The following is a 72,089-nucleotide window of genomic DNA, read 5'->3' as shown; positions in this document are numbered from 1 at the left end:
GAGATACAGCCCAAAATGGCTCATCCTCTGTTAAGACAGAGTAAGGTGATCCATGTGAAAAGAGGTGGGGACTGATTGGAAGTCTGAACCCAGAAAGGTAGAGCTTGATGATTTATTGGAGAGGGAAAAGAGGAGAAATGTAGGGCTACCCTCACATTTCTGGCAAGGAATGATAATATCTCTCCTTGCCATGTTCTCTAGTCAGGGGGAGTAGGACTGATTCCTAGGTCTCCTAACTCTATGGCAGGCAAAATGGTGGGAGAGCCTCTGGATATAGCATTTTTGGATTCAACCCTTAGCTACTTCCCAGCTATATGACTTTGAATGTGGAGCCTAACCACTCCAGGTTTCAGTTTCCTCATCTATAAAATGGGGGTAGTAATAATATCTATTTTAAAGAGAGGTCCTCAGATTGAATGAATGCACACATGTAAAGTACTTAGAATGATGCCTGACCCTATCGAGTGCTCAATAAGTGCTACTGTTAGCTCCATCACTCCAGGGAGTCCAGTGAGTTTGAAGTCCTCCACACCCCTGTGAGAGACTGATCTAAGAAAACAGAGGGGTCTTTAGCAGGTAGGGATTACTGGTCACACTTTTCATAATGAGGAAATATGAACCAGCCCCAGTAGTTCCTTACAGCCACTCATAATCAATAAGACAGTGTAGTATTTAACTACAATGGTCCTGGTTTGTTGACCAGTAATCAGGAAAATAGTTTCTGCAGATCTGACTGAGACTGTGCCCTCTACATATTCTGATTTGAGTTTCAGACCCAGCCAAATCACAAATCCCCTCCACTCTAGCTCACTCTAATGTGAGCGAGTCAAGCAGGTTTCTTATATAACAAGAACTTTGGTATCTCACCCAGGGCTTGGTTCCTGGCCACTTCTCCACCCCACAACAGAAAAAGGCACCAAGGTATTTGAATAGTTGGGTGTGATCCAAGCTTAGGGCTTGGGACAATGCGCAGGCCAGTGTATTCAAAGATCAACTTGATTCTGATTTTAGTGAGACCCTCCCTGTAAGATGTGGGAATGGACAGAAGTACTTGGAGAGCCCTGGTTTGCCTAATTCCATTAGCCCCTGCTGGGGGATTCCTGAGTCCAGACCTATGTGGAACCTACAGAACCCACAAATTGGCCAAAGCTTCCTGAAGGGTCTTCAGTTCTAAATCAGCTCATAAATGATGGAGCTTCCCCCAAGAACCTTTCCCGAAGCCCACAGCAAAAGGAAGCTGTCTGTAGCACTTTCACCTACAATGAGTTTGCACATTTGCACAGGTCTAAATTTCTTAAAGGAAAGAAGAACCCTGGGCCAAGAAAGATAATGATCAGTTTTCCAACTGGAGAAGAAATACCCTTCTGTGTCAGAGTAATGCAAAAACAAACTGAAGAGTGACTAAAGCCTTTGGCACAAACATTCCATTCATTTTTTATTTGACACTGCTAGAATAATCACAGGACACTCACATCAGTCTGAGTCTGGATGGAAAAGGCAAATTAGTTGTACAATATCTAGGATCTCTACTTTCTCACTGGAGCCCCCTTGCTCAGATGAAACTGAATTTGAGACGGGATAATCCTTATTTCTTGGGTATGATCTAGAATTTTGGGTGTTTTTTTCTGTTGAGGAAATTAGTTTATCAGGGTATTGCGATTTTCTATATCTTAGTTGAAACAGGAAGACTGAATTTAAGACATACCAAGAATACAAATGGAAATTCCACTTTATAAGATTGTCCTTTTGTAATTTTCAAAGAAGGAGTCTTGTTGAACAGATACATTTCCACTTTAACAATGAGAATTGTTGCTCTTCCTACCAGGCATTGTGAAGACATTATCTGTAATTTTTGTAATAATCTTCCAAAGTAGACATTATTGCTCCATTGCAAAGACTGGAAACTTGGGGTCCAAGAGATGACTTTGGCAGGAGGGAGGTATGGAGGCCGGCCTGCTGCCTCAGAGCCCCAGCTCTTTCCCTCTTTCTCATTGTGCTAGAGTGTCTCTTCCCAAAGAGGGGAGATCGTCCTAAAGTGAGGGTGTCTCCTGCTTTAAGTACCCCGGGTCAGATTCAAACTTTCTTCAAAAATTCAGCCCAATTCTTTACCAAGTGCTAGGTATTTTTGAAGTGAAATCACGCTTCTTGTAAGGATCAAAGTTCCACGTTTTTAAACGTTGTGAGTTTTCTGTCCTCTTGCTTCAGTGGAATCAGTTAGGCAAGTCAGGCATGGAGGTATTTGCCATTTGTGGGCAGGTCATAGGTAAAGGCTGCTGAAGGAAGTGCCCAGACCACTCAGCACTCCTCCCCTTGCTTCGTTGGGTTTAATGGGAAGATGCTCTCTGGACCATGTCTTCTCCTCCAGGGGGGTTTCCTGTAACTGTACTTCTCCTTCACCTTGGGCAGGAAGAGTCAATCTCCCACCCCTGCCCTGACAGGCTAAACTCCTAGAGGGCAGAATCTCCATCTGGTTTACCTTTCTAGTTCCCATCCAAGACTTCCCAGAGCCCTACTGGAAGCTGGGGCTCTATTCCTCCAAAAAGTGGATTCAAAGCAAGATGTCACATGCCAGAGGAGGTAAGGGGATCAAAGAATTCACACTTCTCTGTTCTCAGGAAACTCGTATGCTAATGGAGTGATGTAGAATCATGAGATAGAATTGGAAGCTGAGAAGGTGTTGTTAATGTGTGTGGCCAAGACCACAGTGCACCAGGGAGCACGGAGGGCTGGAATTCTCAGGACCCCCTCAGGCAGGAAGAGGAGTTTAGGGGATGGTTAGGATTGGGGTTGGGGGAATGGCATGGTGAGTAAGGGGAGAAAGGTAGGGTGTGGTGGGGAGAGGAAAGCAGGATGGTATCTCCGTGAGCATTACTGTTCCCTCTGCCTCCCGTACTCCACAGTTGCAGCCTTTCTGGTCGGACCTCTCTGAGGGGCAGTGTTCTGTGGTCGAATGTCTGAGTCTGAGGGCTGGGACCTTCACAAGTGCTTCTCAGTGTTTTCCTATCAGGTGAGATGGGAAGGCCCACTGGGCAGGGGTTGGAGAGTTCCCTTCCCCTCTGGTAGGCTCTGGAGAAAGGCAGTTGGTTAGGGTCTGGCAGATAGCAGAATGCTTTGAGGGCTTTGTTCCTGTCTTCACCCTGAGAACTTTGCAGTGCTCTTTGAGGTGACATTCACAAAAGTGTGGGGGCCTCCTGAAGGCTGGCTTCCCCTGAAGTTCTTGTCTCTTGCATTTGTCCTCACTGAACCTCCAGCAAGGCAGCCTTATGGTCACCGTGCAGTACTGGCACCATCCCCTGCCTGCGATTGCCCCATCTTTGTGGGCACTGTTGACATTATTGGTCCTTTTGTTAAGGCAGAGGGGTGGCACTGGTGGTTGGTATAGTGTGTTGGGACATGGTGTCCTTTAGAGTTTAGTGTCTGATTTGGAAGGGAAGCAAGACATGTCCAGAAATAACTAATTCTACAGACTCTGAAGACTCTGTTTGCTATTTACAAAACATAAAGCAAATTAAATATAGACAGCCAAAATTAAAAACAAGTTTTTATGAAATCTGTTCACTTTCCTCACTTCTCTGAAGGCTAAGTTGGAGCAGGTTTCCGGGCAGAACATTTGTCTACACAATGCTGCCCCTGACCTACCATCTCCTTCACTGATCTGTGCCCATTGCAACATCTTGCTGTGGTTGCAGGAGTCCCCAAGGGCAGCATCTGCAGAGAGAAAACGAGGGCTGGGTGGACTCATTCCAGATGCTGACTCTCAGCCAGCAGATGAGTTCTGTCTTCCTTGTGGGGCCTCAGACTGTTCTCTCATAAAGTGTCTAACTGATTGGATGGGGCCCACCTCGTGTGGAGGATAATCAGCTTTGCTTTACTCAAAACCTACCAATTTAAATGTCAATCTCATCTGAAAATATTTTCACAGCAACCTTCAGACTGATACTTGACCAAATGTTTGAGTGCCTCAGTCTAGCCATAAAACTAATTTTCACATATGGACCATATCCCTCTGATCCACAGAGACTATGCTTCAAGACCCCCAGTGGACACCTAAAACCAGAGAGGACCAAACCCTACATATACCATGTTTTTCTATACACATGTAACTACCATAAAGGGTAATTTAGAAATCAGGCACAGTAAGAGATAAAAAAGTTATTTATAATAAAATAGAGCAATAATAACAGTACATTATAATAAAGGTTATATGAATGCTACAGAGTAGGATGCATACACAGGGTGGATATGTTGGGAAAGAGATTATTCATATCCCAGGTGGGATAGAGTGGGAGATTTCATCATGCTACAGAAAGCAGTGTGCAATTCAAAGTTTAGGAGTTATTACCCATGGGCCTTTGCATCAGTCACTTTAGCCTGGGATTGACTGCGGAGAAGGAGGTAATGTATTTCTTATAGTGGTTGTGGGCAAGAAGGTTGAAACCTTCAGTGAATCCGCAAAACCATTCTTAATCTTGCTTCTAAGACAGCACTGACCCCATCACAAGAAAGGGCACTGTGCCTCCAAGTGGGAAAGTCTTTCCCAGTAGCTCCTCTCGTCCTACTACTGGCAAGGCCTGCAACTCCAGTGTCACTGCAGACTGCCCTGCTGCTCACCTGGCTTCGGGACCCTGGCTCTGTTTCTTCATTCCTGCTGCTTAGGGACTTTGTGTTTGCTTTCCCTTCTACCTGAAAAGTTCTTCCCTAGGTCTTAACAGCGGCTGATTCCTTCTCATCTTGCAGATCTCTGTCCTCTCCTGTCTCCTTGGAGAGGACTCCTTGACCATTGCACTGAAAGTAACCCCTGCCACACCCACGGGCACCACCTATACACACACACACACACACACACACACACATATTCCCGAGGGAAAATTATGTAATTTTATTTATTCCATTGCACTTATCATAAAATAAAGTCCTTTCTTTTTTCTTTTTTCCCCTTCCTCCCTCCCCCTCTTCCTTCCCCTCTCCTCCTCTTCCTTCTCTGTTCCTTTCCTTCTCTTCCTGCTCACCTTTGTAGTGTCAGCATGAAGCACCCATGAGGTCTCCTTAAATGGTTATGCAATGAATCAACAGTAACACCATAGACATTAGCTTGCGATACTATAGTACTGGATCACACGGACGCCCTTTCTATTTCAGGGAACACCCACTTTATCAGTCTGGGAGGTGGGGAGGAGAGGGCAACTGGTGCGCGCTATCTCAGCCCCTTTGCAGGGAAGCATGGACATGTGACAGTCACACGCATCCTCCCTGGGAACAGCACAGGAAGCAGGTCCAGCAGAGGACAAATGGGGTGGGTGGTGGGGGCTGCAGCAGGCACTTCAGGGATTCAGGGCAATAACAGTAGTGACTTTGGCAACAGCTGTGCAGGTCATGGTACCCGGGGAGAGAGGTAGTGGCCCAGGTGTCCTTGCTTGAGTGATTCTGGTGTGGTTCTGATTCTGTTCTTGTTGAATCAAATACCCCACACTACTGCCATCTTCCGAGTCCATTTCTCCATGTGCCTGGTGACTCTGCGAGCTTCCAGATAAGCTTTGTATAAAGTGCTGAGTGCTTAACTCAGTCAGAGTAGTTTCAGGTGCTGGGAATTCTCTTGTTCTCCCCTTCTCCCATCTTCCTCCCATTCTGTCTGATTGCTCCCTCCATCTTTTCAAGTCCTTCAAATCACCTTTGTGTCTTTCTCTTTTATCCTCATCAGTGGCTCTCATACATCCTGGCAGTTAGCTGTGGTCTAACAAGAATTAAGGCCTCTGCAGTGTGGTTTTGTTCCGTCCTAGCAGTCATAGGGAAGGGCTGAAAACCATTGAGTGGATCAGACTTTCTTTGAATCATCAATTAATGAGCGAAATCATAAGCCTTTGAGTTGGTCAGGAATTACTGAGGAACCACTCCTGTGATATCTCATACAGTGTACTTAGGGCCTCTCAGAAATATTACATATATGATTTATCCTTAAATCATTCATATAACATGAAGGAAAAGACAAATATTACACGTACACATACACACACTCACAAACACATGGATGTGGCAGATTGTGCTTTCAAGATGGCCCCAAAGGTATCTTTCTTATGCTTGTGCAAAATCCCATCAGCCCTTGGATTCTCTCTACTCCTGTGATCCTTGGCAAGTCTCATGGCCACTTTGACCAATAGGATACAGTGTAAGTGATGTTGTATCAGCTTTGGGAACAGCCTCTAATTGGCCAAACAATTCTGCTTCTTTCCTTTTGCAGGTCACCACATAAGAAGTAGGACATACAAACAATACTGTGCTGTGAGAAATCCAAACTTCATGTGGAGGGGTCCTAGAGAATGAAGTACTGTGTTAGTTTGTTTGGAATTACTATAACAAAATACTAGAGGCTGAATACTTTATAAAAAAGACAGGTTCACTTAGCTCTCCACAGTTTTGGAGGTCCAGGAACGTGGTGCTTGGCTAGAAGGCCTTTCGGCAGATGGTATCATAATGGAGGAAGTGAGTGTGGAAGAGATCACATGATCAGATGTGAAGCCAGAAAGATTCAGGCATCAGGCTTACTCTTGAACAATGACTCACTCAAGAACAACTAACTCTTTCTTTTTTTTCTTAAATTCTTTTATTGGTACATTTTAGGTATATAATACATTTACATATATCATTGGGTGCTTGTACCTGTACATGATGTATCGTCGTTCTTATTTTTTCCCCATTACCTGTGCGCCCTTCACCCCCTCTACCCTTCCCTATTTACACAGACTTTGTTTCCATTTTTTTCTTTTCTCATAATTTTTCCTTTCCCTTCTTTCCTTTCCCCTTCCCCTCCCACTTCCCCTACCCCTTTAGGCCTTATCTTCTTATTTCACATTATCAATTATTCATTTTAAAAGTTTTAATCCTTATTTACACTTTCAGTTTCTCACACTAGAAATGCTATTGGTATTTACACATGTGTGTCTTATTTATTTTTCTTATGAGTATGGCCTCAATATGGATCCATGTAGTGTTAAATGTCTCTAGTTTCTCATTCTTTATGGCTGAGTAGTACTCCATTTTATTTAAAAACACCCCACATCTTCTCTGTCCAGTTTCCAGCTCATGGGCACTTGGGCTGTTTCCAAGTTTTAGCTATTACAAACTGTGCCGCTATAAACATGGGTGTACATATATTGCTGTGGCATGATTCTTTTAATTCTTTGGGGAAGATCCCCAGCAGTGGAATAGCTGGGTCAAATGGGACCTCCAGTCCTAGTTCTTTGAGGTATCTCCATACTGATTTCCACAGTGCTTGCACCAGTCTGCACTCCCTCCAGCAGTGGAGCAGGGTTCCTTTCTTCCCACACACCCGCCAATATTTGTTATTGGTTGATTTCTTGATAGCAGCCATTCTTTCTGGGGTGAGGTGGAATCTCAGTGTTGTTTTCACCTGCATCTCTTGAATGACCAGTGATGTTGAACATTTTTTCATATGTTTATTTGGTGCTTTTACTTCTTTGTCTGAGAAGTGTCTGTTCATTTCAGATGCCCATTTTTGAATTGGGTCTTTGAATTTGAGGGGTCTGATTTTTTTCAATTCTTTATATATTCTAGATAGTAGACCTTTGTCTGAGGTACAGCTGCTAAAATTTTTTTCCACATTGTAGGTTGTCTCTTAGCTCTGTTGGTGGTTTCTCTTGCAGTGGAGAAGCTTTTTAATAAGATGAGATCCCAACAACTAAGTCTTCCCACAATACCAGCATCATTTCCTTCCGAAGGCAATTCCCCCGGTCCCCTTGCCCTAAGCCTCACCTCTTAAAGATTCACTTCTTCCCAACATCACCACACCGAGGACCACGCTCCCACACATGGACCTTCAGGGGATGCACCACGCCCAGACCATAGCAGGTACTTTGGAGAGAGAGGCTGAGGGGTCGGATTTATGTGTGAGGAAGTACCACTGAAGGCAGATCCCCCTGCCCTCGCTGCACCAGCAGATGCTGGGTAGACGAAACACAAAGCACCTATCTGACCACCTCCTGAGTTCTTGACCCACACAGTACTGAACAAAATAAAGTGGTTTTTTTAAGCCACTGCATTTTGGGGTGGTTTGTTATGTAGCAATAGGTAATTGGAACAAAAGACAAGGACTCATGTCCACATAATGCGTCTGTGTACCTGGCTGCCTCTGTATAGAGCACTTTATGGAAGTGTAGAAAGAGCCTTGAGTGAGAAGAGCACCGGAGTGCACACTTCAGTCTCCTGAATGTACTCAGCACCCTTTGGAAAAGCCAGGTTTCCCACTAGAGGAAACATGCACCCATTCCAGACTGAAAAGCATCTCACAGTCAGGTGCTAGCAATTTCAGCAGAGGTGTGGAATGGGGAAGAGGATGCAGATCATTAGCAAAACAAATAAAATCCTTCACCACCTGGAGAGGCCCAGCTAATACTCATCAGCTCCTTACACCTAATGCCATCAGGTCTCAGAATCTTTCTACTTCCTGGCTGTGGAGAAACCATGCTTCATTCTCCTCCAAGAGTGTGTTTACCTTAAGCTTGGGAAAACCAACCTGCAAACAAGCATCACTTATAACAAGTGTATGCATTACGATAAAGGACAAAGCCAAAATGCCACAGTGATGTATGTTAGATCCCCAAGAAGGCATGACTCAAATAATTGTGTGTTCTCTATGCTTCTCCCAGAAACACATTCTATTGCCTGTATTGAAAAGCAAAGATTGTTGCTTTATTTTGCCTTATCCATGGTATGGGTGCCCTTGTTTTGGCTTTGGTAGCAACAACTTGGTAAAGTCCCTGAGGGTTTCTGAGTTGACTTGGAATCCGATAATACCACAAAGGGGCCCCACGTCATAGTGCTCTGTGGCATAGGTGCTGGCACTACTGTCTGGGTCTGAGTTTGTGAAGATCTGGATGTGGCAGGTTTGGTCAGTTGTCTACCCAGGAATCCATCCAAGCTGACTTTTTTGTTAACAGACCTGGAGTTTTATAAAGTATCTGGTGGCCATCTCCTTTATGGGGAGGGCAGGCAGTCTGTTCCTTAGTGCAAGAAAGGTTCTGTCATTTGCTGGTTCAGTAAGTTAATTGCACTGTGGTAGTCTGCATGGAAAAAGGGGGAAGTCTTTTTAAAGACTCAAATTCAGAGTATCTAGCATTTCAAAGTGCACCAAACTGGTTCATAACAAAGGAAGTAAATCTTAAGTCAATGATCCAGATTCTATCCTCGGTTCAGGAATGGACATGTGACACAATTCTAGCCCAGGAGGTAAGATGACAAGCTAGCTTGAGGACTTAAAGGAAAGTTCTCTTAAATAGGTTCCCAGGGAAAAGGTATTCTCCATTGCTGTCTTTTGTCATCTGGCCACTCTGTGAGGGGTGAGGCCTTGGAGTTATCATCTTGCCACCATGAAAGGAGCCAGCCCCAAAGGACAAGTCATCTACTGTGGAGAGAAAAAAACCCCTGCAACTTTAACCGTATTACTGAGCTGCTGAATTAATTTACTTTGGAACTGTCCCAACTTGGACTTCCTGTAATGTGAAAGGATACATTTTTCTTCTTGTTTTAAGCTTCTTTTAGTTGTGTTTTATTTTGCTTGCGGCTGATAGCACCCTGATACAGTAATGAAGAATGATAAAGAAATGATTGCTTGTGTGCTAGAGGATGAGGCACCTTTGGCCTCGGGGAGGCAGGGGACTGCATGCTTTGGATTGGGAGGGCTAGAGGAACTAGTGTCGCGCTGTGAGTTGCCTGCAAGGAGGCTCCCACACGTTAGACGTTCCCCAGGATCACCTGAACTGGTCTGAAAAACTCAAATTAGGGAAGTCAAGAGCAAAAAGTCACTGCTATGTGTCATTTTTCCAAGGGTCCACCAGCCCAGGGAAAATGCAGCGCAGGAAAGATGTGAGAACCCAGGGAAGGCTGCCACGGCATCTGTCCCAAAGACATGCGTGTGAGCCACAGTGGGGATGTAGTGAGCCGAGGAAAGCGTGGGTTCAGCATCACAGCGCCTCCTCACGTGGGCCCAGTGTGACTGCACCGTAATGTCAGCCGAGAGAGAGAGTGAAGGAAGTCCTAGCAAAACGGCTCTGCATGGCAGAGAGCGGTCCGGCTCCAGCTGGCTGCCCCGAGACTTGTCACGTGCTGCAAGCCTCTTGGATATGCACCAATAACCTGGCTTGTGTCTGAGACACGCACTGCTATCAGCTCTGTTGACAATTCCGAGTGATGAAAACTCTCCACACTTAGAACTGAGCACATTTTAATTCATTTGTCACAAGATAAATGTGTTGCCTGCATACTCTGAACCAAATCCTGATGCATTTCTTGGGATGAAAAATCATCCATTTAAAAATGTGATAGAGAACAGGAACTTCTTAATAAACAAAAAAATAAAAAAGAGTAAAGTGGAAGACTGACTACTTCTCATAGCCCCAGAAGGTAATCTGGGTATAGTAGAGGCCTTTGGATGAGTTCTTTTAGAAACACCTATGAAGGAAAGGGGCAGCCCTTGCTATGCAGGAGCTGGCCTGGCATTCCCAGCTGGACCCTGTGCCTCTGTTGAACAATTTCATACATCAACAAGAGTCAAGGCTGTGACCATGTGACCACGATGGATCAAGAGAGATTCAAGGCTACTTCCTAATTGCATCAGAGCACAGATAAAATAGGGACAATGTCCAAGCCACAAAATAGCAACGAATCCCCTTTCCTGACCAGCAGGGGTGACCACTGCTTCTTCACCAATTGTAGCTTTAGCCTTGCTCCAGCCTGTCCCCTCCTGCTAGATAAACGTTATGGAGATGCTTAGTATGCCAGGATTGGTTTAACAAATGCTCACAAATAAGAAGGCTTAAAACAGCAGTTAATTTATTTTCTCACAGATCTGGAGGCCAGAAGTTTAGAGTAAGTGTTAGCAGGATTGGCTCCCTCCAGAGGCTCAAAGAGAATCTGCTCCAGGCCTCTCTTAGCTCGTGGGGGCTGCTAGCAGTCCCTGGCTTTCTGTGGTTTGGAGATACATTGCTCTGGTCTTTGCCTCCATCTTCATATCACCTTCTCCTTTTGGTCTCTGTGACTTCTCTTATAAGGTTCTTGTCAATGGATTTAGGGCCACTTGCTAACTCAGGAGGAACTCAACTCAAGACATTTCACGTACTTAGAGCTAAAAAGACCCATTCTCCAAATAAGGTCACAGTCACAGGTACTGCGGTTAATGTGTACCTAGCTTTTTGAAAGCCACAGCTCAACCCACTAAAGGTAACTAACTGCAGAATTACCTGAAAATATCCAATCTAGAGCAAAGCCTCACTTCCTTAAATCCACTCCAAAATACTTAACACAAACCCAAATCCCATAAACTTTTCTCCCACATAAGATGGCCCACCATAATAATGTATATTCTCCCTCAATGCAACAAGTAATGAGTTCAACTTTTTCAACTATAGGAGTGTCCTGCTTATATGCAAGAATTCACTGAATCTTTATAGTAAACCCTATGAATAAATCCCCATTTATAGACAAGAAAATTGAGGCCTAGGACTATAAGTTTACAGTGGCTTGGGAGGCTGAGACAGGAGGATTGCAAGTTTGAGCCTAGCTTGGGCTACTTAGCAAGGCCTTGTCTCAAAAAAAAAAAAAAAATGTCTAGGGATGTAGCTCTGTGCAAAATCTTGGAGTTCAATCCCAAATACCATAGGGAAAAAATAAGTTTGTTTAACCTGTCTTTCTCAAGGTTCTTCAGAGAAGCAGAGCCAGTAGAATGTGTATGTGTATGCACATCCTTCTGCAGGGTGCACCTGGCTAGGGGCCTGGCCTGTGCTGCTATCTGACCTCCCCTGTTCAGGCTCCTGAGTCTCTGCATGCCTGGCTGGAGGTGCACCCTTTGGAAGCCATGTGGGGAGCTCTCAGGGCCCTCCCTCTGCATAGGTGCTCTGGCTGTGCTTACCTGCCCAGGTCCTTGTGCCAAGGCTGCACTTTAAAAATGCAATGTCATCTTACTAAGCCTGAGCTGATTGCTGTTAACATGAGGTGCTGCCCCACCAGAGCTATACAAACAGGTTATTTGCATAAGCATAAGGAGAGATCTGCGGGCTTAACTTCAGGCTGGGCACAGAGCCTCGATGAGGGTTGCCAGGTTTGGGTACACTTTGTCCTCTCCCTGGAGCTGCTAGGACCTATACTCACTCAGAAATTCAGGGATCAAAGCAAAGGGCTCCACTCCCCAACTCTCAGCACACTTGCCCCACCTCACATGAATAGGTAGGCACTGTTTAAATGTCCCTAGAGGAAGTTACTCCTTCTAGAAGGCTATGAGGACATATAGTCAAATTTAGAAGGGGAGTGGGTTTTCAGTTTGGGAAGGTGTGTCTCCTTGGTACCCACAAAGTTCCTAGATGTTCTGTCATCGCAGCTTTGTTATTGGGCCATCATCTTCTTTTTGAAAGACTACACTGTGAGCTCTTTCAGGGCAGAACCATGTTTTATGGTTCTCATCCCCTAGTACAAAGCCTGGAATGTAGGAATCACTGAGAAACTGCTTTTAGATGATAAAGCCCATAAGGTTTCCTCTTCATCTTTCACTATGTTGCCTTGCTGTAGGGAAAGAATTCCTGATGGGAACACAGGAAGCTTGTGGGTATGTTCCAGCTCTGGGCTAACTCAGCTATGCAACCTGAGACAAGTTCACTTCTGGATCTCCATTGATTCATTTGGATGAATGACAAGGTTGGATCAGAGAAACTAAGTTCTCTTTTAGCATTAACATGTTACCTGGGCCTCCACATGGGAGATGTTCTGCACAGAGAGGAGGTAATAAAATACGGTTTGGCATCATCTGAATTTATGAGGCTAAAATTGATGACATGCATAATCACACTGACCTGGGTCTTGCCTGCCCTGGATTGGCAGCTACAGGGACTGACTAAAAAGGAAGTGGAGATCAGAGGGGGTGACTGTTTACCAGAGCCCTTGGGGAGGTAAGACTGGAATTGGGGTCCTGCATTAAGTCACGGTACTTGCCTTTGTACAAAGGCCCCACTGCTGCTGCCAGGGTGCCATGAGAGCTCCCCATGTGCCCCTGCCCCACTAACCACCACAATCCTGCTGACAAAACATCATGTGCACTGCCTGCTCCAGACCAGATGCTCAGAAAAACATCCTTCTTGCTGGGACTCCTGAGGGAAAGGAAAGACATAACTCTTTGATCTTGATCTCTAACAATGAATTTGTCTTGGGATCTTTGAGATCTTGGGAGGAAAATTTTAAAAAACAACACCTGTACTTTGAAAGCTTTCCTTGTTTGATGTTTTACACACTGAGGGAACAAATATTCTCCTCTAGGGTACACATTCCTTTGTTTTAGGAAGATGCAGCAATAGATATTTGGTTATTAAAGGAAAAGCAAATATTCTCAAATGCAGAAATTGAGACCCTGTCTTTCCAAGGGGTTCCAGTGTAAGTGCAATCATGTAAAAAGCTGTTTTCATCATGGTTGGTCTCACAGCTCTGCAAATTGTTTTCTATAGGAAAATGTTTCATTTTAAAGGAAGGTTTAGCCTTCAAAGTTTGAAAATTGTTTCCCATTCTTAGGAAATATGTGGATGTTCACATTGGAGAGGTAGCTGGAAGTTCTTGGGGGTGGGATATTGGAGACCTATCCTCACTTAGGCTGGTAGAGAGATCACAGGGGTCGGGCAGACTGGGCAGCTGAAGGCCCATCTGGGTTTGTTTGGAGCCCTACTTTTTGCAATATTCTGGACTTACTGAGCCAGACTTTGGAATAGACTGGGGTTTACTTTGTTCCTTCTGGTTCACTGTCTAAGGGAAGACCATCCATGAGGACATTCGACTGTCAATCATGCTAGGACATGCCCAATGGGGACAGGAACAGGAAGAACTTGACAATAGTGAAACAGGGCTTGCAGCCAAGGATTCTACGCAGAAGAGGAGAACTGGAGGCCTCTTTCTCTTCCTCTCTTTGAGGGAGGAAATGCCGAGCCAAGGACTGGCAAAATGGGCTGTGGGCTGGGCTGGGTGGAGTCCAGTAGAGGTTGTACACAGAGAGATTTGGCCTGTGAAGTTCATGATTCCTTGTTTCTACTATTAGCTTTAATTTTTCAGAATTGTAATTCCTGTCTGCTATTTTCAAAGCTTTATTGAATTCCTGTTACTGGTTAAAGCTTGGGTTTAGCTATAGTGTTGAGGGAATTAAAGGCCTATGATATGGATGGAGCGAATATTGGATGTACAGCTGGGACTGCAGATCAATGGGGCAGCTGTTGTGAAACAGCCCCATCCCCAAGTCTACTAGAAGAGATGAGATCTCCAATGAAGGAGGCTGGACCTACTACATTTGTTTTAAAGAGGGACACTGAATCAGAAAACAAATGGGTTATATTCTTAAGTTTCTCCTTTGCATAGAATGACAAAAGGCCCAGGCTTGCAGGGCCCTATCCTTGATGAGATGAAGGGGATTCTAAGAGAAGTGACAATCACTCAGAGGTTAAGACAGAACAGCAGGAATGATGAGAATCAGTGTGTGGGGAGAGGAAATAAAAGGAATTATTATTGTTATGAGCACAAAGTGTAGCAGGGAGAGCACCAGAGACAAGCATCTTGTCTTTGGCACCAATTACATGCAGTTGTTTATGTTTTTTTTTTTTTTTTCAGGTACCTGGGATCGAACTTGCGACCTTGTGGTTTCGAGGCAGGCGCCAGAACCACTGAGCTAAATCCCCGGCCCAGCTTATGTTTTTATAGACCTCAGTTTCCCCATAGAGAGTGATTTGTTTACTTAGTGTGTTCGTTTTCCATTTCTGTGGCAAAATACCTGAGAAAAACAACTTAAATAAGGAAAGATTTATTTTGCTCACTGTTTCAGAGGTTTTAGTCCATGGTCACTTAGTTTCCTTGCTTCTGGGCAGATGGTGAGGCAGAACATCTGGGTGGGGAGTAAGTGGTGGAGTAAAGTGGCTCATCTTGTGGGAGACGAGAGAGAGAGAGAGAGAGAGAGGGAGAGAGAGAGAGAGAACCATAACAAGAGACAAGATACCCCAAGGGTGTGCCCTCATAATTCACGGTCTTCACTTAAGTCTCACTTTCTAAATTTCCATCACCTCCCAATAATGGCATCAAATTATGAATCTGTCTATGGGTTCATCCACTGATGAAGGGAGTGCCCTCGTGATTCACTCATCTTCCAAAAGTGCTACCTCTGAACATTGTTGAGCTTTTGGGAGACAGTCCAGATCCATATCATAACATTTAGGATGCTTCTGGTGTCCCCCCTCTGTTCCCTCCCTAAGGAAATCTGCCACCATCATGGAGCATTTCGACATTCCTCCTCTCCAGTCTTTGTGTCTTTCTTAGATCTTTTCAGATCTTTACATTGAGCCACTCTGATCACAACATCCAATATCTAGTGTCTCTGTAGAGCTGTGTTCTTTGGTCTGGTTTCCTGAATCAAAGAACTTCATAAGAATGACACATCTCAATAGACAGAGCAGTGGGAATTTCGTAGCTGCAGATGCCTTTTTCACAGTTGTGCGCTGGAGCTTCAGTTAGAAGCTACAGGTGAGTTTACTAATCTCTAAGTCCTGGGCTCCTTCTGTGATAGTGTTACTGTGACTGTAGGCTCTTACTATATGGTTATTGGATAGATGAGTTGATGGCTTCTATGAGTAATTGCGAGAATTGTATTTTCAAAGTCAATTGTCAAGTCAAGCTGCCCACAAAGGGTTTCGTGCTGCCTCCAGAAGGAAGAGGAATTTTGTGAGGTATCATTTAGATGCTGAAATATTGGAATTTGGGGCCAATTTTAGAGATTTCTAGAGTCTAAGTCGAATTTTATAAATCAAAAGCATCCTCTAGAAAGGGAGATGATGTGTAATCACCACATTATATTTTAATGTTCTTGCTGCCCGTAACCATCTTGCTTCCATCCTCAAAGCCAGGCCCAGGTAAAGCAAGTGAAAATTATCCTGTCTTCCCCTTCCCCCTAAAAATTGGCCTTTACTTTTCCCCATGTTAACCAGGTCCCTCTGCTTTCCTGGTGCTGGTCTAGGACCTTTATGTTCCTAACATCCCTGCTAGTTTTTTTCCTTCAGTGGATCTGAAAGGCATTCACCCTCTTCTTGGTTTGCTTGTCATTTCCTTCAAGTGTCTGTAGTCCTTGCTTGAACAAAGAGAAGGGGTTCGGGAGACACATCTTACCCTGTCATGCTAATTTGGAGTCCTACACTTGTCCTTTGGGGACTTTGGAATAGTTGAATGTTTTTCTGCAGCCAGAAAATTAACCTTGGTTCAGCTCCGCTCCCCCCAGAGCTCACGTCTCAGACGCCTCATGTGTCATGGCATCCCGGCGCACTCTGTAGACTCTCCGGTGTCCTGGCACCTGACAATTCTCACAGGCTGCGGACAGTTGGTGGTTGGGACGTCTAATGAAGTTACCAACCTAGACTGGAACTTGGTCACTGATTATTAACTGAAACATTGATATAAATTAGGAACACTATATCTACGAAGTAAAGATTTTTATTAGTACATGTTGTAATACATAGTGAATACATTTCATCTGGAGAGGTTTGTATAGTATCTTGAAGATTTTGACACCCATGGTCATTAAAGAGATGGGCCTATCTTTTGGAAAAACTGGATTTCAACTTGCCAAAGATTAAAACTAGACTCCTATCTTTCAAGTGCACTAAAATCCAAGTGGATTAAAGATCTAAATATTAAAACAGAAACACTAAACTTGCTGGAAGATAATTTAGGTAGAACTCTCACAGACATTGGCATAGGAGAAGACCTTACGAACAAAACCTCAGTCGCACGGGAACTAGCACAAAGAATCAACAACTGGGATCTCACCTTATTAAAAAGCTTCTGCACTGCAAAAGAAACCATCATCAGAGCTGAGACAACCTACAGTGTAGGAAAAAATTTTTACCAGCTGTTCCTCAGACAAAGGTCTGCTATCTAGAATAGGGCCGGGGATTTAGCTCAGTGGTTCCACCGCCTGCCTCACAAGCACAAGGTCCTGAGTTCGATCTCCGGTACCAAAAAAGAAAAACGTACTATCTAGAATATATATAGAACTCAAAAAAAATCAGACCCCCCCAAATATAAAGACCCAATTCAAAAATGGCCTTCTGAAATGAACAGACATTTCTCAGACAAAGAAGTAAAAGCACCGAATAAACATATGAAAAAATGTTCAACATCACTGGTCATTCAAGAGATGCAGGTGAAAACAATGCTGAGATTCCACCTCACTCCTGAAAGAATGGCTGCTATCAAGAAATCAACCAATAACAAATGCTGGTGGGGTTGTGAGGAGAAAGGAACCCTTTTCCATTGTTGGTGGCAGTGCAGATTGGTGCAACCACTGTGGAAATAAATATGGAGATACCTCAAAGAACTAGGACTAGAGGTCTCATTTGACCCAGCTATTCATCTACTGGGTATCTTCCCAAAAGAATTAAAAGAATCATACCACAGTGATATATGTGTACCCATGTTTATAGTGGCACAGTTTGTAATAGCTAAAGCTTGGAAACAGCTCAATTGCCCATCAACTGGAGACTGGATAAAGAAGATTTAAAAAATAAATAAAATGGAGTACTACTCATCCATAAAGAGTGAGAAACTAGAGACATTTTCAGCTAAATGGATGCACACTGAAATCATACTCTTAAGTGAGATAAATAGGACACACGTGTGTAAATACCAAATAGTTTCTCTAGTGTGAGAAACTGAAAGTGTAAATAAGGATCAAAATGTATAATTGATAATGTGAAATAGGAAGAAAAGGGGCAAAGGGGAAGGGGAAGTGAGAGGGGAAGGGGAAAGGAAAGAAAGGAAAAGAAAAAAATATGAGAAAAGGAAAAAATGGAAACAAAGTCTTTGTAAATAGGGAAGGGTGGAGGGCGTGAAGGGAGGGCTAGGAATGGGGAAAAAATAAGAACCCAGATACATCCTGTAAAGGTACAATTCCCAATGATGAATGTAACTGTATTGTATACCTAAAATGTACCAATAAACTTAATAATAAAAAGAAAAAAGAAAGAAGGAAAATTAACCTTGTGCTCTGACGTAGTATTGGGTCCAAGCTCACTTTGTCCCTTCACCTTTCTTTTTTTAATTTTAAAATTTTTATTAGTACATGTTTGCAGTACATCATGGTACATGGACATAATTCATCTTGGTTCTTTTTACATCCTCTTCTTGTCCCTCCCCCTCCCTCTCTCCATCTCTTATTCTTCCCATTTGTAAAAGATTTATCTCCCTGTTTCTCATTATTTATCTTTTATTTGCTCTTTATTTATATTTTCCATTTCTCATGTAAGAGAAACCATGTGATATTTAAACTTGTGTGTTTGATTTATTCCACCTAACATTATAATCTCAAGGTGCATCCATTTTCCTAAAGACTCAAACTTGTCCTCTTTTATGGCAGAGTAGCACTCCATGTGTATAAATACCACATTTTCTTTATCCATTTATCTTTTGATGGACATATAGGCCACTTCCAAGATTTACTATTATGACTGGCACTGTTGTAAACATGCTATAAACATGGGTATGCATATATTATTGTAGTATGATGTCTTCATTCTTTCAGGAAGATACCTAGAAGAGGAATAAGTCAAATTGAATTTCTATTTTTAGTTTTTTTGAGGAATGTCCATACTAATTTCCATAGTGGTTATACTTGTTTACATTTCCACCAACAATATAGAAGGGTTTCTTTTTGCCTAAAACTTGGCTGACATTTCTTATTTTCTGATGATAGCTAATCTTTGTGGAGTAAGATGAAATCTCACTATTGTTTTAATTTGTATTTTTCTAATGGCCCAAAAGTGCTGAACATTTTTCATGTATTTGTTGGCTCTAAAGGCCCCTCTGTCCATACTCTCCAGGATGTGGCAACTTTTCAAGCCGAGGCATACCCTGATCATCTTGGCAGATGGGGATCATTGAGCTGTGTGTTGGATGTAAGCAGTATGGTGGGGGGATAGAGGTCAAGCAGTCTGCTGAAATTAATGTCAGCACTTTCCAACCTAGTCTCCTCTGAAAACCACATGACCAGCCTGGCATCTCACCACTGAGGGTTAGACTACCACCTTTCTGGCCTGAGCTCACAGCTGCTTAAACTTCTCATGGAGTCTATGACTAGCCAGTGCCCTTTACACTGTCTCTTGTGGCCAACTCTCACCCAGTCACTGTGGTAGGGTGACCCTAGAAACACTGAAGTGAAGTTGTCCTGTGGCTTCTGATTCCTGGACTAGCACAGCTTAAACAATTAATCAGCCCCTTCTCAAAATGGCTCCTGATTAATCACTCTCAAATATGGTGGGTGCTGCCATGGAATTCTCCAGCTCTACCCTGAGATGGGGAAGGAGTTATAGTATTTTCAAAGTAAGACCCCATACTGTTTTTGCAGTTTACAATAGCCATGGGCTTTTCTTGGGGTAAGCACTGCCTTCTCGATCCACTGTTTCTCCCTGGGGCTGCCAAACTTCTCCAGGGTTACCTTGTGTTTATGGAGACATGGTCCCTTCCCTGGGAGCTGAGGTTAGCTTTCCAGACTTTTTCCTTGCTTGGTATTCAGTTTCTCCAGTTTCTTGTGATCTTTATTTTTCCAGTTTGCTCTTTCTTAATTCCCAGAGCTTTTCTTCCTTTACTTCTTGGTAAGTTATTGTTTTCCAGGTGTTGTGAGTCCAGGTCCTAGAGAGACTGTGGTGTGCTGCTGTATTTTATCATAAAATTGGTATTCCTGGTCTTGTTCTTCTTGTGATGGAAGATGATCTTAGATTGGTATTGGGAAGACTTTATTTTCTTCTCTGAGACTGAAGAGTCTTAGGAAAGGAGAGTTGAAGGAACTGTCCTTTAATAGGAGTGAGCAGGGCTCTTAGACACAGTGAAAAGTCTACCTTTATTATTTTATGGCATGTGTACATATGTCCAGGGAAGCCAAGAGAATCTGTTAAATGCAAATATTTGTTTCCTGAGTCTAGTAATATGGGGAATCTATAAGATTGATTAGAAGTTTCTAAAGGCTACAGAGTAGCCCTGCAAATGTTTTGATCCTGGTGAACAGGCCTGAAATGTCTTTCACCCTGATAAAAAATGTGCATCTCACTTTCCCATTACATAGGAGAGCAGATGGAATCTCAAGCCTAAGGCTTCTCCTCCACATTCTTACTCTCAGGGTAGCTAAGGGGTCCCAGAAAGAAAGGGGAAGGGATTGGTCAAGAAAGACAAGAGCCAGGAGGGCTCTGATTGCTGAAGGAGAATCAGACAGAACACTTGTTTTTTTTTTTTTTTTAAAAAGGCGAGGGACACAAAGCCTAAATCCACCCCAAATCTGAACCCGCCTGGAAAACAATGAAAGTTCTTGGGTCTCATAGAGAGATTATTTGGTGCAGCCGGCTCTGCAGCAGGGGCACTCAGGCCTCAGTCCAGTCCTGGAGGGGGGCAGCGTGGCCTCTACAGCTCATCCGTGGCCTGGCCAGCAGCATCTTCCTCTTCCTCCTCTTCCTTGTCCTCTTCATCCTCTTCATCCTCATCTTTGTCCTCCTCCTCATCCTTGTCTTCAGCTTCCTCCTTCTCCTTGTGCTTCTTGTCCTCTTCCCCTTCCTTAAGTCTCTATTCCTTGTCCTGTTTGTCCTTCATCTTCTCTGCAGCCTTTGTGATGCCCCATGTCTCGTTGCTGAACTCTTGTGCATATGCCTCATCGTTGGTGATGAGAAAGTTGTCAAAGATGGTGCCAGATTTGACCTTCCAGAGATCTAGGCCCAGCACAGCAAAGTTAACATAGGCATAGATGTTGGCATCTGGGGAGTACTCAAGGTTGTCAACCTCTGGGTGGATCCAGATGCCCTTGTAATCTGGGTTGTCAATCATAGATTAGTTGGTTGCTGGCAGTAGGGCTTTCAGGAAAGTGCAAGTAGGTCTGGTAGGGTAAGAGTTGGGGAGACAGAGTAGGCTGTTCTGGTTAAGAGAGTGAAGATGGAAGTTGGCTGTCTTGTTTTCAAACTGACCCAGCCACCCAAGAAACCTGCTCTGAGGCAGGTTTCCTAACTTCCTTATACCTTTGTTTTCTCATCTGTAAAATGCCTACTTCAAGAGCCATTTTGAGGAGGCCCTATAACAAAAAATATTTGAAATAACTCCTGGGAATGATGTGTAACTACTTTCTATTATTATACTAGGCAATCCTTGGGTTTATGTTTTTCCAGCATATACACATGATGCTAGGAGACAAGATCTCCCAATAGTTCCCAGTCAGTGCCTATAGGATTATGGGGAGAAAATGAAATAGACTGCTATTCTCTGGACACCTAAAAAAATCAGCATAGTTCTTAAAATCATCTTCACCTCATCAAGAAGTTCAGGCAGAAAAGTGTCTACCTAAACCCAGGGAAGTACCATATGGGGCCAAGGAAACCATGATCTATGGGCTCTGTGTCATCCTCAAGCAGACATTCTTCATTGGCATTGAGAGTTGCATTTGAGAGGCTGCTACCAGGGGTGGAATTGTAAACCTTTCTAGGTCCAAGTGCTATGCTTCCCCTTGCCCTGATATGAAAGTGAAAAGACCTGTACCTTTTGAGGGCCCCAGTCTTAAACAGGAGGATCAATGAACACAGGCTGCTGGCTGTTCCTCTTAATTTAGCAAGGCTGTGTTGCACAAAGTTTCTAAGAACTACCAATTGTTTCAGCATCATGTGCTCTTCAAAAGCCCCTGAAGTTCACACAGAGAAAATAATTCCTTACTTGTAAGTTGTACATCAGATAGAGACAAACCATCAAGAACCTGAGCTGAAATCCTTTATAGTCTCATATAGTTAGAGATTAAAAAGCAATTTTCTTCAAATAATGATTAGATCATCCACTTAGCAGTTCTACTTCAGTATCTTGTTTTAGAAGACTTACTCTATTAACTTGGCAAGGGGAAAAGCAACAAATGGAATTATTGAAAGCAAAAGGGAAATTTTCATCTTAGGTTCATTCCTAATGTAAACGTCAGTATCTTATCAAATCAATTGTCAAATAACAGTTACTAGAGATGTCCTAGATCAAGTTAAAAGGAAAAATAAATGCTGGAAAAGGCAAGCAGCATGGCCCAGGCCTTTGAGATTTTGAAGGAGTAGCACAAAACATGCGTATCCACACCATCCCAGCCACCCCACATAGAGTAGCCATCCTGGAGAATCGACCCTCAGGCCTGTAGGAGCCTGAGCCAGGGAGGAATAGCAGAGCTTACACTGATTTAGAAGTTCCTCCTTTCCCAGAGAACACCCAGGAAATACAAAATGCAAAACTTTCACCTCCAATCTGTTCATTCTACAACTTTGGACCTCCCACACTTCAGACTAAACAACACATGAATCTTATGACTTTAACAATCAAACAGATTACATCATGTGGCCCTCACCACAGCAGCTATTTAATTCTCATACCTCATGGAGTGGTCACATTATTTAAAAGTAGACTGATGTAGATTTGATTTCACCAAACCTCTGTTTTCACTGATGAGGAAAAGCACCCTTTGCCCCATTTAACCAATTTTCATTGTTCATCTATTATCTGCTAGCACAGGGTGAAGTTGGAGCACAGAACTGTGTGTAAGTTGGATCTGAGCAGTGCCCCACTCTGTAGTCTCGTGGTGCAGAAAGACAAGCAGGAGGAATGCAGTGTGCTGGTGCTCTGAGGAGAGCAGCACAAGGTTCTTCAAGCCCCACAAAGACGAATAAATGTAAGGTGTGGGGCATCAGGGTGGCCTTAAATGAGAAAGAAAAGGATGAGGAGGAGAAAGCCTCAGAGGAAGCAGCAGATATTCAAAGGTTGGAAGTGAGAGAATTGCCCAAGTGACTCCTTGATTGACATAGTTGGAGGATAATGATTGAGCTGAGTTTTGTCAAGGAAGGAAGTTTTGATTGCATTTGGACTTGAAACTTGTGTAAAGCAATTTGATTTAACTCAAGCTTACTGTGAACAGGGAGAGTGCAATCAGGGAAAGCTATACTAAATCCCAGAAGCTGCAGTAGGTTTTTACAGTGTCTACAGCAAAGGAATTGGGCTTTGGGCAGGACAGAGCTCAGATATAGATAATACAGATATGCTTAATATTTAATAAAAATTAAAGTTAATGATTAACTACTGTGATTTTATTGAAAATTCGTTATCCCTGAAGTGATTAAAGATAGTTACAATTTTGGAATTTTTACTATCTCCACTAGACTATTTTTATTTTCTAAAATTATCTAAACTATGTTTTGCCTCAAATATTTACGTTTTAGATAAAGATAGGGTCTGCAATAAAATTTTATAAGTTTTTCTATTTATACTGAATGTCAGAAAAAGTAAGTCTTCAACAAGCATTACTGAGCCTCTACTGTGTATTCTAGGCACCCCGGATACAGCATTGACCAAAGCACATACAGCACCTCCTGGCATGGGGCTTATATTCGTGTTGAGAGACAGATTAGTTGTCAGCCAAGTGAGAAATAAATAACATCTCAGTTGGGGTTACTGCTAGGAAGGAAAATAAGGCAAGGTAAGAGGGTAGGGAGAAATAGAAGTTCTATTTGTAGGAAGGTCAGGAAACCCTCTGAAAATGATGGCTTGGTAGAGAGTGGAATCTTGGTGTATTTTTTAAAAATATTTTCTTTCTTTCTTTCTTTCTTTCTTTCTTTCTTTCTTTCTTTCTTTCTTTCTTTCTTTCTTTCTTTCTTTCTTTCTCTCCATTAACTTTATTGGTACATTTTAGGTATACAATACAGTTACATTCATCATTGGGATCTTGTACCTTTACATGAGTCTCTTGGTTCTTATTTTTTTCCCCTTCCCTTGCCCTCCTTTCACCCCCTCCACCCTTCCCTATTTGCAAAGACCTTGTTTCCACTTTTTTCCTCTTCGCACATTTTTTCCTTTCCCTTTTTTCCCTTCCCCTACCCCTCCCAATTCCCCTGCTCTTTTAGATCTTTTCTTCCTGTTACACAATATCAGTTATACATTTTTAAAATTACAATATTAAGATCTAGGAGACATTACCACAGATTTTACAGAATTTAGAAGGATATGGAAAGCATATTACAAAAATCTTTTTTTAAATAAATTTGACAACTTCTAAGAAGTAACTTAGAAGACAAATTAATGAAACTAACTCTAGAAGAAATATAAAATTTGAATAGCACCTATTAAAGAAAGTATATTCCTAGCTTGAAAACCTACCTATATGACAACAGCAGGCTCACAAACATTTTAACTGATAAATTATATGAAACAATTAAAGCAGAGAAAAGAAGGAACACTTCTCCCCTCATTTTAGGAACTCAACATTGTGCTAATCCTAAAACTGGATAAAGATAATAGAAGAAAAAAGTATGAACATAGATAGAAATTTGTTTAACAAAACAAACTCTTAGAAGTCAGATCTGCCAGGATGTAGAAAGTGGTTTTGTTATAGGGATGGTAGTGTCGGTTCAGCATTGGAAGATCCACCCCCAAAAGTCATCATTTTAACAGAGGAAAGGAAAAAGCCATATGATCCTGTCTGTAGTTGGAGAAAGAGTATTGGACTAAATTCTACAGCTGTTCATGGTAAAAGCTATCAGGAGACTAGAAGTAGAACAGAACCTTCTCAACAGATCAAAGACATGTACTCCATACTTCCAACAAAAACTCCTTCTATGAATGGAGATGATACAATGCTTTCTCCCTAAAGTGGGGAACAAGGGCATATATGCCTACTCTACATATGTCCATTAGACTTTGAAACATAGGTCTAAACCAAAATAGTCTGGCAATAAAATGACACAACTAGGATAGGATTGGCATGGCAGAAGCAAAATCTTTATATGTAGATGAAATGATCATCTACAGAGAAAATACTAAGAAATCTCTAGGAGCCCCTAGAACTTATATTTGAATTTAGCACGATTGGAAAACACAAGGTATATATAAAAATTCAGGTCTGTGTATACTTGCTATAAATGAAGAACTGGATATTGAAATTTTAAAGTTATCTAGGAGTACAAAGGACCTAGAAAAGTTAAAAACAAAAACAAAAACAAAAACAGTGTTGGAAGACGTTTAGCACCCAATTTTAAGACTTCTTCTAAAGCTACAGTAATCAAGGCAGTGTTGGTGTAAGGAAAGACATATAGATCATTGGAATAAAACAGAGAATCTAGAAATAGAACCACACATATATGGTCCATTGAGTTTTGAAAGATTATTTAACATTAGCATTTTACAGAATATACACTCGATTCAAGAGCCGAGGAAGAGATGGTGTCTTCAGCAAGCGGCACTAGAACACCTGGTATCCGTATATAAAAAATTAACCTCAACCCTTTTTTTCCATACATGAAAATAACTTGAAGGGATCTATGAACCTATATAAGAAAGCCTAAAAGTATAAAACTTTAAGAAGAAATTATAAGGGAAAATATTTATGAATTCAGGGTAGGTAAGAACTACCTAGGATACAAAAACCATGATGTATAAAAGAAAAAAATTGATGAGATTCCATCAAAATTTAGCACTTTAAATGACATCATTAAAATGAAAAGTAGTCCTTAAACAGACCATATTTACAATGCATATAACCTATGACCAGAATATATAAAGAATTCTTAGAGGTCATTAATAGACAACCCAATTAAAATGTAGACATAAGAAGATGATAAATAGCCAATATAGCACAAGGAATGGTGTGCAACTCTAGAATCAGAAAAATACTAATCAGTCCAATAATAATATTGAATTATACACTCATTAGGGAGATGAAGTCAAAAGTTTTAAAAGCCTTGTCATGACTTTTTCTTTTTGTTGGATTCTCCCCCTTTGCGTTTAATTTGTCACAACCAATGGATACATTCTGCTGGGTTTCCTGGGGTTGTGATCCTCATTGTCTTTTCCTAGGGTATAGTCCAAAATTTTTTGGAGTGCCGGTTTGGTATTCATGAAGTTCCTGAGGTACTCTTTATCATGAAAGCATCTTATTTCTCCATCAATTTTGAAAGATAGTTTTGCAGGGTACATCCATCTGGGTTGGAGGCTGTTTTCCTTTAGGGCTTGAAATACATCACTCCAAGCTCTTCTTGCCTTGAGGGTTTGCATTGAGAATCTGCTGTGATTCTGATGGGCTTTCCTTTGTAAGTGATTTGTTTCTTTTCTCTCACTGCTTGCAGAATTTTGTTCTTCTGTTGAATTTCTAGAATCCTAACTATTATATTCCTATGTGTAGATTTTTTTTTTATTAAGGCTAGCTGGAGTCCTATATGCCTCACTTATCTGTATGTCAAGTTCTTTTCCGCTCCTTGGGAAGTTTTCTGCCATCACTTCTGTGAACAGTTTTTTTTAATGTCATCTGCACTCTCTCCTCTTTCTTCATTGACTCCAATCAGTCTTATGTTATTCTTCTTTGCATCGTCTAGCAGCTGCTAGATTGCTTTCTCGTGTTCCCTTACAATTTTAAAGCAATTTTTCTTTTCCTGGTCACTAATTGCAATCTTATCTTCTATATGTGAAATTCTATCCTCACATTGGTTCATTCTGCTACGCAGACTTTCGATGGGGAGTTTTTAATCTCTTGGAAATCTGTTTGTATCTGTTTTATGGATTCCATTTGTTTCCTATGTTGGGATTCCATCATGTTCCTCAGATCCTCTATTTTTTAATCTGTGTCCTCTCTAGATTTATTAATCATATCTTGCACCATGAGCAAAATCTTTGCTGTTATCTGAATAATTATTTCTGATTTCATTTTTCCCAGATCCTCTTTTGTTACCAGTTCAGAGAGTCCAGGTGGTTGAGTATCAGAGTGTTCCATATCGTTTCCCCTTGAGGTTGCTAATAGGTGATCTGGAAGTCTGTTTTTGAGGCTTGTTTATGTGTCTTCTCATTTCCATGGGGGTGGGCTTCTGGCACCCATGCAGCTCAACTTCTGTGCCCTAGGAGCTTGGGATGGCAGCAGGGGAGCTTCCTTCTGGGTGCTGGGACTGGCTGAGCTTCTCTGCCCTGGAAGCCTGGGATGGAGGCAGGGAGCTTCCTTCCAGGTGCTGGGACCGGCTGAGCTTCACTGCCCTAGGAGCCTGGGATGGAGTCGGGGAGCTTCCTTCCGGGTGCTGGGACCAGCTCACTTTCTTGGCCCTAGGAGCCTGGGATGGCAGCAGGGGAGCTTCCTTCCGGGTGCTGGGACCAGCTAAGCTTCACTGCCTTTTGGTGTATTTTGAATAGATTTATGGAGGATTGAAAGAGGCCAAAGAGAGATGACTCCTGGATTGGGTCAAGAAAGTCAGGATAATTTGTCTTAGCTTCCTGCTACTATAAAAATACCAGAGATAATCAAACTATGAAGAGAAAAGTTTGCTCACAGTTTCAGAGGATCCAGTCCACAGTCAGGCAGACTCATTGCTTTTAGGCCTCTAAAAGGGGGTAAGGGAGCCAGATGGCAGTTGTAGAGTCCATGGCAGAGCAGTACCACTCACTTTATGGCCAGGAAGTGACAGAAAAAAAGAAGAAGGCCTGGTACCCACAATGTCCTTAAGGAGATGTCCCTAATAACCTAAAGACCTCCCACTATCTCCCATTACTTAGAGACTCCACCACCTCCCAGTAGAACCTTCCTGGGGACTTTAATATGTGGGCCTTTGAGGGATGCTTATCCAAACCATAGCTGACCTTGGGCAAAAGATATGGGGTGGGGATCAGGGCTGAGTGTGACATTGAGTCAGACTAGAGAACCATATGATGATAAGAATTGTAATGATGGCAATGACTTGGGATTCCTGGGCTGTTTGTGGTGACGGAAGTAACCAGGGATTTAGTGTGTGACAGGATATTGCCCCTGGTGCTCCCCACAGCAGGCTCTGACGACGAGGCTGTTCAGTGATGGTGGAGGTTGGGGGCAAAACTGGAGCAAGCCAAGTTCTTTCTGGGCCTCTCCTTCTTTGTGTCTAGGTGCAAGCAAATATGTTCCACTGGCCCCTATCTATATATTTGATTTTAAAATGCTCACAAAATTCATCAGTCCATGGTGGGCAGAGTGATTTATTAATGAAAATTTAAAATAATGAGCATGGAAGTGCTACTTATGCATTTTAAAATTTTCCAATGAGATCATAGAGTAAGTCTTTATTGTGTCTAGGAGCTATCTCTTCCAGTTCAGTTCCAGAAACCACGTCTTTCATTTTCTTTCTTGTCAAATGTGCTCTTTCTGGCTAATGTCTTATCTCCCACTCTGAGACCAAGGTAGCAATACTGTTATCACAAACAGGGTCATCACTTGTTTGTCAGGAACCTGTTTCTATAGAAGCAATATGATCTTGGCTCTGCAGTTTAGTAATGTCATCTATTTAATGTTGGCTACATCACAACTGATGGCATGGCAACCAGGAATACTGGTTCCTAGTGACTTTCACTGTGCTTCACTGATGATGACCAAAAGTGCAAACATTAATCAGAAGCTATGGAAAAAGGAATGATAATTTGCTTTTTGGTAAAGTTGAATTTATTGTTCTGGATTTTGTAACGCAAATACAGAAAAAACACATCTTGTATAAATCTTCTTTAACTCTTTAGACCACAATCACTGCAATCTTAGAATGTGATCTCTTTTGGTGTTGGCTACACCTTGCCTTCCACATGATACTGAGAAGAGGAAGGTGACCCATAGGCAGAGGAACCAAGGTGGTTCTATTGAGCAATGCAGGGAATCACCTCCCTCCTACACTGCTTTAGACAAAGCTGGGAGATTGTGAGGTCATGTTATCAATTGCATGCAATAGAGGTCCTCAATGAGAAGGACTATTGAGATGGCTGAACAAAAATTCAAAAGCTTTTGGGGAGACAGCTGTGGCCACCCCAAGAGCCGTGTTTCCAGACACAAAGGGTGGGGTGGGGTCTCTAGAGGCTGTGGAGTAATCTTAGATGCTACTGACAGATGGGGCACTGGGAGATGAATGCCTACTGGTACCCAGTTCCTTGGGTTCTGCACACTAGAAGCAGCACTGTGGTCACAACATAAATGGGGCAAGATCTGACCTGTGGAATCACACAGGCAGCTCAAGCCCATGGCTTCAGCACTGGCTACTCACTATCTCAGAGTCCTGAACTTGTCCTCTATCCAACTTGAATGACATCCCTCGAAATCAGCAAATCAGTATCATTCTGGAAATCAATACTGAATGAAGCACTGCCTGATCAATGACAGTGACTAGCTCACCTGTCTGCTCTCCTGGGATAGACCAGGAAGTAGTAAGAAGACATCACAGGAGCAAGGTTTGGAGCAATGTAGAGCATCTGGTCAACCCCAAACAGGAGGGTTTTTAAAGGATTAGACAGCAACTGAAGAGAAGAAACAAAAACTGGCAAGTTGTTCTCAGTTGGGGCTCAGGAACCTCACCTGAGTGACAGCCAAAGTGGGCTCAGCTTTTCCCTCTCCACTTTGTCCTTTGCCAGGTAATACTCTCCAGCACCACAATTCAGAACTGAGTAAATAAAGTTTCTTTTTACTTTGGACCTATGCATCTAACTTATTAGTCATCAGCTCAGACCTTTGTTTATTCCTGGGTTATAGACTATATCTTCCCATATTCTAAGCACAGAGAAAGGATTACAGCAAGGTACCTAGCAAAAAAAAAAAAAGTTCTTTTAAATCCAAATGATTTCCTTCTGATTTCAATTCTCATTTTAAAAGGAAATTTGTGTTTCTGAGACAACATTTTTTCTTCCTCAAAGTAAGACCTAATTCATTCTGTTTCATTCCATGAGTCAGAATGCAGATGTGGCACTGAGCACGTGGGTCACCCAGCACCCACACAGAACACTGCGATGACAGTCTTTATGAGATGTGGCCAGACTACGGTGAATGTGGCTGCCTAATGCTGCTCAACAGAAAGGCAGGCTCGTAAGAACATTATCGTGTGTCCACCTTATTCATGAGATTTCACATCGAGTGACTTCTGGCTCTTCCCCAAAGTCAAAATGACTATGAAAGGTCAATGTTTTTATTCAGGATGGTGAGGCAGCCATGGACAGCACAGCTAAAGATACTCACGAAAGAGGACTCCCAAAACTACTTCAGAAAGTAGCAAGAACAATGGGACAAGAGAGTTTGAAGAAAGGGGAAACTTGTTGAGGGGGATTGATGACAATGTATATTTCACTGTAATAATTTTTTAAAAGTTTAAACATTTACCATATTTTTTAAATTGCACCTTCTAAGTATTTCCCCATGAGCTAATGCTACAATGCTTATAATATATTTTGTTTGTTTGCTTGCTTTTGATTAATCTTGATCTCAGCAGTAGCTATTCCTGAAAGACATTTTGGTGTCCTTGACTTTCACACAATCTTCACATGGTCCCCCCACCATTATGTATCAGATTTCCTCAACTCTGCTGATCAGGACAGTTGTATCACAGTTAAGAAGCAAATGGTTAGCTATTTTATGGCAATTCTGACTGGCTCCCAACATTCTACATTTGGCAATCATCATTCAAGTGTTGTTATCCAATTATTTGAATATCTATGGCATTTTGCACTTACTTGGAGGCTAGTAATTTCACCTTTAGTGGCATGCTCTATGGATATGCTTGACTGTGAGTTCAGTTGCAGAGGAAAAGACCCAGTGAGAGTCTAGAGAGGATATTCTGAAATCACCAATAGTACGGGATATGGATGGAGGCAATGAGGTGCCTGAGTGAGTATAAACAGAATTAACAGTTTCCCAAATTCAGGAGATGTGCATGCTACTAGAAAAGCATGGCTTCTCCAAAATCCCTTCTCAATGAGAAAAGGGCTGCCATTCAATTTTCTCTTGATAACAATTTTAAGAAAATGGATCTGACATCATTAAGTACAATCACTATCAGCTAGTCCTTTCCCAGTTTTGAATAAATTCCTTCTCTAGGCCATGATAACTGACAGTCAAGGTAATAAATTATTTAAAACACTTATTTTACTTATATATCTTTAATGTGTATTGTTTTTAATGAATTAAATAAGTATGCACATATTGTATATTATGTCTTTAATCACACTTAAGAATTCCCTAATATTTTGAGCTCTCTGGAAGGAGAACTCTCCATATGCCTAGTGTTTGACTTTCAGACACTTGACTTTCAAATACATTTTCTAAAATGCATTATACACAAATGTGAAGGACTTTCATTATATATGATTTATTAGGGGACAGTCTATCTCTCTTGTTAAGAACACTGTGCTGTTCTTTTGAAAAAGGATATTCTCTCTTATAATGCAAACATTGAGTCTGGTTTTTTCATGTTTCTATAAATAAGCGAAGCAGACATGCCCTTCATTGTCAAGGTCAGTCACTTGCTCCTGGGCTTTTAGGTTGCAGACAGCTTCTAGGGACATTAAAATGTGTCAGGCAAATAACATTCCCAAGACATTAACTGTCATGATCCTGACTATGTGCTAGAGATACTGTCACTATGATTCAAGTAGAACTGACTAATTTATGCTAAAGAAATTAAAAATCTAGAGGATGTTGTTTAATATTTGTAGGAAAAATGGAGAGAGGCCCTACTTCCATCTCAATATTTTGATTTCTCTGGAATCTTAGGTTTGAAAAACATAAAAAACTTTAAAAAGATACTCAGTTGAGTTTCTAAGTCTTTAAGTATAGATTCCTTTGGCAATAAAGCTGTTTTTACTTTTTTCAAATATTCTTCAGTGGAATCTTGACTCAGAAAAGTCTGTACCTTGTAGTGACTAATTTTGTAAATACTTCTAAAAATACAGATTTCTAAATATATGTTTTTTAAATAGTTTATATTTTGAAATGATACTCCATAGTCTATGACTAAATGTTTAGAGATGGCAAAATAAAACTCTGGTATAAGGCTACATTTTAAATGGATTTTGAAGAAGTTTACAGCATAAATTTTAAAATGTAAATATTTAATAATTACCTCCACTTGATTTTCTGGATTAGGTTGTGTTTGGAAGGATTTGTTGCCTTTTGGACCAAAGTACTATTTGAAGTTTAAGGTATTCCTATCATGGACAATGAAATTGAAACACTACTAAAGATGATGCTAAAATGCAGATTTATGTAAAGGGTCAGAAATTTGAGAAAGTAGAACTAAATATGCAATACATGAAACTAGTTTTGAAAATATACTTATATAAATTCATAGGAAAGAAAAGCCTATGAGCATATACACCAAATTGTTAATAGTGGTTATACCACATGATGAGGCTATGGGTTTTATTTCATTTTCTGTCTTTCCCAAATGTGTTAGTTACTTTTCTCTCATTGCTGAGTCAAAATACCCAACACCCAAAGTTAGAAGGAGAAAGAATTTACTTGGCTTACAGTTTGTACAGGTTTCAGTCCGAAATTGGCTGGCTCCAAGGCAGGGTGGGTGGCAGAGGAGACAGGCACCGTAGAGGAGAAACAACATGGTGCACACAAGGTAGCAAAGGAAACAAGGAACCTTCACTACATCTTTCTGTCTCTTTTATCCCATCCAGACTACCAGGTTTAGGGCAGTGCCAAACTACTCACTCACTTGTAGAGGTTTAATAACCACACACCCTTAATCCTGGCATCACACATTCCAGATTCAGCTACCTCTGACTGAATGAGGCTTTGGCGGGGGTGGGGGTCCAGACCCAAACCATAATACCAAAATTCTAAAATAAAAATATATTTATAAGTAAAAACATACTGCCTTTGAAACATGGAAAGGAAACTCTTTGGAGAGCAAGACATAGTACTGCCAAGGCCTCCCAGTCCTCTGTCTCTCAGGAATTCTTGAATTCAAACAGGACTAGTGGAAGCTTGAACAATGGGTTTCAAATTTTCATTATTCCATCAACAATGCAATAATCCCACTTTTTATTTCATCTGAGAAGCTTGAATATTTTCTTGACGTTTGATATGTAGCTTGAAGTCACTAAATAGCTGAAGTATCAAAACTTGAGTAAGACCTTTCCAAATTTGAAATTTTAAAAATTTATTTTAAAAACTTCAGAGCTGACACTAAGATAGAGAAACATTTGTACAGGCATTGTTGGATATTTCCAGATAATTGTTGTAGATTAAATGCACACCAAAGCCAAAGTCTCAATCTTAAAACACTAATAAATTGATTAATTAGCCGAGGAAATGGTTCCAGTAGAATTTTTTAATAGGACTTGCTTGGTGAGTGAGAAGATACAAGTTGGTGTCCTTAGCATTGTTTTTCTCTTTCCATGAACACAAATGAGTGATTTTTAAACCCAGTTTCTTTAGTTTGCTTTTCCATAAGGCAAACTTGCTTTCCTGATAGATGTCCATGGAAAAGAGCTCATCAGTGACTACAGACTCTACTCACATTGTTGATTTTAAACCATTATGCTAGCCCACACTAGGCCTTTTGGACTCAATTACATTTTTAGCTGATTTTTTCTTGCTTGTTTTTAGGCTGCCCACCTCATCCTTCCTTACTCTGCCAAAGGTGAAACAGCTCATGTGTCCCATCTCTGCTTGGAGGGAGTTGCTCTAGAGAAGTCAGTTGTCTTGTGATCTCAGTTTTTGGTGAATTCAAGAAAAGTTATGATTTTATAAATGACCCATCTTTTCCTCATTAGTATGAGAGCAAAGCTGTGCAGCTTTCTACACTAATTGGAAGCAGGACCAACATCTTTTAATGCTACAGTTAACATCTTTTAATGGCCTACAGTCACAGTCTGGAAGAAGCTAGCTTTTCCAATTCTACCAGGTTCTGGATTTCTGAACACTCCTCATTCCTTTGCACCCTTGCCTGCCATTTCTTTCCTGAGCTCATCTCTTTCTTGTAATAGCCAAAGGCAGCCAATACAGGCTATGGACTGAATATCCCTCACTCAAAATGCTCAGGGCCAATAGTTTCAGATTTTAGAGCTTTTTAGATTTAGGAATATTTGCTCACACATAATGAGATGTCTTGGGGATGAAACTCAAATCAAAACACAAAATTCATTTCTTTGCTATAAATCTTATACACATAGCCTGAAGGTAATTTTATACAAAGTTTTTACTGTGCTTTTTTACTTCGACCTGTCACACAAGGTGAGCGTGTAATCTACTCGCGGCATCTTGTCAGTGCTCAAAAAGTTTCCAATTTTGGAGCATTTTGGGTTTTTAGATTAGGGATGCCCAAATCCGAGTTTATTCTGTTTTCTAATATCTTCCTGCAGCATGCAAGCATACTGTGCTACTCCTACCCCCTCAAGTTACTACAAGTGGAAGCTTTAGAAAATGTTTACTGTACCCCATGGAGCTTCAGCATTTTAACCCAGGAGCAGGGTCCTCAGTGATTTCTAGTAAAGACAATGCTATGAAAATGTTCAATTTTTTGTTATGCAGGCTCCACAAGGGACCCACTTCTGGTCAGGCTAAGTTGTGCCATGTTGTGGAAACCTGTGTGGTTTAACATAAAGTTTCACCCAGGATGAGCACCTCTTGTCTATTTTATAACATCATTTGGGACATATAGCCTCAGAAATAGTTATTTCAGGTGAAATGGCAAAGGAAGCATGACAGAAGGACACTGACTTTTAGCCCCCTTGGTCTAAATGTGGTCCATACCACTTCTGCTCACAGTGCATTGGCCAGGATTACTCATAGGGCCCCCACCTAAATGCAAGGATGCTAGGAAACTTAGGGAAGAAAATGGGCATTGAATGTGTGCTCACTCTGTTACCCTGAGGATTTTATTTCACTAGCAAAAAAGGAACAAGTTTGCCTTTTCTCATTTGCATCTTTGAACTAGAGTTAGCAGATATGTTTCACACAGTAACATGGTCTAGCATGCCCAGGTAGGAGTCAGACTACCAGAGACTCCTCACTGACTCTTGCCTTCCCCACCCCACAACAGTTTCTCCAATGGAACTAACACTGGGAAACATTTGAGGTCATGCAGTGCCCATAAATTGCTATCCATCACTTTTAGACTAGAAAGCACTGATACTAGAGGTGACACACATCACTTCACACACCACACATTAGTGTGGTGCCCCACTGTTCAGAGCTGACAGCTGCTCTGATGGGTGAGTATCCTTTCTGCTGGGCCAGTGCCATGCCTTGTGACTGTTAATTATATGATGATCATCCTGCGTATAATTCAAATATATGGAATCAACCCCAGATGCTGCTGTGCTGTGTGTGTTCATTTTTTTTTTTAAAAGAAGCATCTGTTTAAGCCAAACCAAGCTGAGCTAAGCCAAGCCAAAACAAAACAAAAGAAAACAAAAGTGAAAAATGTCAATATTCATGCTAGGAGGCCTTGAAATCCAGCTCAGAAGGCTTGCTCAGCAAATTACATAAACCTTTCAATGTACCATCTTGAACATCTTTTCCTCATCTTACTTGCATTGCCATGAGAATTTTTCTCTCATGGCAATGCTAAAATTTCTTCTTTCTTTCTGTCCCCACACAGTCTGCCTCCTATGAGGTGGCACTTTTTGTTGGTATTCTCATGTCCCCTCCCTCTCCGTGCACTTTACCATGTAACCCTCCCTACCACATTGGGTGCCTTGGGAAATGAATACAGTTCCAAGTTTGAACTGTTTTATCAGTACCTGGACAGCTGGTGAATATATTTGTTATTCACTACTTTTTTTAAGACCATGCCTACTTCTCCATCAATGGTACTCAAATTTTTTCCACAAGAAAAAATAAGATACCACTCCCAAGATACTTGCATTTTTGCTGCAAGCGGCAGCTGGGTAGCCGGCTCGCCATATTGCATCAAGCACATTTTCAGAAGCTGGGCGTTTGCGTCTCCCTCAAGGGTGGTGAAACTCTCCAGGAGATCCTGCCAACTTCATCAGAAATGTGTGTGAATGGCAGATTTTCTCTGCCTCAGATGTGCATGAACTGCAGATGGTAAATAGTTTTTCCCTTTAAAATGTGGATTTACTTCTCAGGCTATTAAAATGCAAATGCCCAGGGCAGATTTGCCAAAGTCTTTGTTCTCAAACAATTTTAAATATAGCTGCCCTTTGGGAAGTCATAGATAGTTTTGGAAAAAGAAAAACTGAATGTTAAGGAAATCAAACTGATTTGCTCCAGGATGCTGTCATTAGTTTCCAAGAGAAAATGGTACTAATTCTATTGGGAAGTTCCAATCCCAAACAGGTGGCTTTCAACTGCAACCTTTTTGCCCCTTAGCAGATGGGTACATAGGTACATGGTGAATTGTGACCTCTTAAGAAGCAAGACTCCAATGATGACAAAGAGGAAGGCATGGAGAAGACAGAAAGAAGGAAAGAAAGGGTGAGGAGAAGAAGGAAGAGAGGTAGAGAGAGATGAAAGAGGGAGAGAGAAGAGGGAATGAAGAAAGGAAGAAGGAAGGAGAGAAGGAAAGGGAAGGAAAGAAAAAAAGGGTAAAAGGGCAGAGATCTCGAAAGGTAATAACAGAAACAAATTACCAGTACTAGCTCATGACATTTTAATGTAAATTTAAGATAGATATACAGGTACATTTATAAATCCAAACATTTAAAAACAATGATACCCCACTCTTGATAAGCGCATTCATACCCAAATCTTGACATATAATTATTTATTTTGTTCTGCTTTTTGAAACAGGGTCTTGCTGCATACTCCAGGCTAGCCTCAAACTTACTAGATAGCCCAGGCTGGCCTTGAATTTGCAGGAATTCTCCTGCCTCAGCCTCCTGAGTGCTCAGATTACAGGTGAGCACCACCACGTCAGCTCCCAAATCTTGATATTTAAATACCATTTTTCCAACGAAAGGAATCAGTGCTCTTTGGAAAAAGAGCTGATTTCCTGCCCAGGCCAGGGCAAGGAAAATGCCAAAATAGCCCAGGACATCTTGTGGTTCCAAATAGTAAGAAAATACTCTAAAAATGATGGAAAGATCAGGGGACACAGAAACCTGTTCGTGGGCTCCCACTGGCTAAACGGAGGACGTTTTTTGGCAAAGAACGAAGTGAAAACAGACTGTAATGAAAACAGACTATAATCCATACCACAAAATAAGAGTCCATAAATCCATACCTAGGCAGATAATTGCAAATATAAATAATAAATAAATAAAGCAGAGATGAGAAAGCTCTTCCTTATAGCAGAATTCCAATGGATAAACATGGAAGGAATCACAGAAATTGAAAATCATCACTAAACAAGTACCTCAATAATAAGTTTTTAGGTGAAATCCATCAGCGGATGCTAAAATTAGTGTGTGAAAAATGGGATGAGGTGTGGCGTATCTTCAGCCTCAACCTGTCCCCCTCACAACAAACATTTAATTACAGTGGGAAAAGCGGTGTGAGGAGATTCCACCCTATCCAAGAGGGCACAGGTAACCTCGTTAGCCATGAGCATGCTCAATGCACTGTGAAAGTCACAAGGTCACAGCCTCACTTCCATGGTATACTTGTCCCCAGTTCTCCATCTGAATTTAATCATGAGGAAATAGTAGATGGACCCAAATTAAGAGACTTTCTAGAAGACTGGCCAATACTCTTTAAATGTTTCAAGGTCATGTAAGACAAAAAAACCTGAAGAAATATTCTAGATGAAAGCAACTAAAGAGACTTGAGAACTAATTGCAACTCACGATGCTGGCTTGGATCATAGGTCAGAAAAGGACACTGGGCAACAAGCAAAGTCTCAATAAGTTCTGCCTGTAGCCTAGTTAACTGTACCATATAAGTATTCCTTTTCTAATGTAGAGTATTGCAGTACGAGTAAGTCAGATTTAACATTGAGGGAATTTCGGTGAAAGACAGGAATTCCTTAGATCATTTTGTACATTTTTGTAAAGCTGAAATTACCTCAAAATTTAAAATTTTTAAAAGTTAAAATGTATTTATGTATGTATGTATTTATTTATTTATTTGTACCGGGGCTCAAGCTCAGGACCTTGCGTTTGTGAGGCAAGCGGCAGCACCACTGAGCTAAATCCCCTTAAAAATTATTTTAAATGAAGCAAGCACGTTTCCTGTATAGTCTCTTCCCCTCTAGTGCCCCTCTAGGAATCCAGCGCCCTCTGGGGTGGGAGAATCTAGCAGGCTCCTAGGGCAGAGGTTGAGGTATGTGGTGTTACCTGCATGTTAGCACACAGGGCTGAGCTTGGGGATTGCAGGAATCACCCAGGCCCATGCTATGCAAGCACAGCCCACGGCCCAGCCGCAGTGGGGTCACCATGAGCTTGTTAGAAAGGCAGGCTCTCGCGCTCACACCCGCAGCTCCTATTACTACCAACTCAGAGTCTGCATTCCAACAGGTTCTTCAGGTAGCTTCTGTGCACATTGAACATTAAAATTCCCTGATTGCCTCAGTGGTTCTTAACCTAGGTTGCTCACTGGAATTGCCTACTGAGTTTTTAAAACTCCTGAAGCCTGAGCCCCAGTATCCACCCTCAGACTCTGCCTTCCTTGAAGAAATGGAGAATCAGCAGCTAGGTGGTGAGTGAAGGATGAAGTACAAGAAGGCCTTTTAAAAATAGTATTTGTTGGGCTGGGGATTTAGCTCAGTGGTTCCGGTACCTGCCTTGCAAGTGCAAGGGTCCAAGTTCGATCCCCAGTATCAAAAAATATATATATATCATTTGTTCATTCTTTCATTTGGCAATTATTTTTGAGCACTTATTATGGTCAGGCATTGTTGAAAATCTGGAGGGCACAGCAGCAAGTAAGACAAATTGTTTGCATTCATGAGCTCACCTCCTAGCTGGGGAGAGTAATAAAATTATTTGATAGATGCTTTGAAGGTTGGTCTGGAACCGGGGTGAAGCATGGAGTGTAGGAACCCCAGATCAGGGTTGGGAAGCTACATGGAGGCTGTGGCTTAGGTGAGACGTGACAGTAGGGTGGCAGAAGCAATTGGGTTTGGGAAGTATTTCGAAGGTAGAGCTGATAGAAATTGCTGAAAATTGGACCCAGGATATGAGTGACAGAAGAAAGTCACATGGGACTCTCATATTCTGGCCTCAGTGGCAGGTGAATACGACCTCAGTGACTGAGACAGGACTGCCCGGTGGTCACTTCAGCTGGAGGGTTCACTTCATCTGTGACGAGAGAAAGAAAAATTACTGCTCTTGAGCTGTTCCCAGCTGAGTTTTCTCTCAGGCAATTCCCACATCTCCTCACCCAGATGAAATGTAACTGTTTACCGTCTCCGGTAAGGGTCAGTGCGGAGCTGGCTTTGCGAAGAGAAGGCCTCTCTGAGCAGCAGTGCAGAGGGACCACAGGATCCGCCCCTCTCCCTTTCCCCAGATCACTGGGGCATGGACTGTCTAACACTTCCTTTTATCCAAAACATTGTGAGCTACACATGAAAGATGAGCACATGTGAGCTGAGACTTGTGTGATGATCAAATGACACTTCCCTCAACAGCTCAGACATAGTTTGTGCTATGAATAATTATTATGCAAAGTGATAGATTGGCGTACATGTCATACATTTCTATAGTTAGAATTGTGTTCAGCCAGGCTGAGCAATTATCAAATCAGTTCTGGTCTGAGATATGTGAGATCTTAGGAGAAGTTCCTTCCTGTAAGGGAGTAATACTTTTCTTCATACTTAAGGTATGGTAATCTGTCAACCTCATGAGAGAGTTCTATACTGTATATAACTAGCCCAGAAAAAGATCAAATTTCAAGATTCAAACTAGCTTTCCACTGAATGTGCATCACTTTTCTGTTACTATTAAATCAGAAAATCAGACATGGAGCCATTCTAAGTTGAGAACTATTTATATAAGAAAACAGGCTTCAATAAAATCTGTATTGTTTCTGAAATGCACATGATCTCATACAAGGTAACTGTGAGTCACCCTGGACAGGCCAGAGTCCAGTGGAACGATGTTGCAGAGGGAGACAGTTGTCTCAAAGAAGGTGTACATAGGTAATTGGTCACATAGCACTTTCAGGGTGGGGACCCTGTGTGTGCAGAATGTGCTAATCTCATCTCTAGACTCTCCTACCAGGCTTTTCCCCCTCTCCTAAGCAGGTCTCCTAAGCAGTGCACAGATTGTTCACCCTGAAGTCCTCCATTCAAAGGTCTGACCTTGACACTGAGGAAATCCGGGGGTCCTGATCTTTAAAGAAAGGTAGAAGAGTATTTAGGAGTAAGCAGGGGTGATGACCCCTCAGAGCATCTGGAGTATTCCCATGATCCTAAGCACCAGTTGGATGGGAGAACATGGCTCCCAGCAAAGGGTTCTGGGAGTTCTTTCTGACCATCTTCACCAGTGACAAATCAAGAGCAAACCCAGGAGGTTTGAGCACTGAGCTTTACTCTGAGTGCCTGTGTAAAAAAAAAACACAAAAGAGGAGCAGTTTCTACCAGTCATGAAGGGAATTAGAGCACTTTCATCATTGAGAAGATCCAAAGAATGAAGAAAGATATTCCAGGGAATGAGACTAAGGTAGATGGACTTTTGCAACTCATCTCCTGCAGGTGTGTAGAGTAAGATAGTAAAAACTCCAATGCATATATCAGGCTGATGGGGGGGAGTTGAAAAATATCCGAGTTTGTGCTCCAGGTGCTTCCCTTTGTTGTGGGTGGAATTGGGGTCCCTAAAAGACAGGGTGACACTCTTGGTACTCCTGAATATGGTCTTCTTTGGGAATAGGATATTTGCAGATATAATCAAAATAAAAATGTGGCCATACTGGACTAGGGTGGAACTGAATCAAGGGCTGGTATCTTCAAAAGAAGAGAGAGATTTGGACACAGATATATGGAAGCAGAATCACATGATGGCAAAGGCAGAGAGAGATCCAAGTCAAAGAATGCCAAGGATGGCTGGCAACCAATAGAAGCTGAGAGAGAGACATGACACAGATTTTCCCACAGAGCCTCTAGGGCAATCCAACCTTGCCAACACCTTCATTTTGGACTTCTAGTCTCCAGCATTAAGGATAAACACATTTCTACTATTCTAAGATGCATTATTTAGGGCTATTTATTATGAATGCCCTGTGGAACTAACTCGTCCTGCAATATCCGACACAGGTGGATGTGGTAGAAGACCACTGACGGGGAGACACATCTACTGTAGGTCCGTAGGCCTTCAGAGGGGTGGAAGAGACCACTTCAGAGGTTAGGAAGGTTTCTAAGAGCAAACACAGCACGTATTTGCTCCCATCCATAAGTTGCATTCTTATTGCTGATTGTTCCCTTTGCCATGCAGAAGCTGTTTGATACAGTCTTGCTTATTCATTTTTGTTTTTATTGTCCTAAAATCACCACAACCAATATCAGGGAGTTTTCACCTATGCTTTCTTCTAGGAGTTTTACATTTTCAGATCTCACACTTTAATGTTTAATCTATTTTGGGTTGATTTTGTGTATAGTATAAAGTAAGGGTCCAATTTACTTCTTTGTGTGGATATCTAGTTTTCCTAATTTCATTCTGGGTATCCATCCAAAAGAAGTGAAATAAAGACCTCAAAGGGATAGCTATACACCTATGTCCATTTCAGGATTATTCACAATAGCTAAGATGTGAAAACCAACTAAGCATCCGTCAGTGAGGAAATGCAAAATGAAAATATGATATATTCATCCAGTGGAATATTATTTCTCAGTGATAAAAGAAAGAAATCCTGCCGTATGTGACAGCATGGATGAATTGTGAGGATATTGTGCTATTAGGTAAAGTAAACCAACCACAGAAGGACAAACATGGCATAACAGCACATCTATGCAGTACAAACATAGAGGAGCAGAGAGAAGAATGGGGATGGAGGGGTTGGGAGGGGGGAAATAGGGAACTGCTATTCAGCAGACATGAAGTGTCCATTAAGCAAGAGGATTAAGTTCCAGAGATCTGCAACACTGTGCGTATAGTTAATAGCACTGTATTGTACATGTAAAATTCATTTACTAAGAAGGCATAAGATAAACGGATGATGGGTGCCCAGACAGCCAGGGGAGAGCAATCACTATTTACAACTCACATCAAAATAGTAAACCAAAAATTGGACCAGCTGTTAAAATTTCAGAAAAGGATGCAGGGAGTACAAAAATCGATCAGAAATCCAACACGAGGAGAGATGAACTGTATCTCAACAAGATCAGCAGCAGCCCACAGAGAAGGACCAACAGTGGAGAAAAATCCCTTCACCCTGTCACCTTGGAAACACATAAGCTGTTTCTGTAACCACCGGGGAGAAGGAGGGTGGGGAGTAGGCAGATACCTTGAAAACCAACAATATTCAAATGGGGTTAAATTGACCTGAAATAGACTCTAAAACTAGACATGACTGGGTTACCTTGAATGGGTGAGTTTTCACTATCTCACTACCACTGTCTGCCAGAGCAAGATGGGATCATTCATTCTTTCAGTTTATATGTATTGATTGGCTCCTAGGACTCTTCAGAGTCCTACATCAGATCAAGAAAACAGAGAAAAGTACATTATATTTTAACATTTGTTTGGTTATTTTTGGTACCGGGGATTGAACTAGGCACCTTGTGCCTGCAAGACAGGCACTGGAACCACTGAGCTAAATCCCTGGCCCATATTTTAACATTTGAATTGTAGTGCATACATTTAGATTTTGCTATACCTAGTAAGCCAATCTAAAATTACTCCCTCTCATCCTTGAGGAATGGTTGGCCTGGGATGGTGGTAGCGGGGACACTGAGTAGTAGAGTAGCCTTTGGAACACAGCTACTGAACGTTTGCTCTGCACCAGGCACATGCAGAGGTCCACATGGTGATTTGGGGAAGAGTGGGTCAGGCCATGTCAGCAGAAGTAGCTGCATTCTCTTCATGCCCTATCTTTTGCAAAAGTCCTTCATGAACACTTCTTATAAATCTCAACCAAGTGTCAGGAGGAAGCAATAGACAGGAGCCCAGGATCAGACTTTTGATGGCTTTGAAGAAAAAACACACATGAAATCAGCCTAGGGGTCCCTTCCCACTTCCCTCTGAAGTTCTATGGATCTTTTCTTCAGAAAGAATGTGAACTAACGCTTTAAAACTCAATTTCATCAATGCTGGTAGGACTAAAGTGATTGAAATGAGAAGAGTCGATGATAATATGAAATGTTGTGGAGAAGAAAGGGGTAGTCTACCAAGTAAAAGGGAAAGGACAGAGTTAATGCTAAAAAACAAAAGAGTGGAGGAAGCATTTCTTGCCCAGCCCTGACCTGGAAGCATTTAGACAAGCCCTGAACCACCCTGGAATCGGCAGTAATCAAGCCTCAAGTTGGCCAGCGAGCCTAGCTGAGGCCAAGCAGGCTATTAGAACTGTTTACATAATTGAGAGAAATAAAATATTGGCAAAAAGCAGCTCAAAGGAGTGAAGATTCACCCAGTTCACATAATGGAGAGAAAATGATGTGGGACAAAAGCCAAAGCAAAATCTTAAATGAGTTTTTAGCATCCTGAGTTAACCTGATGACATTTTTGTAAAACACTATTCAAATTATTGATTGAAGATTTTATCTCTTAAAGGAAAATGCACATTTCATCAAAAGGACAGAACCCAATATTTTGGCTTGCTTAGGAAAACGTGTTCTTCAGCTTACTCGGTAAGTACAACTTGCAGCAAGTCTATTCAGGCATGACAAATATAAGCATTTCATATACAAGGCACAAGCAGGAGGTCTGCAACCTTTTTGACTATATTGATGTATCTTCCATGGAAAGATATGAGCTAATATTTCTAACCTCAAATCTGATGAGAATACAGTCATTGAAATGAGAATTAGCAAAAACACCGTTTTTGTGGGGAAAGAGATAGGGTATGATTGTTCATCTCTTGGATCTCTGCTTTGGCTGACATATCCTATACCCCAAGGAGGACCTCAACTCTCATTTCCAGAGGAGATATAAAAAAGAAAAGGAGAGTTATTCTAAAAATGCCATTGCAGACAACTTTATAACGATAGCAATAGTATTGTTAAGAAGTTTGCTAATGAAGAGAAAGTTGACATTGGAGAAAAAGTATTTAGTTGAAACTAAGCTACCTTGGAGATCTGATAATGTTTAGGTAGGTGTGGGCTTTCTCAGATTTAATAAAGTGTGTGTGTGTAACAGAGAGAGAGAGAGAGAGAGACAGAGAGAGGAGGGAGGGGGAGAGAGAGAGAGAGAGAGAGGCTCTGATCACATCCAAGAGGGATTTAATCTATCCCTGGTCATTCCAGAAGTCAGAATGAAGCAGGGCAGGTCCCCTCATAGAACAAGAACAAGAGATATGGAATCTCAGGTCTTAATTCATAACCTCTTACCTAATAAAGACTGCAGCATCCTTTCTCTCTGTTCTCTCTCACTAACAATGTACGGAATGCATCTTCCCCTCATCCCCTACTCTTACCATGGCAAGGACCAGGTGTGCTGTAAAAGCAGAGGACCCAGGGGTCTCCAAGGGTGGAAATGGCCACTGATCCATATCTGACACTGGGAGAAAATCCTCTAAAATCCAGGCCACATTCAAGATCCAAAGGTATTGGCTACCAGTCCCTGGCCCACCCCACTGAAACCATAAAAGATAACCTCTTCTTTTGTTTGGGGACAGCCTATTTATCAGAGCTGTGCCTCCTTAGGGCCTCTTTTGAATAGTTTTTAAAAATTTCATCTAGTTCACTTTAGGATGCTAAAAGGCTTTGCTAATGCTAAAGCCTTTCCATGTTCTCTCTTAGTTTTAAAATTTATAAAATCTGTCCACTGATGTCTCTAAGTGATGCATCCTGAAATCTTTTTTTTTAATGATGAAGTTGACAAACCTATCTGTGGGGGTGGAGAGGTCAAGCAGGGTCCTCATGTCCTTTGGGGGGGTCCTACTCAGACCCTATCTGTCAAATGCCAATTTCATATTTTCAACCAAATTAAGCGAAAGAACTCTTGGCTGATTTGTAACAAGAATAAAATCTAAAGTTTCAGCAAATAAAACTAAGCTTGGCTAGGCTGCCTCACAATGCAAGAGGTGGCTTTTTAAGGTAGCAAGCTCCCCATTCCTCAGTATCTTCAGGGACTCTGTGAAATGTATACATTGTCTTTTGGCCAAACAGATCTGTAGCAAAGCTTTGTTTCTCAGAAGTAGCATCTTCCCTTTGGAAGACCATGTGATCACTGGTGTGAGGTATGTCAAAGTGACAAGAGCCAACTGCACAGATCTGGTCATTTAGATGTGTCAGATCCTGCCTTTTCTCTTTTGGACAGCATGTCAAGAGTTCCTATTACAGTAGAAGATTTTTCCCCCTTTGTGGTTCCTGGTAAAAGGCAGCCCCGCATGGCACCTTTTCCTCTCTTTGAATTCTCAGCTAATGACCAGGTATGAGAACAAGCATGTTGTCAGTATCTGTGTCAAGTTTTATCCTGTGATAAAAATCATTGCTCTCGGACATGCTTCCTCATTTCAGCTCTCAAGGCTCTCTGAGCAAAGAAACAGGAAGTGCGTGAATAGAACAATGGAAAGCAGCAAGCTGGGATCAGGAGGAAATAAAGGTATCATTTGGCTTTTAGATCAATATAGGTACAGCAAAGGAGAGGGCTGTTATTAAAGAATCGGGGAACGCTTTAAGGATTGGACCCAAAGCAAGTTGCAGAATGATTCCTGTAGTACATCTTTTAGTAAAAATAAAATGAAATAATGCTATGTATTTTCTGTAAGTACACATATTTGTAGTAGGTACAAAAAAATTTTGGAAGAATTTATTCAAATTGATGCTAGATTGGCAACTGGTTATACTTGGAAAGAGACTGGGATTGGAGAGATGGTCAAAGCGTACCTAAGCCTACCCCATTTTGTATAAGGAAATAATGTACATGTATTGCTTATATAAGTCAAAATCAATGTAAATAATGTACATGGACACATATATGCATATATAACATACCTCTAAGAAAACATTCATTGACCCTAAAGACGGGGAATTGGTTTGTCACCTTTTAGTTTGCAGAGGTAGGCATGCTCAGTAGTATGGGTTGGGCTTGAAGTTCCTTGGATCTAAAGTTTTTGCTTCACTTATCAAATTCCTTCAGATAGATACCAAGCTCTCAGGTACTTTATCTACTTCCTTTCATTTAATCCTTACTATGAGTGTAATTCAACCAAGTGGTATTCTATTTCCCATCTAATACTTAGACATAGTAATCAGCAAGGCTAACTACTATAACAAGCAACTCCCAAACCACAGAGGTTTAGTACAGTACAGGTTTTTTCTTGCCCAGGCAAAAGTCCATTTCAGATATTTCTGGTTGGGTGGCTGTCCTGGCACCATTTATAGGGGTGCAGACTGTGAGGAGAGGGAGCAAGGAGAATCATGTGGCATGATTCTAGCCCAGCCTGTAAATGGGGGCGTGCAATCTATTCCTACACATGGAACTCAGTTCCTGTACCCGGCAGATTCAAGGGTGGGTTGGAAATGCACATTGACTATGTCCCCAGAGGGAGAGGAGAACAGGATACCCTGCCATAGAAACTGACAAGGAAGAGGTTAAATATTTATTATTGCTTTCTGAGATCAAAAGATCTAAGCAGAGCATGTAAGACACATGGCCAAGGTCACAGAGCTGTAAGCGGTGTAGCAAGGACTGGAAGTCATTCATCTGGCCCCCACGCCTGTGATGTCCCAAAGCTGCACACACCGGAGGAACCAGGGAGTGGGCCTTTGTAGACACATTTGCATGCTGGGACAGGACACACTCTTCAGAAGCCTGTTAGAGAAGACCAAAGATAAATGCAGTTGGGACTCTAAACACAGAGTGTTTAGCAGGGGTGAGGAGGGGGTAGTTTAAAAGAGCAGACCCAAGTTGGCTTTATTTCCTTTGTTTTAATTTTTGTTTTGTTTCTTTTGGTCTTATCAGAAGTCAATCTCTTCTGGTTCACACACATACCACTTAGACCTGTGGGTGTGCTACCTCCTTCCTTTTTCATCTGGGCGGAGAGGAGTGCTTCCGGAAAGACTGCACGCCCCTTGAAGTTCTAGTCTTGATAATTAAAGGCTTAATTCCAGCCTCGTGTCACCCTTAGACAAGACCAGCTTTCCCTCACACCTGGGATTGAAAGCTCCCCATCAAAGACAGCTCTTCCCTCTCATCTCAGCTCCAAAGAGTCATTCAGAGAACGCATTTCCTGAGGCCAGAAAAGGATGCTCTGGCTTTCTTTTTCTCCCCCAGGGGGCATTGATTAGCAATTCAAGGTCAAGCTGGAGACTTCTGGGCTTCATAGGAACCTTTTCTTTTTTCCACAAAACCCTTCATTTACAAGGGGATAATGGAAAGAACTAAAAATTCTCCTCTAATCTCTATCAACTCTTTGGCAAAAGAAGTTGGTTAAGTCACTTAGTTTTTCTGTGAAAGGACAGTAATAAAGACTAGTTTTTTGAAGAAACTAGGCAGTTTAGAACATTTCAGGGCTCAGAGTCATGAGAAATTATGGGGAACAGAAGAATATGAAGTATCTTTAAAGAACTGAAAGGAAAAAAAAATAACAAAAAGAAAAGAAAAAAGAAAAAGTCTCCTCAACCCCCGAATTCTACATCTAGTGAAAATAGCCTCCAATATTCCAGGTTAAGTAAGGAAATTTTCAAGTAAAGAGGACAATGGGAGAATTTATTGCGAGCTGAACTGCATTCCTTGAAATATTAAAGGAAATAATTTAGGGTGGAAGAAATTGATGTTTGATAAAAACTCAGATCCTGAGGAGGGAATGAAGAGCATCAGAAATAGTAGCTATCTGAATGAATACTAAAGACCATTTGGTTTTTACTTTCTTCCTCCTTATTTTCTATTATACCTATTACTTTTTTTTTTTTTGGTACAGCAGATCGAACTCAGGTCTTTGAGCTCACGTAGCAGGCGGCAAAACCACTGAGCTAAATCCCCCGCCCTATACTTATAACTTTTAAGCAAAAGAAATATTGCGGAGTTTAAAGTATGTAGATGTAATACTCATGATAGCTATGGGAGAACAGATGGGTGAAGACAGGAGTCAGATGTACAGGACTTCAAGACTTCTTTATATACATACATATATTACATGAAGTGGTATCATACACTACTGCTATCAGGTCCTAGGGTGCTGGAATCTCCTAGAGGTCTATTCTAGATTCTTTCTGTCCTGAACAAAGAATTGGTCAATACAAGTGCAAACAATAACAAGGTTTTATATTTATTAAAGTTAGGAAAAGAAATAGGCTCTGTAGAGTGAGTTTGGGCCAAGTAAAAGCAGGAAAATAAGTGCACCCTACAGGATGAGAGTGGGCTACACAGTTTCAAAAAGCTCAGTGTCAACTGTCCTTTTGAACTTTTCCCTCGGGCTGACTCCAGGTCTAGGCTGACCTATAGAAAACCTGCTGGAGTTCTCGAGAGAAGTCCACTTGCAGGGCTTTGGAAACTGTTCTGTGCGTGTGGCCTGGGATTTTGTAATTAACAGATCACACCCACTTTTCCAGTCAGTCTGCCATGCTCTATTCTCCTGCCTTAGTACAAAAGACAGATAACAGGAACCAGGGATATAGATCTTTTGCAAAAAGGGAAGCAGACCAAGGAATGGCAAGAGGGCAGAGGGAGATGAGAGGAAAGGAATAAAAAAATAATTAAGATGTGTCCTGTACATGTACCAACTCCCTATGATGAATGTAATCATGATGCAAACATATACTAATAAAAAATTTAAAATGGCCATACATTCTTTAATGCTGCTTCCTTGTGACTATTTCAACCAATAGAACACAGCAAGAGTGATGCGTGATTTCTGAGGTTAGATCATGAAAAGCCATGCTACTTCCTTCTGGTTCTCTCATAATACTTATTGTCTGGTAGGTCCCTCGCAGGATGCTCTCTTTTGGAGCCACCACATGGTGAGAAGCTCTGGTTCACAGTCCTGGCTGAGTTCAGTCTTTGACTTGTCCCAGCCAAGGGACTATGTATGCATGTGACTGAAGCAGCCTCTGAGTGAGCTGAGCCCCCAGGCACAAGTCACCCTCCAGCATTTGAGCTTCCCTGATCTCCAGATATGGGCCCAAGACATGCTGCCATGACTTATCGAAATCCTCAGAATGTGTGAGCATAATAAGATGGCTATTGTTTTATGACATTGAGTTTAGGGTGGTTTGTTACCCAGCAGAGTAACCAAGACAAATAAACATCTAGAAAGTTGTGCATTTCGTTAAGTATACAGCTTGACAAACTTTCACAAAGTGGACACACCCAGGTAAACAGCACTTAGATCAATAGAAAGAGCCTCAGGAACCACACTCTGCCCTCCTCTAATCAATGCTTTTCCAAGGGTAATCATCACCCCAACAATAACATAGTTTGGTTTTTCTGGTTTTTGAATTTATATAAGCTATCAGCATTTAATACTTCCTCTCACTTTCTTCTCTTATTCTTCCAATCATCAAGCCCTTCTAATGTCTACACACTCACTTCTCCTCATACTTGCACTGTACTTGGGGCGTCATCAGCTCTTGCCTGGCCATTGGCAAAGTTGAAAAACAACCTGAGGATGACAGCTCCCAAGCCTTCAATTTGACACAGAATGGATCTCCCCACCTGAACCGAGCAGAGGTGCCCACCAGACTTGCTCCCCAGGAGGCCTACGATGTTGTCTTACAATGAAAAGAAAATTATGGATTTGGTTTTGTCATCCTCACCTCCAAAAGCAAACCACCCCCAGGAGTTATTCCTCATAAAATTGGCCGAGTTATAGAAGGAAGTCCGGCTGATCGATGTGGAAAACTGAAAGTTGGAGATCATATCTCAGCAGTGAATGGACAGTCCATTATTGAACTGTCCCACGATAGCATTGTTCAGCTGATCAAAGATGCTGGCATCACTGTCACACTGACAGTCGTTGCTGAAGAAGAGCACCATGGTCCACCATCTGGAACAAACTCCACCAGGCAAAGCCCAGCACTGCAGCACAGACCCATGGGACAGGCACCAGGCAACCATGCACCTGGGGCCAGAACTGCCCTGGAAGGTGAGATGGGGAAGGACCCCTCCGGCTCTTACAGACACTCGTGGTCTGACCACAAGCCCCTCGCACAGCCCGACGCCACTGTGATGTCAGTGGTGGGCAGCTGGCACAGTCAGAGCCTGGGCTGCTACCCTGTGGAGTTGGAGCGCGGCCCCCGGGGCTTCAGGTTCAGCCTGCAAGGCGGGAAGGAATACAACATGGGGCTGTTCATCCTCCGCCTTGCCGAGGACGGCCCTGCCATCAAAGACTGCAGGATTCACGTTGGTGACCAGACTGTTGAAATCAATGGGGAACCTACTCGAGGCATCACACATACTCGAGCAATTGAGCTCATTCAGGCCAGTGGGAATAAAGTTCTTCTTCTTTTGAGGCCAGGAACTGGCTTGATACCTGACCATGGTAATTGGGATATTAATAATCCTTCATCTTCCAATGTGATTTATGATGGTCACCATTTCCCCCATCTTCACATTCTGCTTCCATATTTGAAGAGTCTCATGTGCCAGTAATTGAAGATTCTCTAATGAGAGTTCAGATATGTGAAAAAGCAAAAAAATTAAAGGACACTGTACCTGAAAAGAAAAGCACTTTAAATGAAAATCAGCCTGAGATAAAGCATTACTCTCTTCTTCAAACAAATGTGAATAAGAGGGATCCACCCAACAGTCATGGGCACAGTGACAAGAAAAGTCTACTTAGAGTAGAAAATGGTGTTACACGGAGAGGTAGATCTGCTAGTCCCAAAAAGTCAGCTCACCGCTATTCAGAGGAACATTTGGAAAAGATTCCCAGTCCTCTAAAAAATGACCCCAAAAGAAGACCCAGAGATAGATCACTGAGCCCTCGGAAAAGGTGTCAGATCGACACCAGGGCAGGTTCTGGACAAGCTCATTGCAGAACCAGCCCAAAGCAGCAGCAAAAAACTGAAGGAAGCAAAGACTTGTCAAATGCTGAAGCCAAATTACTGGAGGGTGAGAGTTGCAGAGTAGCAGGCTGTGCTAGTGACAATGCTGAACAGCTCCCGGATGGGAAAGAAAAATCAGGCGTGATCAGTAAAGATCTGAAGCAGAGTCAGTCAGGAAAAGATAGAACAAGGTCTCCAGAGAAAAAAAGCAAGAGAATGGATGAAAAATCTGTTGCCTCCAAAAAGACTAGCAACACTGCTAGTAGAGTAGTGTCTGAAAATGAAAAAGGAAAGAAAGCAACCATAGGAGAAACACGTCCTGGTAAAGATAAAATAGGAGAAAATGTCCAAATATCAGAAAAGAAGCTGAAACAGGAACCTGAAGAGAGGATGGTGTTAAATAAAGTAGAAGATCACAAAGGGAAAGAACTACATACAACTGACAAATGCAAAGAGAGTGGAAGGTTCAAACCTGAAAGTAGCTCTCCAGTTAAAAAAACACCAATAACTCCAGGGCCCTGGAAGGTGCCGAGTGCAAATAAAGTCACAGGCATGACTGGCATGGCCAAGAAATGGTTGTGACCTTCAGCATAAAACAAAGAAAAACAAGTTGTAATCTTTTCTTACTAAAAGCATTTTTCCAGAAAATCATTTTTTTTCAGAAATTCTGAAACACCTAAGAACCTTTTAATTTGCACATCAAGTTTCAAGGCTGCATGAAGGGCCTTTAGGATTGCTAAGAACCAACCATCCCTGGCTAGCTGCCCTCCCTCTGGCTAAGGAAGGAGCTGTGTCCCCACGCTCACCTGCCTGCTCATCTACATGGGTGTCTGACAAGTGACATGTCGATACTAACAGTGTGGTCACAACTCACTTTGTATTTGTGGCAACTTATCTACTGTATAATGTCTGTTTTATCCTTCTCATTCAGATATTTCCACAATAATGAAACCGGTTTGGCTTGGGAAAAAACAAAAGAAAAAAAAAAGTTGATAGTTTCACTATCAGTCTGACCATATTTAAAGTTCTTTATAGCTCTTTGTTTTCCCAGGGATAAAATCTAAACTCCTAACAGGACCTCTAAAGCTCTGTGGGACCTGACATCTGTTCTTGTCTTCAGCCCCATCTGACATTTCTTCTGCATGTTGCCAAGGCTCCAGACATACTGTACAGTAGTACCCCTGCGGTCCATCCTGCCTTGTCTTGTTGGTCCTTTGGGTTGAAACTTCAGTTTTTTTCTTTTAAAATAACTTATTTTGGACTAATTTTAGGCTCATAGAAAAGTTGCAAATATAATACAGGAAGCTGTAAACTCCTTACCCATTTCCCCTAAGGTTATCATTGTAGATAGCTTTAGGATAATGATCAAAACCAGATACAGTAATTAACATTAGCACAATATTTTAAACTTCTGACCTTATCTGAAATGGCCATTTCTTGATCTTAATATTATCTTACTCTTTCTTGCCGGTTTCCCAAGACTCAGTTCAGATGGTATCTCTTCCTCGGAGTCTCTCCTAAGTCCTTCCTTCCCCTCATCTTTTGCATACACAAATCGTGCTAAGTGCTGCTGCTAGGTGGTTCTCCTACTACAAAAATACACTTAGAGTATGGACAGTGAAAAATTAAGGATATATACCATACTTTATAGCGCAATCATTAAAAATATTTAGTGCTGAAAAGTATGGCAAATAGTAGGAAAATTAAAATGAACTAAAAAGCCATTCATTCTAATAATCACAGAGAGACAAGAAAAGGAGAATAGAAGAATAAAATATAGAAGAGAAGAATAAAAAGCAAAGAATGGAATAATTACCTAAACTTAACAAAATCAATAATTATATTAAATGAGAATAGACTGAACAGTTCAACTATACGGTGGAAATTGTCAGAATGAAAAAAAGTACATGACCCAATTATATGCTGCATATAAGAGATGCATTTTATTTTATTTTTTATTTGTTCTTTGTATTAAATTCTTTTATTGGTACATTGTAGGTATACAACACAATTACATTTCTCATTGAGGCTTGTACCTTTACATAATGCATCTTGGTTCTTATTTTTTCCCCATTCCTAGCCCTCCCATCACCCCCTCCACCCTTCCCTATTTACAAAGACTTTATTTCCATTTTTTCCATTTCTCAGCATTTTTCCTTTCCCTTCTTTCCTTTCCCCTGCCCCTCCCACTACCCCTACCCCTTTGGACCTTTTCTTCCTATTTTGCATTATCGATTATTCATTCTAATCATTGGTACATTTTAGGTATACAAGATAATGACATTCATCATTGGAAATTTGCACCTTTACATAGTCTCTCTTGGTTCTTATTTTTCACCCTTGCCCAGCCCTCCCTTCAACCCCTCCAGTCCTCACTATTTACAAAGATTTTGTTCCTATTTTTCCATTTCTCATATTAATCCCATTCCCTTCTATCCTTTCCCCTAGCCCTCCTACTTCCTTCCCCTTTGCCCCTTTTCTTCCTATTTCACATTACCTCTTATACATTTAGTCCTTATTTACACTTTCAGTTTCTCACACCAGAGAAACTATTCGGTATTTACATATGTGTGTCCTATTTATTTCACTTAAAAGTATCGCCTCAATGTGCATCCACTTAGCTATAAATGTCTCTAATTTCTCATTTTTTATGGCTGAGTAGTACTCCATTTTATAAAAAAAACCCCACATTTTCTTTATCCAGTCTCCAGTTGATGGGCATTTGGGCTGTTTCCAAGTTTTAGCTTTTACAAACTGTGCTGCTATGAACATGGGTGCACATATATCGCTATGGTATGATTCTTTTAATTCTTTGGGGAAGATCCCCAGCAGTGGAATAGTGGGGTCAAATGGGACTTCCAGTCCTAGTTCTTTGAGGTATCTCCATACTGATTTCCACAGTGCTTGCACCAGTCTACACTCCCACCAGCAGTGGAGCAGGGTTCCTCTTTCCCCACAGCCCCGCCAGCATTTGTTATTGGTTGATTTCATGATAGCAGCCATTCTTTCTGGAGTGAAGTGGAATCTCAGTGTTGTTCTCATTTGCATCTCTCGAATGACCAGTGATGTTGAACATGTTTTCATGTATTTATTTGCTATTTCTACTTCTTTATCCGAGAAATGTCTGTTCATTTCAGATGCCCATTTTTGGATTGGGTCTTTAAATTTGGGAGGTCTGATCTTTTTAAGTTCTTTATAGATTCGAGATAGTAGACCTTTGTCTGAGGAAGAGCAGGTGAAGATTTTTTCCACATTGTGGGTTGTAAGAGATGCATTTTAAATATAAAGACCCAGATAGGCTGAAGATAAGTAAATTTAAAAAGATAAATGATAGAAACAGTCATCATAAAAAGCTGGATTGGTGACACTGACATCAGACAAAACAATTCTATGCTAAAAGAATGGCTCATTTGGAAGGAAAAGAATCATAAATGTGTATACCTAGTATAAGAGCTTCAAAATATATGAAACAAAATTTGACAAAAAAGGAGAAATAGACAAATTTCACAATGATGGTTGGAGATTTTAATCCTTGTTTTTAGGAAAGGTCTAGACACAATCAGCTGTCTTGCTTAATGTTTACTGAGTAGTACACAAAACAATGAAAAGAATACACAAGTTTTTTAAATTCATGTGATAAATTTACACAAATAGATCCTATCCCTTGTAAAAGGAGTCTTTATTAATATACTCATTTATTTAAAAAACAAAAAGCTTCTCATCTTCCTTGGAATAAAAGAAAATCTCCTCAGCCAGATTAGGGATATCTGCAAAACTGAAAACAGAAACAAAAACAAAATCTACAGCTAAATTTAAATTCAGTACTGATTCTCTCATTGTTCTCTACTTGAAGTCCGTAGGAAGAGGACCTCTCTTACCACTTCTATTCAACATTACATTGGAGGTTCCAGTCAAAGCAATAAAGAAAAAGAAATATAAAGACTACAAAGAAAAAAGTAAACAGTCTCTATTTGCACATAACGTGATAATGTATGTTGATAATTCTATGGAATCTACTAGTAAGCTCCCACAACTATTAAGTGAATTTAGCAAGGTCTTAGAATACAAGGTAAATACATAGGAATAGATTGTATTTATACATATCAGCCAGTAACAATGAGAAAGTGAAATTTGAAAATTCCATTTATAATAGTATCAAAAATATATTTAAGAATAAACTTGTGAAAAATGTGTAAGACATGAACATTGAAAATTATAAAATGTTGCAAAAGGGAATAAAGGAAGATCTAAATAAATGGAGAAAAATATCACATTCGTGAGTTGGAAGACTAGATATCATTAAGATAATCATCAGGGGAAATGCTTGCTTACCTGGCTGGATGCGGGAGACAAACGCAAAGAGGGTGATTAGATGGTGAAATTGAAGAGAAACATAAAGTCAGTAAAGGCTTGATGCACCAAGTCTGAGAAATTATAAACAGGGAGTGAGGCAGGCAGCCAGTAGGCCAGAAAATCAAGGGAAGAGACGGGCTGGATAGACTGAAAGAAACACAATAATCCAGTGTTCAGGTAGTGAATAAGATAAGGGCTTTATAGCAAAGAAACAGACCAGCTGGCTTCATGTTGCTGATGAATTCCAGAAAGATGAAGAATATGCTTAATTCCACATAGACATCCTTTGCATGGCTGGTGTGATAAGAGAAGCCACAGCAGCAGTTTTATTAAAGACTGGCCAGTGGGAACCGCAATCAATTCAGTGAAATGTGTTTCGAATAACATGTGTGTCGCATGCCATATATTTTAAAGACTTCCAAGGCCTGGTCTGAATAATGCATTTCAGTGTAAGTGAAAAGATTAAGTGAAAGAGAAGGCAGCAACCTTTAAGGGCTGGCATAAAATGCAAGGAGCTTAAAATTTAAGCCTTGAAACCATTTTTGTAATATTGACTCAGTGCACCGAAGAGTATTAGCATTAATTGTAACTCAACATAAGGCTAATTAAGAGTGATAGAGCATCTGTCAATTTAAGAATTTAAACAAGTTTGGGCAATATTTTCTTATAAATGAAATATTTTCTGGAAAATCAAATGCATCTTATCCCCAGATTTTTCTCCCATTTCTCCTCCTCCTTCTCCTCTTCTCCTCCTTCGCCTTCTCCTTCTTTTTCTAAGAAGGTGATTCTGGATGAAATGCAGAGAATGTATCAGAGCAGGAGAAAACTGCAGGTGGGGGGAAATCTCATAGGAATTTGTTGCTTCAATTTGCAGAAGATATTGTAGTGATATAAAAGGGAGACATTAAAAACTGTCCTGGGATGGAAAGGAGTAGGTGACTCGAGTATATGCAGGTAGAAGGATAATCAGGACTTGGTGATTACCTGGGTGAGAGCAGAAAGGGAAAGTGCCCAGGACTGCACACGGACCAGGGGTCTGGGCAGTGGCATGGGCAGTATATTGTTAGGGCATCTGTATGACATGCGAGTAAGCAGGTGACTACAAGGGTTCAGATCTTTCTTTCTATGGAAATCTGCACATTTCATTCCTTCTGCCTGGACTCTTCTCAAACTCACATCACTGGGTCTCATCTTATCTAACATGTTCTCCTCCTTATGCTCCAGCATCACAATACGTTTGTTTCTTTTCCACCACCTCTGAAGTATCTATAGCTTGTGCTCATCTCCAAAGTCCTCACAAAGTGATCCTTCCACTTTTTCTCCTCTGACCACATTTTCACCAGGTCAAGTAATATCAGTTACCTACAAATATCACCTTGCACAGGAACAAGACATAATGCAGACATAGCTTTGTCTCTGCTCATTTCACCCTGGAAGCATCTCTTTCTATGCCCATTTCTGACCCTACTATTAAATAAAACCACATCAATAACAATCCTCAAGCAAAAACAAGTCTGGTGACATTGGTTCAACTGTAAATAACAAATTTTGCTACCAAACTATTATATTTCAGTTTCCACACTGTGATTTTTAAAAAAATTTTATGTACCTTGAACTTTTTGGGTGATCTTTTGCTGTAAAACAAAGTAATGGTCTCCCATAAAAATTATCTGAAATCCCACTTCTTAAAGGGAAGACATTACTACTTGTAATGTCTAGAAGACACTTCCCATTTACAATCTCTCATTTCATTATGTAAAAATATTTCCCAATTATAACGAATATATTTTAACAAATTGTCATCACACTATACAATGTGAATTGACTTACGAACTCAATTCATTTCCAAAGGCTGTTGTGACTCAAGGTGGTCAATTGAAGGCTCAGGCTCCTCTCCACAGCCTTCAAAGTCTCTCTTGTATGCAGGCAGATCTCAGTGTCCTTAGAGAGACGTTGGCCCAGGATTCCTCAGTTAACCCCACACATAATGTTTCTTCCAGAACTCTTGAAGAATTAAATTTGTATCTGAGACCATCTGGAAGCACAAGCAGTCAGCATTTGGGTTGTAACTCAAGACTTTGATCATAAATTAAAACTAAAATTCCAATCATAACCCATTGTTCATAGGCCAGGGTGGTCATAACTCAAGATCCACTGTATATAGCAAAGAAGAATAAAAATAGATTAAAGTCTTGGAAACAAAATTCCTTTGGTTTGTATAAATTGGGATTAGGTCTATTCTTTTTTTTTTTAATAACAAGAAGCAAAGAACTGGCTTCAGCATGAAGTAGACTTATTTTTCTTACATCTTCAAGTTTGGAAGTGGGCATTCCAGGGCTAGCATGGAGCCTCTGCTGTATAATTTTTACAGAGACCCCTGACTTCATGTAACTCACCACTCTGCCACCTCTAGGCTGTGAACTTCATCCTCAAGGACCAACATGGTGCCTTGAACTCCAGTTCTCATGTACATATTTCAGACAGAAAGATGGAGGGAGAGTCCAAAAATAAAGTCTGCATAACAGACTTTTAGGCAAAATTCCTGGAAGCTGTCACATGAATTATGTTAGAATTTAGTCATATGCCATTCTTAACTGTAATAGGTATTGAGAAAGTATTTTTTTCCAAATGGCCATGCACTGGCAAAAGTATATAGTTCTTGTTACTAAGGAAGAAGGGGAAAATGAATACTGAATTTTGGCAAATGGAATTTCCACAGAAGGGATAGGTACCACTTCCTGGGCTGGCTCTGCCATTTTCAGCAGGTCAGCAAGGAGACATGCCTAGGCAAACTTGGAAGCCACACATTAAAGATGGCAGGGCTGGTAGAGGCTCCATTTTATAATTATTTCATGTGCAAGAAATGAACTTCCACTGTTTGGGTCATTATCCCTTTGGGGTTTTGGTTATAAGAGCTAATCTACACTAAAACAAGCCTCTTGACAAATACTGTGAAATAATTTCCAGAAAGAGTTATTGATTTCCATTCCACCAACTGGAAATAAAAGCATTTTCATGAATATCACTAGGAAAGGTAGTCGACAACCTTCGGGTTTATTGGCCTGGAAATGAGCAGGAGCCTAGTGGAAGCCAAGTAGAACCTGAGTTGGCATACAGCAATAAAATATGAATGCTACCAGCACCAAATACTCAATAACTCTGCAACTTCTACAACCACTTTTAGTTATTTCGAGCAGAGGTCAGCATAAACCAAGGTTCTTGGGGCAAATCCAAACCATTCTTGTTTTTACAAATAAAGTGTTATTGGAGCACAGTCAACTCAATTTCTTTACACATCATCTATTGCTGCTTTCATGTTGGAATAGCAGAGATAACAAAGAATCTATGCCCTATGGAGCTTAAAATATGTTATTTGGCTTTTTACCAAAAAAGTCTGCCAACTTTGCTTTAGGCCATAGGATTGTTCAGGTTTACATAAAATTTTCATGATATTTCCCTGTTGTCCTTTTAATGTCTATGGAAACTGTAAAAATCTCCCCTATTTTATTCCTAATAATGTTAATTTGTGTTTTCTCATTTTTTGACAAGTAGAGAAAGAAGTTCATGAATTTTATCGATCTTTTCAAAAAGTCAGTTTTAGTTTCGTTGATTTTACTCCATTTTTGTCTGTTTTCTATTTTATTGGTTTTCATTCTTATTTTTACCATTTAATTAACGTTGGGTTTAATTTTCTCTTTTATTTTTAGCTTCCTCTTTGTTATGGTTTGGGTCTGGATGTCCCCCCAAAGCCTCATGTGGTCATAGGCTGGATCTAGAGTGTGTGAAGCTGGAATTGATTCACGATGCAATGCTAGGCTCAAGGGCACTAGGATTAAGGCTGTGAGTGCTATCTGCCCTAGTCTGAATAGGATAAAAGGGGCAGGGAGATGCTGTTAAACTCTTGTTACTTTTGTTGCTTTGTTAGCGTCATGTTATTTCTCCTCTGCAATGCCTGTTTGCCATCCCTCCTGTGGAGCCAGCCAATTATGGACTGAAGCCTCTAGGAACTGTGAGCCAAATAAACTCCTTCTCCTTTTAACTTTGGATGTCGGTTGTTTTGTCTCAGCAACAAGAGAAAAGTAACTAGCATACTCTTCCTCTCTCTTCTCTCTTTTCTCCCTCTCTTCTTCCTCCTACTGGGAATTAAACCAGGGGTACTCCACCAATGCATTACATCTCCAGGCCCTTCCCCTTTTAAAATGTTTAAGACAGGTTTCTGCTAAATTGTCCAGCTGGTCTGGCATTTATGATCCTCCTGCCTTACCCTGCGGAGTAGCTGGGATTATAGACAAGTGCCACCACCCTCAATCTCCTTTTGAGTTTAAGGTAGAAGCTTAGACTATGCCTGTTTAGCTTTTTATTCTTTCCTGATATAACTAATTTGAGGCAAAAATTCACCTCAGACCATTGCTTTAATTGTAAACCATAGATTTTTGGTACACTGTTAATATTATCGTTCAGTTAAAATATTTCTCTAATTTTTCCTGTGAGTTTTTTTTTATGATCTGTGGATTATTTATGAGAGCATTGCTTAATTTCCAGATATTGAAGGCAATCTTACTGATTTGTAATTTAATTCACTCTGTGTTAAAATCTATCAAGAGCTTCTTATAGACCATCAAATGGTCTATCTTGTAGCACATTCTGTATGCACTTGAAAAAGAATGTATATTCTGCAGTTGATGAGTATAATGTTCTGTGGGTGTTAGGTTAATGTTAATAGTGTTAGTAAGCTATTCTATATCCTTTTTTTACTTTCTTACTTAAATTGTCTTATCAATTGCTAAAAAAATCTCCAACTCTAAGTTGTGGATTTATGTATGTCTCTTTAGTTTTGCTAGTTTAGCCTCACAGATTTCCTTTGTGATATTGGTAATTTGTGTTTCTCCCTTTTTTGTGGGTTATCCTGCCTAGATATTTATTAGTTGTGTTGATCTTTCCAGAGAAGCAGCTTTTGTTAATTTTCTGTTGTTTTCCAAGTTATTGATATCTACTCTAATTTTTATTATTTATATTTTCTGCTTGTGTTATGTTTGATTTTCTCTTCTTTTTTCACTTTCCTGAGGTAGGATAGTTACAGATTTTTAAATCTTTTTCAATCATAGTATATGTATTTTAATGGTAAAAGTTTCCCTCTTAGCATTGCTTTCACTGCATCTTACAAATTTTCGTATGTCTTATTTTTATTTTAATTTTGTTCAAAATATCTGTCATACTTTATCTTCATTTAGGAAGTATAGCTGCCTTGAATGTAAAATTGTGGTTTGGTACATTTTCCTTTCTTTCAGCACTTTGCAGATACCTTCTAATGACTTCTAGATTCCTCTGTGCATCATGTTCTTTTTCTCCTTGATGATTTCAAGATTTTTCTCTTTATTCTTGGCTTTAAAAAAAGTAACTGTGGTTTTCCTTGTGTTTTTCTGATTGAGATTCACTGACATTCTTGGATATGGAAGTTAATATTTTTCACCAAATTTGGGGAAGTTTATCCATTATTTCTTTAAATATTTTTCCTATTCTTGCTGTCATCTTCTCAGATCTGATTTCACTTATTTTGGGGCACATGATATTGCTCTGTAAGCCTCTGAGGGTCTTTTTATTTTTATTTTTCTTCATTCTTATTACTGTGCCATTTGGACTGGATAATTTTTATTGATCTATCTTAAAGTTCACTGATTCTTTTTTCTGTTACAATCTGCTAATTAATTTATTTAGTGAATTTTTCATTTCAGTTATTGTATTATTTCAACTATATACTTAATTTACTTTTATATAATTTCCACATCTATGTTACGATTATCTGTTCACTCATTGAGATCATGCTTTTGTTTAATTCTTTGAAGATATTTAAAATAGCTACTTTGAATTATTTTCTACTAAATCCAATTTTTGAGTCCTCCTCAGTGTTCCTATTTATTGCCTTTTTCCTTTACATAGGGTAGAAATCATTTATGCTCTTTGAAGGAACAGTTTTATTGTTATTATACTTGTACTTAATCTACTTTTTTTTTTTTGGTAACGGGGATCAAACTCCGGACCTTGCACTTGTGAGGCAGGCGCCAGAACCACTGAGCTAAATCCCCAGCCCTTCTTGTACTTAATCTAGCAAGCAGTTAACTTGTCTGAATTCTAACTGTGTTGTCCTACACTACAGAGCAGTGGCTATCCCTATTCAGTTCTTTCAGCTTGCAGCCGTTGACTTTTTAGCCTGATTTCTAGGAGTTTCTTCCCAAACTGGCCAGTGTGGTGGTCAGCCAAAGATTTGGAGCAAAGTTTATATTCATATTTACAATGTCCACACCATTCTGTCTGCCCTGAGCTCTACTTCTAATCCTAGAACTGTGTTGAACAAAGTGCTCAAAGAAGAGGAAGCTCCCAAGTATACCCTATGCAGTTTCATCTTTTAAATGTAAAACCCTTGTAGTGTTATGCTTGCTTAAAAAAAACAAAAACAAAAACAAAAAAAAACTAGAGTCCCTGAGATTTTCCCTGTGTGTACATAGGCCAGTGGTCGGTAGGAATGTGGTCAGAGTTAATACCCAGAGTTTGGGTTTCACTATTTCTGTGGTTCATCACTTTTGTCATTTCTCTCCCTCCCACTCTAAATTTCCAGCATTTTGTCAGCCACAAACATCTTTCTGTGTTACCTCATGCCAATAAGACTGTGGCTTTCTGCACTGGGACTGTGGAAATTGAGTATTGCCTTCAGACCAAAAAAAAAAAAAAAGTACAAATATGCTATTTTTGTCCATTGTACTTACAATTTTTCAAGGGCAAATCTCCTCTAGTTTCCTTATGCTTTTTGTCACTTTCCAATGACTTCAAATAATTTTTTAATATTTTGTTCAGATTTTATATTGTTATCTTCAGAAAGGTCTGCCTGACAAATTCAATTCACCATTATCTAGAGCCAGACTCCTACCAGTTGCTTTAAAGGAATCTCAGGCACTTTGTGCCTTTGTTGTTTGCTATGAATCAAAATATTAACAACCACTAATTAGTGATCTTTGATTCTAGTATCGGTGCCAATGTCATCAGTTATGATAGGAAGAGGTCCTGTGAGCTGAAATCCACATTCAATAGTTCTATGTATGCATGACAGTTGGTCATATCCCCATACTTGGAGCTGTTACTTTGGGGGAAGTTTACAAAGTAGGAAAACAATTGTATTAGTCTACATGTTTGTGCAGATGAATAGCAGTTCATCCTCATGTATCTTCCGAGCTAGTAGAGACAATTTGAGTAAAATAATATTCTGAAAGATCAGAACTTTAGAATAAATTAACACTAAAATATATTCAGAAAAGTTATCTCTAACACCATGTAAATTTACATGTGAGGGCAGGAACCCTGAGAAGAGAGAAGGTAAAAGGTTGTCCCATAGATAGGTAGGAAAGCCAGGACCCAAGGGCTGGTGAAAATTCAGACACATTGCTGCTTCACTTTGGAGTCACATCCAGTGGGATGGGTACCTGAAGATGGGTTAGCTCCCCAGGTAATTTCTGCTCCAGCATGGCATGAAGACCAAGCATGTTACTCTTTTGAAAGACCTCAGAGTTTTCTAGACCCTTGGCTATTTTTAAGAAACTCTTTTGTTGCTTGCTTAGCACAGGCAACAAGACAAATTCACTTCCCCTTTTTGCCCATTATCACTTCTAGCCCAAAGACTGGCGGAAAGAGGGAAAAGCAATAAAACAGTGAAATACCCACAAGTCCCTGTCTATTTTGATTTTCAGTTTTATCTTGATTTGCCTCAGGATAAGAGCAAATTACTAATGAGAAAGTTAGAAACACAAATATTAGCACACTGAAATTCCATTCATACATACTTAAGTGTACTTCATGCAAAATACCCAGAGACCTTGATGCTGTTACAAAGGTTGAGAGGTTGGGGGCTGCTGAGCTATCAGTTTTGCCAACCCTCTCCCCATGGGTCATTCTTGGCTGAATTACAGCCTGACCCACCCAAAGTACTTGCCGGTTCCCTCTGCATCTGGACCAAACAGTATTTAATAGGCACCACACACACTTGGGCCTCTGCTGAGGACAATGTAGACCGGGTCACGTTCGCGCTGACCCTGACAACTCGGAGCTTGACATCTCAGTATCTTCATCTCTGGGGCTGTGTTTCTGCAGCAGGTGCCGGGAACACCTGGAGGACCTGGGAGAAGGACCTGAGGCATCCTAGAGTCCAATATCTTTCCCATGACTTCGATTGTGGGTTTATTCCCTGGGTGTGACTAACTGAAATACTCCTTCTTCTGTGGTTTTCTTTAAGAGGCTGAACCTGAATATCAACTGTAAGTGTGACATTTCACAATGCTTATGCACTTAAAATGTGCTGCAGTTTAATTATTTGGGTTGCTGCAGACTTCAAGGGATTGTTTGGAAACCGTGAAACCAGGGAGACGCGGGAATTTATATTTCTAAAAATGAAGCAACAAATGATTATTTCACATTTGGCTGAACATTATATTAGAGATTTTTTTCTGCAAGGATATTACTGAGAGTATTCTAATACAGCTTATTTTGTCAGTGAACTTATGTGTACACATTACTTCATTGACATTAATATACTGCTTCTTTTTTCATGTCTCAAACTACTTTTTATTTGCAACCACGTTATTTCATGAAATTCTTCTAAACAACAAAAAGAGATTTCCTTGTGTATAAATAACTTACCAAATCTCAATAAAGTAGATGCTCAAAGGTGCTAGATCATTCACTCCTATGGTGTATTGACATCTGCCAGAGTTGCACAATATATAGAAAGTCAAGTCCAATATTAAAAACTCAGTAAAGTTCAAACTATATCAAAATATCTAAAGTGCACACATATTTTAAAGAAAGCTTATCTTCAATAATGTCTCTATAACATATGCTTGATGATTTGATTCATCTAACATCATTACTATGAGTATGAACTTTTAACTTTTTTTTTTGGTACTGGGGATCGAACTCGGGTCCTTGCACTTGTGCAGCAGGGGGCAAAACCACTGAGCTAAATCTCCTGCCCCTGAACTTTTAACTTTTAATGTGTAATAAGGTATTTTCTCAACATGACACCAAGAGAATTGGAAGAAGCTAGTGAGCTGCTAACATCTGGGGATTAATTCAGTGATTTGGGTCATGGTGCATTTCAGGAGGAAGTACCCACGTCACTGGAGTTAAGCAGCATGATTTATCCTTACTTTTCTGGTGTGGAAAACCAAATGGAACAGGAGGAGGGTAGTGACCCTGATGGCCATTCCCTCATTATATTCCTGGTTTTTATCTGGGCAAAGGGTGCCACACTGGAGGAGGTGGGGACATTAGTACTGAAACTTGGTACTCAGAGTTTGAGGTTGCAGTCACCGAATTGGGTTTCACTTCCACTTCCTTACTTGAAGAAGATTTAGAATGATAATCGGAGGTTACCTTATCAAGGGCTCTGGTAACTTTCTTAGAGATCTTATCCTTATTCTCACCCTCATTTTCCAAACTGGCAACTATGACTGGATTGTTTTTCTCTCCACAGTGAGAGCACACAGTGAGCACCCAGGGTCCCTGCAGACAGCAAGCTCCTTTGGCAAGGTTGCTGCCCAGGATGCACCCATTCTCACAGGCTTTCGAGACACCAAGATCAACTCTCTGAAACTTATGACTAAGAGTACACTGGTAGGCCTATCTTTTTGATGGCTTTTCTAGATACCAATGACTGTTGTATTTTTCTTGAAGCATTAGAGTCATTTTCTCAGCAAATCTTTCAGTAGCTTCTTTTTATAACTTACCATGTTTTCCAACTAGTCTTATGAAAAAGAAGACAATGGTAGCAATTTCATTCTTCATTTTTCCCACCGCAATGCTATTGCTTTGGGGCTGCAGATTCTTTGGCTTTGACTGTGTCTGGGCTGGAAGCTAGGGTGCTGGCTCAGGGATCCCCAGTGGGAAGGGAGCCAGGGAGCCTCATCAGTCAGGGTGACCCTCATCAGTCAGGGTGACCCTGCAGAGGAGACTGCTGCATGAGCTAATGGCCTTGCTCAGCACACAGGGGCTCAAAGCCCCGCTGTATTTTTTCTTATATTTCTTTCATAAATACACACTTGCTTTAACCCCTGAGAAATTCTAAGACAATTAAGTGAAAAAAAAATCAGTCTAACTAGCTGGTGCATGCCATAAATATTGAACGAACTGTTTGCCTGAAATGTCCTGTCTTCCAACCAGTGACTTTTGCACCATATTTACTATACTTCAATTTCCTGTTTATCAGCTTGTGACATTCACTTTACTATAAAGTGCCTGGTGGGCCAGCACTGTTCCAGACTCCAGGACATGGCTCTGCACACACAAAAAGTCTCCACTCTTAGGAGCATGAGACCCATCATAGGTAAATTAAGAAGTAAATTAAAAAGGCCTATTTCAAATAATGATAAATGCTTTGAGAAAAATGAACTCAGGTGATATGTGAGTTCCTGGCAGACTAGTTCAGGAACTCAGCCATATGAACACCTGTGGGAGCAGAATTCCAGGTGAAAGAACAGAGAGGAAAATGTGCCTGAGGCAGGAATGCATGTGGCTGAATCAGGCCTCCAACTGAGATCAAGTGGCCTCATTCATTCATTCATTCATTCATTCAACCAAGAGGCCCCAGCTGTGCCCTGGAGTCTGACTTATCTCTGGAAATTTAGAAAAATCACTGCCTTCCAACTTTCCAGCCTTCAGCCATAAATTGCCTGTGCTCAGACCCAGAGCTCCATCTGGGTTCTTTCAGCTCTTTGAGGGGAAACTTCCACATCATTGGGGCTGACGAGGCTTGGTTATCATGCACTTCTCTCCTTGCTTTCCAGGGGTCTCTGTGCATTCATATGTCTTAGTTACTTTTCTCTCATTGCTGAGACAAAATAGCCAACACTCAAAGTTAAAGGGGAAAGGGTTTACTTAGCTCATTGTATGTAGAGGTTTCAGTCCATAACGAGGTGGCTCCAAGGCAGGGTGGCACACGGCAGAGGGGCTTTGCAAAGGAGAAACAGTTCATGGCCCCCACACAGTAGCAAAAACAACAAGAGAACCTTAACAGTGTCTTTCTGCCCTCTCTTCCAGATGACCAGGATTAGGATGGTGCCAAACCAATCAGTGGACTGATTTAGTATTCACACACCCTTAATCCCAGCATCATACACTTTAGATTCAGCCACCTCTGAAAAAGCCCCACCTATGACGGCATGAAGACATCTAGACCCAAACCATAACTCCACACAACACCTGGCACCAGCTGGTTGTCAGATCATCCGGTCACTGGACCCTCAGCCAAGCTTTCCATTGAACTTTCTCATTCTTTCCTCATAAATCTGTTTTACTGCCAGTTCAATTTGCTTTGACATAGATTAGGTTAAAGGCTGGGAACAGAAGAGAGTAAAAGCACAGACCTTCCAGGGGAGTTGGAAGGTCATTGTCCTTCATGAGATTTATGAGTTCTGTGGTCAAGGACTCAGATGCTGACCTGTTAGGACATTGGCCAGGAAAGAGCTGGAAGTTGCAGAGGCTCTCAGAGCTTCTGGCCCAATTCTCTTCCGAGGGCTCCAAGTTGTGCAGTAGCCTTGGTTGCTCACTGTCTGGACTACATTGCTGGAAGGTTTATAAATAAGGACCAAGCCTCTTCTGATGATTGTCAGGGAGCTGCAAGGTTTGTTTTTTGGTCAGTACAGACTTGGGCCTTCTTCCCTTGTCTTGGCTGTGTGGCTGTAGGATGTAACTTCTCTGGAAATTTCAAGGAAAAGGAGAAGCATTTATTTGCTAGAGCCCCTTTAAATGCAGGCAGACCCTGGCCTTTACACACCTTGGAATCCACTCTCTTTACTCTGTCGTCAACTCCTCCCCTCCCCTGGTCCACTGCAATTAGACTCAAAACTCATCTCCCTAGACTCACTCCCCATTCAGTAGCCAGAGTGTCCTCTTCAAAATGCAAGTCTGCCTTTGTCCTGCCCACGCATAAGCCCTGCAATGGCCCCCACTGACAGGTGATGGACTCCTGCGTGTTCCTGCCCTCCCCAGCTCTCTCACCACCCCACCCCTCTTGACCTGCATGCTTGCTGTCCACCCTGGGAAATCTACTCAACACCTCTGGGCCACAGTTCTTTTAGCTATAAGGTGGGGCAATAATACCTGTCAACCAAGAGGGTAACGTGTGTTGAAGCTCAGCCTGTGTGTGGGACAGAGGCAGCACAAGGAAAAGGATGGAGATCATGTTGCAACACATGGGCTTCCTCAGCTCCACACAATTCCTCATTCTGGGATGAGCAGCCAGTCCTCCTGGGCTGCAGACACAGGACATGTGGACACAGCTCTGACCCCCATGTTCTAAACATCTGGGTATTACTTCTCACCACACCCGGTGAATTTCCAGGTTCCTCTTTGTCTCCCTTGAGAAGCACCCAGGAAGCAAGCCCTGCTGTGGACCAGGGCTCAGTGCTGCCCAAATGGAGGAGGCGCCGACCCAGCCTGCTATGCGCTCCTCCCTGAGCAGTCAGCACTGGGCTGTATCACGACCCTGGCAAGCAGCCCACGGCTGATCAGCCTCCCTCCTCTTGGGCCTCCTGCCTCCAGAGGGCCGGCAGGACCCCTTGAGGCCAGGCAGCCATGCTGGTTCCGCAGAGTCATTCATGATTTCTCATTATGTCAGAGAACCTTGAGTTGGTGAGGTGCCAGGCAGCCAAGGCTCTGTCTGAGGAAGGTGGCTCTGAGCTACTTAAGGGAGATAAACTCTCTGATCCTTGGTGGACAAGTATTCTCTGGCACCCTGCAGCCTCCTAGTTAACACTTTCCTCTTTTCTGCTTATTTCTTGGGTTAGCCAACCATCTGTCTAGCTTAAAATAGCAAGGACCTGCCAGTGCCCTTATGAGGCCTGACACACCAGATGACAGGTCTCCAAGCAGCCAGTCCTGGAGCTAGCAGGGAGCCTGCGGGATATGCACCCTGGGGGCCAGCTGCAGAATCTCACCAGGACACTCACACCTCTGGGCCTTCAGCACAGCCCCTTCGCCTTAAAAACATCCCCAGCAACTTCTCTCCAGACACCATGCTAAACGCTTTGTGATAACCAATGTTTAGCACACACTTGAGAAGTGAAACAATTGTGACTCTCTCTACAGGTGAGAAAAGAGCCACTGAGAGATTAAATGAGTTATCCAAGGCCATGCTACTAGGAGATGGCAGGGATTGGCTCCAGAGTCCACACCTGTGCTTCAGCCCCCGGTGCTACGTGACCTTCAGAGCCCTCCATACCTAGTCTCCCTGATTGTGTGGGCTGAGCAAGTTAATACATTTAAAGCACCCTAAAGAGCACCAGCAGGGCCTCACATGAAGCCAGTGCTTGGTAAATGCCCTTCTGTTCACAGAAGGATGATGGGAAGAGTGAGCTCTTAGCTAGGCGGCTGGCCCTGCCAGTAGATGTGTGATCATGCCAGCCTGCACACCTCTGTCCAAGTGCCACCACTGCTGACTCAAGACGCTGCACCTGGCGCCCATTTCCCCGCATCACAGTGGGCTGATGCGAGAAGGACAGGTGCAACACAGGCCATCAGCACGGGACATTCCCATTTCCCTCAGTCCTCTCCCTTGATCCCCAACCTGGCACCTGGCTTGTAGCACTGGGGACAGAGAACTGACAACTTTCCAATGCTAGTCAAGTAAAGTCTGGTGCTTTCCAGGCAGCTCTCTAGCCACAAAGAACTACAGAACCTTCCAGTTTGGGCACAGTAATACACTTGGAAAACCAAGGGGTCCCTCATCTGAATAACTGAATTTCACGTTAGTCCAGGTCTTGATTAGGCACAGTCTCCTCTCAGGAGTGAAGCTCAGGGCAATAGGGGTTTCAAGCCAAGCAGGGACATTTGCTTGACAGGGTTTCTCACACAGCACCTCTGTTCCCTTCCTTCCAGTCTTTATTCCTTGACTAAGGTCCTTTTACTTTCTTTTTCTAAGTTGGCTCTAGTGTAGCTGAAGCTTTCATGTAAAGCTTCTGTAAATTTCTTTTGGAACTCAGTTGCATTGAAGGCATGTGTAACAACCCGTGTCCCTCAAATTCAGTTGCCTGCAGTGAGACAAGAGCTTAGTGAGAAACACAAAACCGTGTTCTCTGGATTTATCCAGATCTTCTCTGTGGTTGTCTAGCCACACAGATCCTCGCATTGTCTTTACTCCACCAAGCCTGGGATTCTCCAGTGGTTGTCTTCCAGATACGGTACACTTCGTCCTGTCGCTACCCGTGGCATCTGCTGCCTCCTGCCTCAGCTGTTTCTGCTCACCGAGGACGCCATTGCTCCTGCCAGCAGGTGACCTCTCGTATGCCCTGATTACCTGCCTGTGCTGCCACTGTCTATGCCAAAGCTGCGTTTGCCCAGGGTTGAGGGCACGGATGCCGGCCCGGGTTCTGGACTGGCTGATGCCGCTGTTGCTTGGTGCTTTCCGCAGCCTAGGGATGTTGTAGTGACCGGCTATTTACACCTGCTTTTCATCCCCTGACCTCAGGACTCAGGCATATATCCCCCGGGGTGAGGCCACAAGACATCAGACCGACAGGCACTACGCCATCACTCAAGTCCCACTGGGACCACCTGCCCTGCACCCCACTCGTCCCTGTGGCAGTGTGTGGACCCATGTAGGTCCACTCCACAAACCATCCCGGCGTCCTCAGATTTCACACTGCAACCTCATGGGGAAGAGGAAGGAGACACAGGTGACTTCAGCTTGGACCCCATATACCAAGTAATGAATGAATAATTGGAGAAGTCGCTGAGTTTAAGGGCTGGCAAGGGATAGAAGAAAATGAAAAAGGTAGGAAGGAATGTCAAAAGAAGAAAAGATTTTGGAAAGCAGATCTTAATCGAAGTTACCTTCCTGCCCCCTCATTTAATCTCAGTGGGGTTCGGCGAGCAGAGCTCTGGGAGATCCCGCTGTCGTTAGTGTCAGTAGTAGGCAGAGACAGACAGAGGGCTAGGGTCTGGGGAGGAGGGAGGGCCCCTGCTTTCTGTTGGCTCTGAAGAAATTATAGCCCCCTGGTGGGAAAGCAAACAAACAGGAGCAAGATGTCACCAGGACCCAGGCTGCCCTCACCCTTGTCAATTCGTCACTCCATAAAAAACCCTGAAACTTGGCAATTCCCCCAAATATCAAGCCCCAGCGATGTTTTTTTAAAGCCTAATTTCACATATGCTGCTTGGAAACCATGTAACTTCCTGTAATAAAGATCTTAGATATTCAAGCAATAAATCTGAGATGTCAGCGCCTCTCCTGACACTGTTCAGTAGCTCTGCGATCCCCAATTAGCCCAGCACCACCACCCCTGCCCCGCCCCCCGAGCCTGGAAGGAGTGGTAGAAGAACAGAATGTCACTCTTGGGGGGAAGCCAGGGGTCAGCTTGTTACTGAGTTCCCAAAGGACCGGGTGGTGAGCTCACCAGCTCTTTATCTTTCTTGACCTCTGCTTCACGGTGGCCAAGATGCTAAACAGCCGGAAGCACATGGTAGGCCGGCGTGGTCCTCTGCACCAGAGGGACTGCCGGCGTCAGCAGGTAAAGTATGTGAGCCTCAGTTGAGAGTAGGGGTCTGATGAGGTCTCTGGACCCCTCTAGCTCTGCCTGGCTGAAGTTGGTTAGTGGAACAGTGAGCTGCAGGCCCTGTCTTGTCTTCCTCCACAGGCTCTCTGTCTCTGGCTTTCATCAATCTACATGGATAAAAAGAATTAAGATGTGTTGTGCATTTGTACCAACTCCCCATGATGAATGTAATTACTGTGTACAGCAAACATGGACTAATAAAAAATTTTTAAACATTTTTAACCTGCTGGGTATAGTAGTGCACACTAGTAATTCCAACAGTTGAGAGGCTGAGGCAGGAGGATCACTGCACTTATTAGGCCAACCTAGACTACATAGTGAATTCATGGCCAGTCTGGACTACATAGCAAGACTCTGTCTCAAAAAATAACAAATTTTTTTTTGGTACCGGGGATCAAACTCAGGACCTTGTGCTTCTGAGGCAGGTGCGGTGCCATTGAGCTAAATCCCTGGCTACAACAAAAAATTTTAAAAAAGGAATGGACAGTGATTGAGGCTTAGGTAGCATGGACAGCTGTTTGGTGGATAAATACAAAGTTAATGAATGGACAAATGAACAAACTGGATCTAAACAGGAAGATACACTTTTTTTTTTGGTACCGGTTATCGAACTTGGGACCTTGTGCTTGAAAGGCAGGCAGTGGAACCACTGATCTAGACCCCTGGCCTAGATATACGTATCTTTAAAATGGTTATTTCTCTCCCTCTATTGCACTGTGGAGCAGAGATGAATGGCTTTCACAAAATCTTGTTAAACTTGAGAGTTTAAGGAAGCTCTTCTATTGTACTGGATTCCAGTGTTAAAAAATTAGAAGGAATTTTATATATCCAGAATGGGGTGAAGGGATAGTTGCATTGAAAGGGGAGAGACTTAAGGAAGGGACAAAGTCCATCCTGGAGTGGTGGGGGTCACATCCATCATTGTGCCCTGACTCACACATTCCTAGGTGTCAACTCCCAGTTCCCGAGGAAGGCTTGATGGACACAAGCTTGATGCCGATAATCCACAGGACCCCTTCCTCTTCTCCACTCTCTTCTCTCCTCCTTTCTAGCTCAACCTCTGGGTCAGGTGGAAAAGCCAGTGTGGCTGTACTTTCTGGATGGAAAGTAGAGTTCCAGAGACCACAAGGTCCCCTTGCTAAAAAGTCATCTTCATAAGAATTCAAAACAGGAATCTCTGGGCTAGTAACAGCTCCACAGGTATTTCGTGAAATGAAGGAAGATATTGCTTTGTGGTAGTTAGAATATTCCACACCGGCCCTGGTCTTGGCAGGAGACAGGTAACACCTCACATTGGGTAATTAAGGACAGTGTAAGGGGAAGGCACCTTTTACATAGGTGTTGG

The 72,089-nt window shown here is 41.6% G+C and overlaps 2 pseudogenes; one reads left to right on the top strand and one right to left on the bottom strand.

The window, feature by feature from the left end:
• Positions 1-30,662: 30,662 nt before the first annotated feature.
• Positions 30,663-51,380, top strand: LOC101711597 (membrane-associated guanylate kinase, WW and PDZ domain-containing protein 3 pseudogene; annotated as a pseudogene).
• Positions 51,381-64,235: 12,855 nt separating this feature from the next.
• Positions 64,236-64,979, bottom strand: LOC101711234 (protein BTG3 pseudogene; annotated as a pseudogene).
• Between the last annotated feature and the right edge of the window lie 7,110 nt (positions 64,980-72,089).

Source organism: Heterocephalus glaber, unplaced genomic scaffold, assembly GCF_053883595.1.
Source record: "Heterocephalus glaber isolate CG9 unplaced genomic scaffold, H.glaber_assembly_v1.0 deba00000676, whole genome shotgun sequence".
NCBI classification, from domain to species: domain Eukaryota; kingdom Metazoa; phylum Chordata; class Mammalia; order Rodentia; family Bathyergidae; genus Heterocephalus; species Heterocephalus glaber.
Note: the sequence above shows the minus strand (reverse complement) of the source record. Positions and strands in the feature narration are given on the sequence as shown.